A 72,089-nucleotide genomic window follows, 5' to 3' on the forward strand; every position below is an offset into this window, starting at 1 on the left:
GCTTTTTCAGCTGCAGGAAAACCGGAAAAACCTGCAGCACCACATCATCTGAAGATCTTGATCTAACAATGTCCTCTCTCTTATAAAACAAAATGTAGGGTGTCTCCAGAGGCTCCAATAAATTCAATACATCACCAGAACACTTCGTGACACGACTATCGTCAAACTTAAACCAGTCCGTTTCTTCTTTGACCAACGCCAGAGCCACAGTGAACAATGACTGCATAAATATTATAATAGTGGTCTGCTAGGTTGAAATGTTCATCTATTTCGAACCTTCCAAAGAGTTTCTTGCTTCCGTTAGAGGTTGAGTCTTGTTTGAGAATCATCAGTGTTATTATTAGATTGACTGGAGCCTCGCTATACTTGTTTCCTTATAACAGTCAGTTAGTTTGGCGCATGTTTGACAATACAGTCGATTATCTGTTGAAAATTCCATTTTCAGATGATTTAACAATAAGCTTTGCACGGACTGGTTATTAGTCGTATTAGGAAAAACTAGATGAAGTTCCAGAAATTCACATAAGTTTTCGGTACTTCTTGAACATTTACCACAAAGTAACCAGTGAGGATTTTTCCAGCAAAAGATTTACAAACACAAGACGAGATGGGTTGTACGGAATCATTCAGTTCAGAGCGGTCAGGAGTATTGATTTTGCTATTGTTTTGCTCACGAAGAGTATTCAACAAGAACCCCAAGAATTCGGAACAATCCTCTTGTTGTCCTAACGAGTATCTAGTGGATTTCGAAGACTCCAGCAAATCGGTTGGAGGGAAAGATGATACCTTCTTACGAAACTGCAGCTGCATGAACAGTCGTTTGAGTTTGATGAATAAGTAGGAAACATTTCCGTTCTCTTTTATCATTAAAACTTCGTTTTTAAAATTCTTCGTCATGAACAACACTTGTAAAATGCTATTCATGTAGCAAGTGTTTCCTAAATTATCCAATCCAATTTTCTTCTCTAGATTTTCAGGACAACTATCTACTGATTCGTAAGGAAGAACATATTTCACAGAATCTCCATAAGAACCATTTTTCAAGCTGCGATCGATCCTTCCAAGTGAAGAAGGGTTTCGTAGAGGGATCGATTCGGATGTTGCTTCAAGAAGCTCTTCCACTGAAAGGGTACCAGTTTCACGAGGACTGCAACTCATTTTTTGGGGGCAAGAATGACCTGAGTCTACTGACCGCACTGAAAAAGAAGAAGGTGGATCAATCACTTGGAAATCAACCTTGATAGGAGACTGATGAATATTCACATATCTCGGCTTGTTTCGAAGAGGTTTCAGTTCCGTACTGAAATTAGGGCAATGCATGATCTCATCAAAATTATATGAAGGAGCAATAGTTCCAAGTACTGAAGCAGCATTGCCACGTTGAATAGCAATACTAATTCTTTCTATCAAAAAAGAGGTAGAACGGTGATCTTTCGTTGCTTGGACTATTCTCCTTCCGAGTTCATGAACGAATAACTCCGGCCCATAAACACCAAAAGTTTCAACCGCTACTGGATGGAACAGATAGTTGTTTCCAAGATTTTGGTATTTTTTCCTTTTCAATTTCTCGCCAGACAATGCTGCAGTTCCAGCAGACTTGGAACATTCGGCTAGATGGGAAGCCGCGACCGTGTCGACGCAAGTAAAGTCCCATACCACAGGTTTACCGTATTTCCATGGTATGAGAGACATACCATCTGATCGTTTACTATCATCTCGACTGGTACCTAAGGGTTACAGAATTTCAGGAACATCCGCTGACAACATATATCGTTTCAATATGTCGTTCACTTGGTGATGTCGAGATGTACGCCCTGCACTTCTCCTGCAATTCAAACCATGTGTACCTTTCTCATCAACTATACTACCGCAAACACAAGTATGAGGAACACAAATAGATGAACCCATCCTAAGTCCTACTGCTATTCTGAAAGATTCATCTTCTAATAGTGTTCCAAGAGATGCAACAGGTAAAGCATTCAGCCAAGCACCCGATTCCTTGACGAGCCTTATCGTATACACTTGTAGAATCTAGAAGTTTATCAGTTATAATGTTCAGAAGAGGTCGGGCCCATACACTTTGTATTTTCATTTTATCTGTAGGAGGAGCAATATTAGTTGCAGTATGCCAAAGTGATTCACCTTCAGAATAAAAAACGTCTTTGATATTGATAAATATGGAAGGAAGGATGGAATCGATAAGATCGGAAACACTATTCACTGATGACAGAAACGCTGGTAAAGCTAAGGAAGAAGCCGAACGTAGCCCTAATCCGCCAAGATTTACAGGAAGAGTTGCTTGGAGCCATGAATCATTATTGAAATGATTGTTTGTAACATATTCCGTCGTGTGGCGGAGTAAATTATCAAATTCGTCAAGTTCTAACTGACTTGACCAAGTGGGGGAACATATGAGGGTGTACATGAGTTTTGGAATCGCCAACCAATTTTTCAAAAGAAAAAATGCAACGTGTTTTGGAAGTTCATTCAATCTGGTGGTCAGCAATTTGAGTGATTTCCTTTTTTCTCGAAGATGTTCTGAAAGTGAATCTTTAGAGAGAGGAGCACCAGAAGACTCCATTAAGACTTTTCCAAAATTCTTATGCCAGGAGCCAATTTTAAAATGGATTCGGAAATATTATTCGGAGTTGAAAGAGTAATCAACTCGCATTTTTCAAAATTTAGTTCTAGTCCAAGATGTTTTGAATAATCAATGATTTTTCCAAATCCTTTGAAACACTGTTTTCATCGCCAGCGATTGAGCCATCGTCCAAATACCAACAATTAAATTCGGATGATAAGCTTCTAGTGAGTTCGTTGATGGTCAGACAAATAAGAGCAGGTCCTAAGATCACCTTGTTGAACACCTCTCTCAGACAGAATCAGATGTTCACCAAAACTCAAATAGGAAGCTGATTTATAACACTGACTTAAGAAGGGATATAATCCTGGAAACGAATCTTCAACCTTACGAAGCATGATTTCTATCAATCATGTTGAAGGCATGAAGGAAAATTTTTGAATCGGGATTTGGATGAAGATTATTATATCTACGAGCAGCATGAGCAACAGCTTCACATCCACCTGCATTACCGAAACCAAACTGTAGTGGACGTAACATCGATCCTAGTTCGTCTTTAATCCTCATACAACCAAGTTTAGCTACCAATCGACGATAAAATGTATCGACGGCAATCGGTCTTACTCCTCCATCCTTTTTCCGAAGAGCACACAGTGAAGCGCCAAAAAGTATAGGACATATTTTCAGTTGAAAAATTAATACCACCTCGTACACAATCGAAAATCCCCAAATTGATTCCAAATTTGAATGATAAAAGAAAATATATTGTTCATTATAGAAATCTACAGCAAGCCATCAAAAATGGTTTGATTGTAGTGAATACACATAGAGTATTGAAATTCAAACAATCACGGTTTTAGAGATATTGAATGATATTTCAATCATTGATCTCGGCAGATAATAAATTAATCAATTGATCCAATGGAGTCTACTGAGATTGGGATTGTTGAATGATATTGGTTATCCAACGAATGTTATCATTTGGATCGTTTTGATAAAATTCAATATCATAATGACCCCAAGGAAGAGTGTGGGTAGTATTCGGAATGATAAATCGTTTATCGTCATGGTATGATAATGCAACTTTATTTTCAATTCAGTGTACATATCATGCAACACGCTACTAAACGAATTCATCTTTCTAAATCTTCACTTGATAATCTTCACTTGTCAATTCATCCTTTATAACTGATCGTTCAACCCCTTTGGCTTTTTTAAATTCACCATCAACCGATTTCACGTAATACGCTTTTGCACCTGTACCATAAAAGCTCATGATTGGATCATTCGGAAATTCGTCTTTGAAGTTACCCAAGATTGAACTTGTTACTGGAATATTGAATTGGTCTTCCATATGTTATTGGAAGTATCAAACCTACTTATGTTAGTTTTCATGAATTCATAAATTTTTTCTGTATTTACTTTCAAAATGAGTGAGTCGGTATCTGTGTACAGTAAAGAGACATTTTCACCAAAGTGTTGTACATGACTCTTTTTGATAACTCTAATATAGAAAATCCCAAATATAATGGTTTATCATAATGGACTTTAACTTTACCCAATTGAATGGCAACGAAATTTTCTGTGAAAATTGAACAATTTTTAAATTTGGTCTGGATATGAGAGTGCTGGCACCTATATTTTTCCTTACATTTTCCCAATGTGTAACGAGTCTAACATCAATTCTGTTATCTACATTCTCCATTGTCTTTCCATATACCGCATTATCCATTAGTTTATAGAAATCTTTAACAAATTTGTTGTTAGACCTATTACGCATTTCAGTATTAAGATCTATGAAGGGTTTCATCCAACGTGATTGTTTGAATTTCAATACTCTATGTGTATTCATTACAATCAAACCATTTTTGATGGCTTGCTGTAGATTTCTATAATGAACAATGTATTTTCTTTCATCATTCAAATTTGGAATTAATTTGGGGATTTTCGATTGGGTACGAGGTGGTATTGATTTTTCAACTAAAAATATAAGATCAGAATGTTCATCATGCAACTCTTGTGGATAATGAATATCCACTTCAAAAACATACCCATAGGGACTATCAGAACTCACATTCATTACATCAAGGTTAAGAATGTCATTAGGTGTCAACCATGTGAATTCACTTGTTGGTAGAGGTTGTGACATGCTATGACTGTATAGATTAGTTGCATCTAAATATGTAATGAATGTGGAGGGTTCATTGGGATTATAATTTGGTGAAAATTTATTATTTGCTATATGTTTCCTCTCACTACACAGACTAATTCCACCTTGTATACCTTTTTGAAAAAAGTGAATCATATCAATGTCAGTTAGTAATTCTAATTCAATATTCGTATACTTCAACATAGCATCCCAAGATAATCCAGGTGCGGTGTAATAATGTGCTGGATCTAAGTTATTAATCTCCAAACTTGTGGTGCGAAAGTTTTCAAAAATATCACATAATAGCAATACATCCGACTTCAAATACAAATCAGAGTATTCACCCAAATTCTGACACTCGAATAAATTCCACACATTTCTAGCCATATCATAATCATTTTCTGATATATGTTCACAAATGAGTTTGTAATAAAACTGATTTTTTGTTGGAAGTGATGGATAATTCAATTTGTCAATGTCATCAACGGAGCTATATGGAAATACACCTTTCTGCCTAATCAAATTGAATTTCTCAATTCGTGGGAAATGTTTATGCATCTCCAAACATTGATCAGAGGTCAAGTTAGCACCCAACTTCTCCAACGAATTAGTCATAAATTTATAACTATGAATAAATCTCATTTTGAAATATTTCTTCTTAACCTTCCATCTTTATCGATATAGGTGTGTGTGAAGAAATGCTTAGTGAAAGATATGTATTTCTCTTTTGTTTGTGGGCTGACATCAACTTTCTCTTTATTCCTATACAATTCTTTTATGAATAAATGGCAATCATAGCTTAAATTGTGGAAAATAATAGGTACAAAGTTAGGGATTTTGAAATTCAAATTACATTTGGAATGAGCGGCATGTGATCTTCTCTTTCTTGGAACATGACAATGATCTCTAACTTCGACTTCACCATCAATAAATGGTTTATTACATATACCACAAGTTCCGGCTGCAGCAAATTGTTCCTCTCCTTCGAGGGTTTGTGCATCCATTGGTATCTGAGATGATTTTCATATATCTTTTTCAAATCATCTTCAATGCTACTCACAAATTTCTGAGCTGCATCTACACCCCTATATGTAACAAATTTTGACAAATCATCATTATATGAACATTTAATCAGATAATCAAATGAATATGGAGCATGTTTGAATGTTTTAATCGTGTATGAACTTCCTGGATTTGGCTCATTCACGTGAATCGGTTCAAGTACTGATTCAAAAAAAGCATATACTACAAATGGTACCCTCATTTGTCTCTCAAAATTTTGAAACAATAATTTATTTTCCGCAACCATCATACCATATTTATTGATCTTAAAATTGGTGGTTGGTGTTGTAGTACTAACGAGATTACAATCATTCATCTTATGACGTGAAAGCAATCTCTCGCTGGAAAAATATATCAAACATCCATCACAAAATATTTTTTATGATCATGAACTGATAGTTCACCAGAAACTAATCTTGAAAGATCTTTGATCCAACAATAGTGACTATTGCCTGAGTCATCAGTTATAAGTAACAAATTGACATGTCTCCGGAGTCTTCTCTGTGAGTTTCGCAATGGACCAATCACATCATACTTCACTTCACCCTCATCAAATTCACTCTCTAAACCATAATCATTAATTGAAATATCATTCCTATCTTCAATTCTTTCAATACTCTTATTATTAACTTTAACCGGAAAATCCATACAAGCATAGACAAGCACATGATGAAACCCTGTACCGTGCATTCTCTCACAGACACACACCAATCAAATGTAATTACGTCACTATGTCACACACACACACACACACCCAAAAATCTCATATGAAAAAAAATTCTGAACGATCCCTGCACCAGACCCTTCAAGGTCACATCACCTTGATGTTACTAAACAACAACAAAAAAAAAACAATTAATATGTCATAGTGGTGGGGGGAGGCCCAGAACCGGCTGTAATCTGCTACTAATACAAAAAAATAAGGCCATCACAGAATCAATTCCTGAGAGAATGATATTATTCCAGGAGGTTTAACTTTATTTTAAACATAATTTACATGACGCACACTACACTAGCATGAACATTGAATTATTCTACAAATAGTTCTATGGATCAACATAAATGGACGTTGGTGATCTGAACACTAAAATGTTTTCTTTCCTTGCAAATATACAAGTTTTCTCTGATTCCAAAAATCAATTGGGCAAATATTGCCTTCAGGTAAATAATATCCTCCTGATATAATGAATGTTCAAATCTTGGTTACTCGTTGAGATAAATCCACATATGTAGGTTGAAATAATTTCATCAATGATTATTTTTGAATAAGTAACTGTCACAGAAACATATGCGCCCAAATTATAATACTTCTTTTATGCTCTCTTTGTACCTCTTTTGCAAACATCCTTGATGAACCTGGGCCCAGTTTATCTTCGTCTGTTATAGAATTCTCAAATTTGATCGGTCACCATGGTAGAAAAATATATCGATTCACATACTAACCTGAGGTATGAAGCCACCAATGAGTTTGAGAAGAATTACTTCGAGATGAATATCCATTCCGTATACGGTGAGACAATGGACAACGTTAACAATAGAAAGAAGAATTGAATTGTTACACATTGTGAATGTTACAACAAACCATCTGGGATTTAGTGCATTGGCTTTATTGAAAAACTGTCTATTATGTCATTAAAAAAATTACATACCTCAAGCTTCTCTATAATGTTACGGATTTTTGATATTGAAAATGAAGACAGACAATTTTTACGATTGAGAATGTTGGTAAATTTGATATTTCCAACTTCACGTTGGGTAATAAATGCCAAGTTAACGAATAGATGATGAGAAACATCAAGGATTAACTCCCAAATGATCCCATGATCAGTTTTCATGGAACCGGTGCAAAAACATCACATTCAAAGTGTGTCAAATGAAATGAAAAAAGCTGAAGGCATCAAACAATCTGTTATGGAAAATCGAAATTCAATTGGTGATCACATTGAAATTGTTGAAAGAGGTGATATGCTATTGCGAAATATGAATGTATTCAGGAGTCATCTGAATGATATTTTCTACATTCATATTGAATGTAGGATATCGGTACTTGAGAATAGTCTAACAAACTAAAACCGGTCATAACTAATAATAAACTCAATAGAAATTAAAAAGAAGTTATTTTCATTATTCTACTTCAACTTCTCCTACATCTTGGACCGGCAGGCCAAGCACCAATCGGGTTTTTTTGCATTTCTTGTGGCTCTGACCCGGATTTCTTGATCTGATCAACCGTATTCTTCACCTCTTCACTGCAACTTTTTCTTTTCCTGGAACCCTCGAACTCATCATCCGGGCTGATCTGGGACAACGGACGCGGTGGAGATAGCAAACCTTTCGGATATGAGTATGACACCTCCATCGTGAAGTGGGACAATGACAAGTCTGGCAGCGACTTCTCATGTTCCGGGTTGTAAGCCCCCAGCAAATCTACCAAGGTGGGAGTCGACGACAAAATTGGTTGCCCATGGTGAAGAGCAGTGGTGGTTCGTTCTCCAGGTCCTCCAACTCCTCATGATTCGGGTTGAAGTCTTTGAGAAAGGACTAGTGAGGTGAATTTTTAAACAACTCAGTATCAAAAAGGCGTCTGGTCCTGATGAATTGTCCGTCATCGTACCTAAAATGTGCACCAATGAACTCACACCAGTATTTTGCATACTTTTCAACTGTCTCACAACGAAGATTTTTTTGTTTTCGTTGAAAGATTACTCACCTTCAGCCTATTCCCAAAAAAGATCAGAAAAATCCTCCAAAAATGGTCGCTTTGCTCTCAATGATATCAAAAATCATGGTGGAAGCAATATATCAACATATCAAATATTTGGAAGGTTTCAATCTCTTGAACGATCATCAATTTTGATTCCGGAAACAAAAGCTTCCTGAAGAAACATTACACGCAGGTGGCAATCAACGGATATCTCTCGAATATCTTCACCATCGACACTGGTGTGTCGATGTGAAGATATTCGTATATCCACGACTTATTGGAGAAACCAAAAATCCCATATATTGCTCTGCTGATGACGAAGGTTGCTTCTCAAGAGCTTAGAACACTGTTCCAAACCAGAAAACTGTACAAACCTCAGCAACTTCTGATATTTATAAAGTTACGATCAGACTTCGAAGGTTTACATGTATAGAGAACCGCCCCTGAAGCTGCTGGATTCCATCCAGAAAGAAGCCATCTTCCCGCTTGGAGACACAAACATCACTTGCAACCTTGATATTCTGGAATATCGGAAAAAGGTTGAAAATTCGTCTCTCTTTTATAGATACTTTTCACGGAAAGTGTTCAAGTAACATGGCACATTTGATTGCATCAAAAGTGGTATATTTCAGAAATAGGCGACAGACTGTGGTTGCTCATCGTTCTGAAGTTGAACTCAGGATACTTTGAACTCCACTGTTTGAGAACTCTTTCATTTGCAGAACTGGGAACGTTTTTCCAAATGAATTTAATTCCCAGCGATTCAAATCCAACGTGAATCCCTACTTTCGTAAAGGCATTACATGTCAGGAGCCGCCATCTTCTGGGTGGAAGTCATCGCCGGTGGTGGTGGGCAAGAGCTTTTTAGAGACCGATGTCCTGGTGAACAACCACCCCCTCCAACTGCGCCTGGTTCAGAGGGGTTGATGAGATCAACGATACTTTTCTCAACATAAACATGGTTTTGAAATGAAGTGAAATAAAAAAAAGTCAGAAAATATAATATGCATAGTATAAGTATGTACTTAGATCAAACTGCTTTTAACTGCAGCTAACTGAGAATCGACGGGTCGATCGGTCGCTTGCCTTAGCTTCGTCACTCGACTTGGCTGCGTCACTGCAAGTTCGCTCGATGGAATAGTGCAATCAAATGATGAGCTGTGATCTCCTCCTCGTGTTTTGAAGTTATAAGCCCTGCCCAGTTCTGGTGGGACCAGAAGTGGTGGTGAAAGTGTTGTATAACGATTCGATTGCATTTTTCAACAAGTATGAATTTTCCATAATATATACATATATATATATATATATATATATATATATATATATATATATATATATATATATATATATATATATATATATATATATATATATATATATATATATATATATATATATATGGTGCATATATGGTGCAGCCAATTGCAAAGGTGGACAACAACTGGTTACCAAAAATGGAAAAAAAAAACATCACATATGCACGGTGTCACCAACAGGAGCCAACCGCACATTTGTGGTTTCAATTAGAAGACCCAGCATTCCCAGGCATCATCTAACATCACCACGTAGGCAGCTATAGCTACCTGCGTGACTTCCGGGTCCAGGATATAGATACAGAGATATAGATATTATTGAGTGTGTATGATATAAATCAAAAGGAGGAAATTCGTGGACATGACACTCAAGAAATATGGAGGCAAACCGCGGACACGTGTTTCTGGCTATTGGCCTCATCAGCGCGGTGCAGCCAATTGCAAAGGTGGACAACAACTGGTTACCAAAAATGGAAAAAAAAAACATCACATAAGCACGATGTCACCAACAGGAGCCAACCGCACATTTGTAGTTTCAATTAGAAGACCCAGCATTTCCAGGCATCATCTAACATCACCACGTAGGCAGCTATAGCTACCTGCGTGACTTCCGGATCCAGGATATAGATACAGAGATATAGATATTATTGAGTGTGTATGATATAAATCAAAAGGAGGAAATTCGTGGACATGACACTCAAGAAATATGGAGGCAAACCGCGGACACGTGTTTCTGGCTATTGGCCTCATCAGCGCGGTGCAGCCAATTGCAAAGGTGGACAACAACTGGTTACCAAAAATGGAAAAAAAAACATCACATATGCACGGTGTCACCAACAGGAGCCAACCGCACATTTGTGGTTTCAATTAGAAGACCCAGCATTCCCAGGCATCATCTAACATCACCACGTAGGCAGCTATAGCTACCTGCTATAGCTATATATATATATATATATATATATATATATATATATATATATATATATATATATATATATATATATATATATATATATATATCATTCAAATCACTCCTGAATACATTCATCTTTCAGAATATCGTATCACCTCTTTCAAAAATTTCGTGATCGTCAATTGAAATTCGATTTCCAATAATGGATTGTTTGATACCTTCAGCAAATATACAAGTTTTCTCTGATTCCAAAAATCAATTGGGCAAATATTGCCTTTAGGTAAATAATATCCTCCTGATATAATGAATGTTCAAATCTTGGTTACTCGTTAAGATAAATGCACATATGTAGGTTGAAATAATTTCATCAATGATTATTTTTGAATGAGTAACTGTCACAGAAACATATGCGCCCAAATTATATTACTTCTTTTATGCTCTCTTTGTACCTCTTTCGCAAACATCCTTGATGAACCTGGGCCCAGTTTATTTTCGCCTGTTATTGTTCTCATAACTTCGAAAGTTATGTACTTGCCTTTGATATATTTTCTAAACAACAGAATAGTTCAAGTTAGGAGCATTTATTTTTATAGTTAAGGAATACATCAAAGTGATGAAAGTCAAATGTAGGACACTTAATTTAGTGTTGTTGGTGGCCATTAGTTTTTATCACTATAATAATTTTTAGCGAAATTGGGGACCCTAGAAACAATGAGAAATTGATCGTTTTTGTGACAATGTGTCCAATGTCCAATGTGTCCATAATAATAAACAAATCTTTTTTTTTATTTCCGCCAAACCGATGAAACTATGGAAAATTGAAACCTAGGCCACTAAAACAGAGTTTCACAGAGATAAACGCCTCTTCATAACTGGCAGCCATGAAATTTATATCTAGGTTTCATTATCTTTGAACCATACGTAATTTCGAGGGTCTAGTTATGCACTATTTTCACAATTTCAACCAATTTGAAACTTTGCATAAACGCAAAAACAACAGCACTACCAGGTAGATACGTGTGTAACTCAATATAATATAGAAAAAGTAAAATTACTTATTGCCATATATAAATAAGTGATGCAATAAGAAACTGAAATTCCATATTGAACAAAATACAAGTTGAATGAATGTTTTTAACTAATATATAATTCAACCTATTGAAACTATGGATGAAATCAAAAGGTAAATTAACAGATACCTATTCCATCACAACAAGTTTTCCCATTCAGAGTTACCATTTTTGGTAAAAATTCTCCTACCACCTGGTTCAAAGTTCAAAGTACCTAAACTCATGCCTAATTTGAATTATGAAAATACTAAATTGTTCATTATAGAAATTTGAAAAAGGCGATTCGTAATGGTTAGATGGTGATGAGAACGTAAAGAATTCTCAGATTCGATCAGTTACCCATGATTGGAAAAATATATCGATTTACAAACTAACCTGAGGAATAAAGCAACCAATGAGTTTGAGAAGAATTACTTTGGATTGAATGTCATTTCTATAAACGGTGAAACAATGGAGAACGTTAACAATAGAAGGGACATTTGAATTGCTACACATTGGGAATGTATATGAAGAGGTATGGGAGCTGATGCTCTGATAGCTCGCTCTAATTTCAAAATATCTTCCATATTTGCCGTAGAATATGTGGTCATGAATATGTGTTGAGTTCAAGTTTGTTATAATAAATCATCTGGGATTAGTGCATTGGATATGTTGAAAGTTGTCATTTAGAGTTTTTCTATTATGTCATCAAAAAAAATACAGACCTAAAGCTCCTCTTCTCTATACTGATACGGATTCTTCGATATTGAAAATGTTGATAAATGTGATATTTTCAACTATGCATTGGTTAATAAATTCGGTGTGCCAGTTAACGATTTGATAATGTGAAACATCAAGAATGAACTCCCAAATGATACCATAATCAGTTCTCATGGCACCGGTGCGAAAACATATCACATTCAAAGTGTGTCAAATAAAATGAAGAAAGCTGAAGGTATCAAACAATCCATTATTGGAAATCGAATTTCAATTGACGATCACGAATTTTTTTTCATATATATATATATATATATATATATATATATATATATATATATATATATATATATATGAAATCTAAAGTTTTCACGGATAGGAATATGCTGAACTGGTTTTTCCGGGTATTTGATCCGTGTATGTGACATTATCTCTAATTTCACCGACGTTTCGACAAAATCTCATTTGTCATTATCAAGGTGTGCTGTTACGTGTTCAGAAGTTTGTTGACCTTGCTCAACTCACTTCTTACTATAATGGTAAAATGGTATTCGTTATGTGTTCAGAAATAGAGTAGTCCATAAACCCTCTACTACCTACTATTTAAATGTTGTTGAGTTTTACCTGAGTTCTTCTTAGTTGACCTCATCTCCCCGTTAAGGTATCGAATATGAAATCTGAAGTTTTCACGGATAGGAATATGCTGAACTGGTTTTTCCGGGTATTTGATCCGTGTATGTGACATTATCTCTAATTTCACCGACGTTTAGACAAAATCTCATTTGTCATTATCAAGGTGTGCTGTTACGTGTTCAGAAGTTTGTTGACCTTGCTCAACTCACTTCTTACTATAATGGTAAAATGGTATTCGTTATGTGTTCAGAAATAGAGTAGTCCATAAACCCTCTACTACCTACTATTTAAATGTTGTTGAGTTTTACCTGAGTTCTTCTTCTTCTTAGTTGACCTCATCTCCCCGTTAAGGTATCGAATATGAAATCTGAAGTTTTCACGGATAGGAATATGCTGAATTGGTTTATTCGGGTATTTGATCCGTGAGTTACAGTTCGATAACCTCTTACATCAGCAGGATATTGTTCGATGACCCGAAGACGACATCAATTATTTTGCTGATATCTGCAAAGTCGGCAATAATTTATATATAAATAGGTTCAATTGATTTGTAATAGCCAGTACTTATATTTCATAGTTATTAGTTGTTACTCTGTTCAAATAAAAAGTTTTTAAAACCCTGTTGTGTGAACGAGAAATATAATTGGCGCAGTCGGTAGGATAGTGGAAGAGTCCTTAGAAGATCCTCGTCGTTCTCAAACGTTTATCCACTATTCTCCCGAACCAAGTTCCACCGAGAAGCAAGTACTCCAGGAAGAATTCCGGCCGTAGACAAGAATACCTCTTCACTATCGTCCGTCAAGGAATATCTACATAGAAATAAGTTTTTGGTGACAGAATATGCAACGAGCCATCATCGTCATCCTGTAAGCATAAATGAACTCAACTTCATCAATTGCAAATACTATTTTACGTCCCCCTACCTTAGTTTTACCAAATTCACCTTCAAGTATCAATTCTCGCTCATCCATTATTCCTCAAACAATTGACCAACCTTTAAATCCCATCAACATGGCAAAACAATTCGACCTGAAGAATTTTTGGATTGTACCCGAATACGATGGAAGCCCAAATGAATTATACCAATTCATCAACGTATCAACAATGATTCTGAACGAATATTGGAATACTGAAGACCCCGGTTGTTTTCAGAACCATATATTGATACAAGGACTACTCAACAAGCTACGAGGCAGAGCCAAAGACGTCATCTCAGTTTATGGATGTAGTGACTGGAACAGCATCAAAGGAACTCTAATCCAAAACTTCGCCGACCAACGGAATGAAAATTCCTTAACAAGAGATTTGGTAAACCTGCGACAAGACCAGAACGAAACACCACAACGTTTCTACGAAAAAGTCATGGGACTTTTAAACACAATATCAAACTATATCGAATTACACACCGCCGATGATACGATAAAGATCAGCAAGAAAAATTTCTTTCAACAACAAGCTCTAACAACATTCCTAGCCGGACTACGAGAGCCAATGGGATCCACCATAAGAGCAATGAAACCAATAGACTTGGCAACAGCAATGCAGTACATCCAAGAAGAAAACAATATCCGTTATCTACAAAGGACGTTTGGACCCCCACAAGTCCCCAAGAAACCACTCCAGACCCAGCAAAAAACTGCAAATCACCAATATGCCCAACAATCAATACCACAGCGGATGTACCAACCCATGCAACACTTTCAACGACCCGGACAACAACAACCTCATCAGGCAATGGGACTCCAACCACAATTTCAACAACCGACCTTCAGACCACATTGGCAACCAAATACGCAACAGAAACAGATGTGGCCTTCAGTCCAACCACAACGTTTTGGACAGAATCAACCAAACAGGCAGATCGGACAAGAACCAACACCAATGAGCATCAGTACCAGAAATACTTATGGAGCACCAACGAGGAGCATGAGAACCCAACCTCAGGCAAGACCAAATTTCAATCCAGCTCCCATGTTCAACATTGAGCAACATGACGAATACTTTGGATATGAAGCAAACCCCTATTACATTGAAGAAACCTGCTCTTATCCCAATCAAGAACCGACTGAAGAATTCCAGGTTCAAGAAGACCAACAGGAACCAGATGTAAATTTTCCATTGGATCCAGGACAAAACCAAGAAACATAGTGGAACTGCATACATTCGACGATAAGAGAGAACTTCCTTATATAACCATTGCAAATCCTCCCCTCAAACTCCTCATTGACACCGGATCAACAAAATCCTTTCTCAATCCTGAATTAGCTTTCCAATATTACAAGGATTGCATCAAAAAAGATCCCTTCGTCGTCACTTCCATTTTCCAAAACTATTCTCAAGATTACAGTGCAGAAATCCCCATATTTCCTGAGTTTAACTCAAACGGCATTCTGAAATTCTACCTCTTCAAATTCCACAAAACTTTTGATGGCCTCATTGGACTCGACAACCTGAAATTTCTCAAAGCTGAACTGAATTTTCCTGAATCCTCCCTTTAACCGAATACTCCTCTCTCCCAATCCAGTACTACGAAACCAATAAGACCCAGTTCTACTCTATTCAATTGGAGCCAGACAGCGTGACCCAAGTACGACTACCGGTGAAGGAGAAGAATGGAACTATCATGATACCAAGACAGAAACTGCAAGGCGCTTACATCCGTGAAGCTCTCACTGATGCCCGTGATCATCTAGCCTGGACGGAAATTGTCAACTTCAGTCCAGATAAACTCCAAATCGTTCTAGCCGAATCAGTATGCAGCAGCCCAATAAATCTTCAAGAGCATCATATCTATTCTGCTGACATAATCCCATCAGGAAACAGAGACCCAATCAACAACATGGATGATCTAATCAGAACAGACCACCTGAATCCAGAAGAGGAGATGCATATCAGAAAATTATGCAGAAGATATGCTGATATTTTTCACCATCCAGATTCCTCACTCACATTCACCAATCAGGTCAAACACCATATAAAAACCAGAGACGAAATCCCAGTCTACACAAAATCATACCGATATCCGTATGTACACAAGGAAGAAGTCAAGAAGCAAATAACTTCGTTATTGGACCAAGGAATCATCAGACCTAGCCAATCTCCCTGGTCCTCACCAATTTGGGTCGTTCCAAAAAAACTGGACGCCTCTGGAAAAGCAAAATGGCTTATCGTTGTGGATTTCCGCAAAGTCAACGAGAAGACAATCGACGACCGCTACCCTATTCCGAACATTTCTGACATCCTCGACAAACTGAGAAGGTGTCAATATTTCACTACCCTGGATTTGGCAAGCGGATTTCACCAAATAGAGATGGCAGAGGAGGACATCCCTAAGACCGCATTCAACGTCGAAAACGGACACTATGAGTACCTGCGTATGCCGTTTGGACTGAAAAATGCTCCAGCGACCTTTCAAAGGGTTATGGACAATGTCCTAGAGGGTCTACAAGGGACTATCTGCTTGGTTTATATGGATGACATAATCATCTTCTCTACATCTCCGCAGGAGCATATGGTCAACCTCACAAAAGTTTTCCAACGTTTACGAGAAACTGGTTTCAAAATACAAGTAGACAAGTGCGAATTCCTGAAAAAAGAAGTCAGCTTTCTGGGACACATCGTCACTCCAAATGGGATAAAACCAAACCCAACAAAAGTCAAAGCAATCATGGACTATCCTGTACCTCGAACTGTCAAAGAGATCAGAGGATTCCTAGGACTCCTAGGGTACTACAGGAAGTTCATCAAGGACTTCGCCAAGACTACCAAACCGTTAACCTCATGTCTCAAGAAAGATGCCCATATAGAGCATACGCCAGAATTCCTAAAATGTGTTCAAACTTGTAAAAACCTGCTTACCAATGAACCACTACTACAGTATCCGGACTTCACAAAGCCCTTTAATCTGACCACAGATGCCAGCAATTTCGCCATAGGAGCCGTTCTGTCCCAAGGACCCATAGGAAAAGACAAGCCAATAGCTTATGCATCCAGGACCCTGAACGAAACTGAAATGAAGTACTCTACCATCGAAAAGGAAATGCTAGCAATAGTTTGGGCCACCAAATATTTCCGACCGTATCTTTTCGGCAGAAAATTCAAAATTCTGTCAGATCACCGTCCCCTCCAGTGGCTCTTCTCCTTGAAGGATCCAAACTCAAAACTGGTCCGATGGCGCCTGAAGCTAGAAGAGTATGACTACGAAGTGGTCTACAAAAAAGGCACAAGCAATACCAACGCCGATGCGCTCTCCAGAATAGAGATACATACAAAAGAGCTCCATGAAGCAAACTACGACGACGACAAGGCATCTCTATTCAACCATCCTCCATCAGAAGTTCCTGAGTCTGCAGATGACATCATCAACGATCTGTTTGAAGATTGCTTTCATCATCATTTTCCTGAAGATAAGGACCCCATACCACAAGAACAAGAAATTCAGAATGAACCCCCAACCGAAGGAGACAAGGAATGCGTGAACCTGAACCCGGAAGTTCCCCAGACGAAGATACTAGTGGCATCACCAACCATACAGCCAGAGAAAGTCCAATATTAGAAATACCAATATCAGAGAAACCTCTCAATGTCTTCAATAACCAAGTCATCTTCAAACGAGTAAGCTATAACCCAGCAAGAACGGTGATAGAAGAAATATTCCCGAATAAAAGAAGATACCATGCTCAGTTGGGAAACGACAATATGGACGAAAATGTTTTTAACTTTTTCAAAGAATATATCAGCCCGGAAAGAAATACGCTTTGATGTTCGAAGATGAAGAACTCTACCCCAGCATGTGCAGAATCTTGAGAGAGACATTCAAGAATTCCTCTTTCGATCTCATAAAATGCAACCGCCTTTTGGAAGATGTCAGTTGCTCAGCTAGACAAAAAGAAATAATCAAGCAGCATCATGAAGGAAAAACAAACCATAGAGGAATCACCGAAACGGAAACTCGGATCAAAAGATTGTATTATTGGCCAATATAAAAAAGGATATCGAAGAAGCTATCAACTTATGCGAAACTTGTCAAATCAACAAGTATGATCGAAGACCAGAGAAGCCAAAGTTCATGCTGACACCTACCCCAACGAAGCCTCTTGAAATAATACACATGGATACCTTTCAGGCTAGTGGACAAAAATTCCTGACGATTGTGGATGCATTTTCAAAATATGGCCAGGCATATCCAATAGAGGGATGTAATGCCATCAACACTCTCAATGCTCTCTTAGTATTCATCAACCATCATGAAATACCACATATGATGGTCACTGATAATGGAACGGAATTCAAAAATGGACTGATCCAAGAATTTGTTGACACACATAAAGTCAACATTCACTATACCACTCCAGAAAACCCTCAGTCAAACGGGATAGTCGAAAGATTCCATTCCACATTGATCGAGCACTTGAGAATATTGAGAGATACGCATAAGAAAAGAGACATCAAAGAACAGATGCTCTATGCCATCCTAGGATACAACAACTCTATCCATTCAGCAACAAGACAGAAACCTATGGATATTCTGAACGGACATCTCAATAGTCAAGACCCATTCGATATCGACATAAGACGAGCCTTGATTAACAACTACGTCCAACAACACAGGGAAAAAACGAAGGAAATATATAGGAAAATCAATGAAGATTTACAGAAACAGAAAACAAATATCATAGAGAAGAGAAACAAGAAAAGAGAAACTCCTATTACCTACAAACCCTGCACCAAAGTGTACACAAGAAAAACAGTGAAAATAAACAAACTGCTACCACCCTTCTTCCCAAAATCCATCCAAAAAGACCAAACAGTAACTGTCGAGACAGAAAATGCAAACGTCCATAAGAAAAATATAAGACATTTGCCTAATAAGATAACTAAATTCTTCGTCCCTTTACAGCCTTCATCTGACGAGAGGACAGGAGATCGAAATCCAGAACCTCAAGACAAATCCAGGACTACTTCCCCTCAAGATGGGACAAGCAAAGATCAAGACTAGTACCCACGACTTCATCCACTACTACGATCTTCAACCCATCCACGAAGATATCTACACATTGTTCCAGTACGAAAGTTATGGTTCTGGAAGGAGTGCATCTGATAAAACTTCCACCAGGTTGTGAGTTCAAAACCAACAACGAAGCCTTCATAAACTCCAAAAGTGTCATATTAGACGAACCCCTCACTTTACCAAATATCAAGACAGCTCACATCAATTCCTCGCTGAAATTCAAACCATTGAAATTAGATAAGATTCCCCTGGATAAACTACAACATCTGACCCTAGAAGAAGATAGGTTACAACTCATCCCAGAAGAAACCAGACAATCTGATAATAGCCATTTCTGGATGACACCCATTTACATTTCAATCACCATCTTCATTCTATACGTAATTTACAGATTGAAAAGGCAAACGAGGGAAGAACCATCCAATGATGATCCACCAGTTCCCGAACACGAAGCATCATCTTCAGTCTTGTTCGTCCCTTACAAGACTTCTCCAGGGGATGGAGAAGTTACAGTTCGATAACCTCTTACATCAGCAGGATATTGTTCGATGACCCGAAGACGACATCAATTATTTTGCTGATATCTGCAAAGTCGGCAATGATTTATATATAAATAGGTTCAATTGATTTGTAATAGCCAGTACTTATATTTCATAGTTATTAGTTGTTACTCTGTTCAAATAAAAAGTTTTTAAAAACCCTTTTGTGTGAACGAGAAATATAATTCGTGTATGTGACATTATCTCTAATTTCACCGACGTTTCGACAAAATCTCATTTGTCATTATCAAGGTGTGCTGTTACGTGTTCAGAAGTTTGTTGACCTTGCTCAACTCACTTCTTACTATAATGGTAAAATGGTATTCGTTATGTGTTCAGAAATAGAGTAGTCCATAAACCCTCTACTACCTACTATTTAAATGTTGTTGAGTTTTACCTGAGTTCTTCTTCTTCTTAGTTGACCTCATCTCCCCGTTAAGGTATCGAATATGAAATCTGAAGTTTTCACGGATAGGAATATGCTGAACTGGTTTTTTCCGGGTATTTGATCCGTGTATGTGACATTATCTCTAATTTCACCGACGTTTCGACAAAATCTCATTTGTCATTATCAAGGTGTGCTGTTACGTGTTCAGAAGTTTGTTGACCTTGCTCAACTCACTTCTTACTATAATGGTAAAATGGTATTCGTCATTTTTTAATGTTTTTCTATCTGTTTTTGAACCATTTTATATTTTATTCTCACGTTAGTAAGTTCTCCATATTTATATATTTCTTACAAGATATATAATCTTATTATTGTAGTTGTCCTGACGAAGGTGTGAAATATACCGAAAGCTTGACATATAACAAAGAGTTTTCTCTATATAACATATAACAACCCAGCTATTGACTGCATATATATATATATATATATATATATATATATATATATATATATATATATAAAAACTATTGGATAGTGGGGTATTGCAGCAAGTAAATGAGTACTCTTTTAAGTTAGTCCAAGCTTTCGGAAAATTTTATTTCCATCATCAGGGAAACTACAATAATATAAGTTTTAAGGTAAAATCAAAAATATTAATTGTTCATGACTTACATCTTATGTGAGGATGGTTACATTGATGTTAAAGAAAAAATGTTGATACATTGGAGAAGATGAAACTTGATACACAATTCTAAATGCTTGAGATTATTTTTTATAAAATATTGTTATTCGTCAGACCGTTATTCATACCATGCGTGCAGGATTCAAATGAACGAGTCTGAGAATAGAACGTTAAAATGCCAGAGTGACATCTGTCAATTGATAAAACTTATAAGCTCTCACTAGGAGTACCAAGTGTACTCTAGTGTATAATGTAAAATTTATGTTTGTAAAATTATTATGAAAGATTAAATTTAAGATATATTATACAATGGAATTGTTTAAATTGATATTGTTTTTGTAAAAGCTTTTATCTAGAGTCAATAAGTAGGAATAAATTTCACTCAAGTGATTAATGTCTGTTTTTTTATTCATACAATTGTTATTTTCAAAAATGTAAGACATTTCTAGAAAGGACCTCTTAACTGAGGTTGATTCAGTGGCTAATACTTTCATTGCGTTATAATTCATAAGGTGGTCCAAATTATTCACATGGTCTGCTAAAGAGCATCTTTCTGGATGTAATCTACAGTCACTTTTGTGCGAAGTAATTCTAGCACCTAATGATCGTGAAGTTTGGCCAATATATATCCTGTCACATGATTGACAAGGAATACTATACACAACATTCACTTGGTTTATTAGAGGGACCTTGTCCTTGACTTTGCTATGGATTGATTTAATGGTAAGTACCGTTTTATTGGCTATTTTAATGTTAGGTAAATTTTGAAAAATCCTAGATAGTTTGGGAGTGATCTCCTTGATAAAAGGTAAGGATGTAAAAATGAATTGGTTGGAGCATCACTAGTTATATTGTCATTGACAGGGAGGGTTAAATTGGAAGTTAAATTATAGTTTTCCAGAGATGTTGGTGTACTGAACAAAATATTATTTATCAAACGGATTGGATAAGAATTTTCTATGAAAAGATTAGCAAGAATTTTAAGATTTTTACTATGGAAGCTTATGTCAGAGATTTTTAGCACTCTATTTTTCAGTTGCTTGACCAAGTTCACTTTCATCGAATGTTTATGATACGATAGGTAGTTCATGTATCTACCTGAGCTGCAAGGTTTTCTGTACCAGTCAATTAAGACTTTGTTATCTGTTGTTCTGATGAACTTTGTATCCAGGAATGGTACTGACTGCAAGTTATCTTCTGTTTCTATCGTAAACTGAATGTATGGGTCGTAACTGTTGAGAGTGTCAAGAATCTCATTGATGCCATCATGAGGCAATGAAACTATGATATCATCTACATATTTTTTCAAAAAATGAGGTTTAAAGGATAATACTGGTAATACTGTGTCCAATACATCATCCATCACATATGTTGCTAATATTGGAGAAATGGATGCTCCCATGGGAGTTCCAAAGGTTTGCTTATAAAATTTGTTATTGAAGGAAAAGTATGTGCTGTTAAAAAGGAAGGTTAATAATTTGGAAAAGGTTTCTTCATCAATGTTACAATGATTACTTATGTTGCTCCAATTCTTATGGATTGATCTCAGACATGCTTCTAAATAGACGTTACTAAATAAGGAGACTACATCCAGACTAGCTATGATATAGTTTGGAGTAAAGTAGTGTTATTAAATTTTTCTGTTACTTCAAATGAATCTTTTATATAGTAGTCATTGTCATATTCATATGCTTTGGTCAAAATACTAGTTAAAAGGGAGGCTAGAGCCTCAGTAGGCGCACCTATAGAGGCTACAATAGGTCTCACCGATAGTGTAGGTTTATGTATTTTGGGTAAAGCATAGAACCTCGGAGCGATACCATTATAGCAAGTAAGTTTCTTTTTTGTTATTTCATCAATATAGTTACTATTTTTAAGTTCTTTAATGAAGGTATTACATTTTCTTTGAATGGAGGTTGTTGGATCTTTATTTAATTCTGTATATGATGTATTATTTAGGATGATCTCATTTGACAAATTTATATACTGTTCTTTTTCCATAACCACTGTGATATTGCCTTTGTCTGAAGAAGTTAAGATTAAATTTGGGTTTTCTTTCAAAAATTTTTTTGACTTTAATAATAAATTTCGAAACACTGTTGTATGGTGAGATGTGTTATGGATATGATTGGTAATAACGTTGGAAGCCCTTGCCATAGTGATATTTCTCTGAGACTGGTCTAGGATATTCGATGTAATATAATCTACATCAGCCAAAATCCTCTTGATAGAAATGTCTTTACCTACTAATTTCTATCAAGAGGATTTTGGCTGATGTAGATTATATTACATCGAATATCCTAGACCAGTCTCAGAGAAATATCACTATGGCAAGGGCTTCCAACGTTATTACCAATCATATCCATAACACATCTCACCATACAACAGTGTTTCGAAATTTATTATTAAAGTCAAAAAAATTTTTGAAAGAAAACCCAAATTTAATCTTAACTTCTTCAGACAAAGGCAATATCACAGTGGTTATGGAAAAAGAACAGTATATAAATTTGTCAAATGAGATCATCCTAAATAATACATCATATACAGAATTAAATAAAGATCCAACAACCTCCATTCAAAGAAAATGTAATACCTTCATTAAAGAACTTAAAAATAGTAACTATATTGATGAAATAACAAAAAAGAAACTTACTTGCTATAATGGTATCGCTCCGAGGTTCTATGCTTTACCCAAAATACATAAACCTACACTATCGGTGAGACCTATTGTAGCCTCTATAGGTGCGCCTACTGAGGCTCTAGCCTCCCTTTTAACTAGTATTTTGACCAAAGCATATGAATATGACAATGACTACTATATAAAAGATTCATTTGAAGTAACAGAAAAATTTAATAACACTACTTTACCTCCAAACTATATCATAGCTAGTCTGGATGTAGTCTCCTTATTTAGTAACGTCTATTTAGAAGCATGTCTGAGATCAATCCATAAGAATTGGAGCAACATAAGTAATCATTGTAACATTGATGAAGAAACCTTTTCCAAATTATTAACCTTCCTTTTTAACAGCACATACTTTTCCTTCAATAACAAATTTTATAAGCAAACCTTTGGAACTCCCATGGGAGCATCCATTTCTCCAATATTAGCAACATATGTGATGGATGATGTATTGGACACAGTATTACCAGTATTATCCTTTAAACCTCATTTTTTGAAAAAATATGTAGATGATATCATAGTTTCATTGCCTCATGATGGCATCAATGAGATTCTTGACACTCTCAACAGTTACGACCCATACATTCAGTTTACGATAGAAACAGAAGATAACTTGCAGTCAGTACCATTCCTGGATACAAAGTTCATCAGAACAACAGATAACAAAGTCTTAATTGACTGGTACAGAAAACCTTGCAGCTCAGGTAGATACATGAACTACCTATCGTATCATAAACATTCGATGAAAGTGAACTTGGTCAAGCAACTGAAAAATAGAGTGCTAAAAATCTCTGACATAAGCTTCCATAGTAAAAATCTTAAAATTCTTGCTAATCTTTTCATAGAAAATTCTTATCCAATCCGTTTGATAAATAATATTTTGTTCAGTACACCAACATCTCTGGAAAACTATAATTTAACTTCCAATTTAACCCTCCCTGTCAATGACAATATAACTAGTGATGCTCCAACCCAATTCATTTTTACATCCTTACCTTTTATCAAGGAGATCACTCCCAAACTATCTAGGATTTTTCAAAATTTACCTAACATTAAAATAGCCAATAAAACGGTACTTACCATTAAATCAATCCATAGCAAAGTCAAGGACAAGGTCCCTCTAATAAACCAAGTGAATGTTGTGTATAGTATTCCTTGTCAATCATGTGACAGGATATATATTGGCCAAACTTCACGATCATTAGGTGCTAGAATTACTTCGCACAAAAGTGACTGTAGATTACATCCAGAAAGATGCTCTTTAGCAGACCATGTGAATAATTTGGACCACCTTATGAATTATAACGCAATGAAAGTATTAGCCACTGAATCAACCTCAGTTAAGAGGTCCTTTCTAGAAATGTCTTACATTTTTGAAAATAACAATTGTATGAATAAAAAAACAGACATTAATCACTTGAGTGAAATTTATTCCTACTTATTGACTCTAGATAAAAGCTTTTACAAAAACAATATCAATTTAAACAATTCCATTGTATAATATATCTTAAATTTAATCTTTCATAATAATTTTACCAAACATAAATTTTACATTATACACTAGAGTACACTTGGTACTCCTAGTGAGAGCTTATAAGTTTTATCAATTGACAGATGTCACTCTGGCATTTTAACGTTCTATTCTCAGACTCGTTCATTTGAATCCTGCACGCATGGTATGAATAACGGTCTGACGAATAACAATATTTTATAAAAAATAATCTCAAGCATTTAGAATTGTGTATCAAGTTTCATCTTCTCCAATGTATCAACATTTTTTCTTTAACATCAATGTAACCATCCTCACATAAGATGTAAGTCATGAACAATTAATATTTTTGATTTTACCTTAAAACTTATATTATTGTAGTTTCCCTGATGATGGAAATAAAATTTTCCGAAAGCTTGGACTAACTTAAAAGAGTACTCATTTACTTGCTGCAATACCCCACTATCCAATAGTTTTTATTCTTAACTAGTCAGCAACGACTACCCTTCCTCTAATTCTACAGGCATGGGGTTCTACCAATCCGTTGGAACTACTTACGGAGACATGACATTGAAGGACGTGAAACTATGGTCCAAAACTAAAATGAAACTAGCCAAAGAGATTAATAGAAAAAGTTTCCTATTACAGTGCAGAAAATTCAATATTCTCCCGAATCACATCACGAATACTACCAGACCGATAGAATCCCTCTTACAAAGACAAGAAGTGTACACCAACTTCAAAGAACAAAATTACAGGTTAGGAATAAAACTTTTGAATATAGAAATTTCGTCAAATCATAAATTGATACAAAAATTGGAAAAGCTTCTGGAGTCACTAAAGAGTAATATAATATCACAAACAGGTGAATTAATTTTTCAAAATTTCATGAGCAGACAACTTAAAGCATATAACAAAATTTTCCATAGAGTCAAATTAAAGAATATCAATAAAATTAATAGTTTAAAACAAACAAATTTAGATTTAAAATTAAAATCAAATCCTAAATGGATTAAGAACATTTCGAACATACCCATCCCTGATGAGGTATCAAAGTTTCTGGCATTAGGCCCCAAATTTAGTATTGAACCATTAGTAGGTAAAGACATTTCTATCAAGAGGATTTTGGCTGATGTAGATTATATTACATCGAATATCCTAGACCAGTCTCAGAGAAATATCACTATGGCAAGGGCTTCCAACGTTATTACCAATCATATCCATAACACATCACCATACAACAGTGTTTCGAAATTTATTATTAAAGTCAAAAAAATTTTTGAAAGAAAACCCAAATTTAATCTTAACTTCTTCAGACAAAGGCAATATCACAGTGGTTATGGAAAAAGAACAGTATATAAATTTGTCAAATGAGATCATCCTAAATAATACATCATATACAGAATTAAATAAAGATCCAACAACCTCCATTCAAAGAAAATGTAATACCTTCATTAAAGAACTTAAAAATAGTAACTATATTGATGAAATAACAAAAAAGAAACTTACTTGCTATAATGGTATCGCTCCGAGGTTCTATGCTTTACCCAAAATACATAAACCTACACTATCGGTGAGACCTATTGTAGCCTCTATAGGTGCGCCTACTGAGGCTCTAGCCTCCCTTTTAACTAGTATTTTGACCAAAGCATATGAATATGACAATGACTACTATATAAAAGATTCATTTGAAGTAACAGAAAAATTTAATAACACTACTTTACCTCCAAACTATATCATAGCTAGTCTGGATGTAGTCTCCTTATTTAGTAACGTCTATTTAGAAGCATGTCTGAGATCAATCCATAAGAATTGGAGCAACATAAGTAATCATTGTAACATTGATGAAGAAACCTTTTCCAAATTATTAACCTTCCTTTTTAACAGCACATACTTTTCCTTCAATAACAAATTTTATAAGCAAACCTTTGGAACTCCCATGGGAGCATCCATTTCTCCAATATTAGCAACATATGTGATGGATGATGTATTGGACACAGTATTACCAGTATTATCCTTTAAACCTCATTTTTTGAAAAAATATGTAGATGATATCATAGTTTCATTGCCTCATGATGGCATCAATGAGATTCTTGACACTCTCAACAGTTACGACCCATACATTCAGTTTACGATAGAAACAGAAGATAACTTGCAGTCAGTACCATTCCTGGATACAAAGTTCATCAGAACAACAGATAACAAAGTCTTAATTGACTGGTACAGAAAACCTTGCAGCTCAGGTAGATACATGAACTACCTATCGTATCATAAACATTCGATGAAAGTGAACTTGGTCAAGCAACTGAAAAATAGAGTGCTAAAAATCTCTGACATAAGCTTCCATAGTAAAAATCTTAAAATTCTTGCTAATCTTTTCATAGAAAATTCTTATCCAATCCGTTTGATAAATAATATTTTGTTCAGTACACCAACATCTCTGGAAAACTATAATTTAACTTCCAATTTAACCCTCCCTGTCAATGACAATATAACTAGTGATGCTCCAACCCAATTCATTTTTACATCCTTACCTTTTATCAAGGAGATCACTCCCAAACTATCTAGGATTTTTCAAAATTTACCTAACATTAAAATAGCCAATAAAACGGTACTTACCATTAAATCAATCCATAGCAAAGTCAAGGACAAGGTCCCTCTAATAAACCAAGTGAATGTTGTGTATAGTATTCCTTGTCAATCATGTGACAGGATATATATTGGCCAAACTTCACGATCATTAGGTGCTAGAATTACTTCGCACAAAAGTGACTGTAGATTACATCCAGAAAGATGCTCTTTAGCAGACCATGTGAATAATTTGGACCACCTTATGAATTATAACGCAATGAAAGTATTAGCCACTGAATCAACCTCAGTTAAGAGGTCCTTTCTAGAAATGTCTTACATTTTTGAAAATAACAATTGTATGAATAAAAAAACAGACATTAATCACTTGAGTGAAATTTATTCCTACTTATTGACTCTAGATAAAAGCTTTTACAAAAACAATATCAATTTAAACAATTCCATTGTATAATATATCTTAAATTTAATCTTTCATAATAATTTTACCAAACATAAATTTTACATTATACACTAGAGTACACTTGGTACTCCTAGTGAGAGCTTATAAGTTTTATCAATTGACAGATGTCACTCTGGCATTTTAACGTTCTATTCTCAGACTCGTTCATTTGAATCCTGCACGCATGGTATGAATAACGGTCTGACGAATAACAATATTTTATAAAAAATAATCTCAAGCATTTAGAATTGTGTATCAAGTTTCATCTTCTCCAATGTATCAACATTTTTTCTTTAACATCAATGTAACCATCCTCACATAAGATGTAAGTCATGAACAATTAATATTTTTGATTTTACCTTAAAACTTATATTATTGTAGTTTCCCTGATGATGGAAATAAAATTTTCCGAAAGCTTGGACTAACTTAAAAGAGTACTCATTTACTTGCTGCAATACCCCACTATCCAATAGTTTTTATTCTTAACTAGTCAGCAACGACTACCCTTCCTCTATATATATATATATATATATATATATATATATATTATATATATATATATATATATATATTATATATATATATATATATATATATATATATATATATATATATATTAATATATATATATATATTATATATATATATATATATATATATATATATATTATATATAATATATATATATATATAATATATTGTTATAAATATATAAAATTAGAAGAGTATAATTTAATTAATTTGATTCTTGATTGTTATTCTGTTAGTTCAAATAATTTGAAAATTTTCTGTGATTTCAAAATTCTTAGTGCTCCGGCAGATACCTGTCCTTACCTCTAAATCTTACCTCTATTCTTCAAGTTTGCTCAGCTCAATCGAAGCTCATGCAGCTCTCTTTCTCAGAGTAGAGTTCTTGGAAAGGTGTTATAAATAAAAATTTTGTTTTTGAAAATAAAACTTTGTCTCAAAGTTAAAAAAAATATAATGAATGTGAAATTTTTGTAAATGTTTTGTCAAACCAAACTTAAGTTACCCTAAAACTGCGCCAAAATACCTTATGCTAAGAATTGTTACAGTAAATGTTAAATTTGAAACAAAAATATTCTTAGAATTGTGTTCCGTACAGTTAAATTCACGTGTAACGGCAAATTAGTTACTTGAAAACTTAAGCTGTCTGTGGTTCGTGCGTGGGAAACGATTCTAAAAATATCTGTGCTAAATGTCAGTGAATTTTTCAAATTTTCCTAATATTAAATCCAATAATAGTTCATGTAAATAAAATGATGAAGTTCGTTGATAAATAAAAGTTCAGAAGTTGTGATTTTCACACTGGAAGTTCCTTATGACTGGAAAACTTTTGATTCGATTTGGAGGTTATGAATTGTTCAAGATTTTCAAAAAAATGTATTCTTCTTATGGATTGGGAATTATAAATAATATTGTTATACCTCAAAACTGGTACAGCTTCCCTGGATTGGTTTTCCCTTGATTGGAATTTTGAATTCTTCCAGACACTCTAAAATCTCCAGTAAGTATCCTTTCTTGTTATTATTATTTATACTCTGGCTCCTAGTGATGGATTTATATTGATAAGAACATGCAAAACGGCCTTTTCTCTTTCTTTTCCCTTTTTTTAATTTCTAACAGCTCTTCAAAAAAATTCGCGTCTGGACAGTTCAAAAGCTTCTCTCCACTCTTCTTATTGATTCACCCCTGGCAACCAGACAAAATTTTCCTGCCTACTGCTTTTCATAACAATAATTTTGAAATTTCTTCAATTTTGACACTTTTCACTGTTCACACATATTATATTTACGATTTCTGTTTCCCAATTTTCACTAATACTAATAATGATTAATTTTGATTACATTTCATCACATTTTGTTTTCAATTTTTCTAATTTTGAATCCAAAATTCATCATTTTTCAGAAGTTAACACCTCCTTTTCAATTTATCAATCTGATTGGCTACTCTTTAGTTGCATCCAAATCATGTACTGAGTGTTCTTATCATGTTTCAGATAAATTCCTAATGTCAGTGTTAATTGAATTTTTGTTATTAATTTGTAGTGTAAATCTGTTTTATTGTATGTTATTATGTTGTATTAATGTCTTTACTGTTTTCAGTGTATTTATCCCGATGATTGATGGTTTCTGGTTAGTTGTGCTGTTTGGAAATGATCTGAAATACTCTAATACTGATAAGTCACAACTTTGCCTGATCTGGGCATGAACATTACTCAAAATTATACAGATAAGAATTTGAATAAAGGTAAAGTATCTGGCTTTCTAATAAAATTAAACATCTAAGAATAACTTTGATTTTCACAAACTTTCAACACTGAACTAACAAAATATGTGAACTTTTAACATCAAATTAATAATAATATGAAAAACTTTTAACATCGAACTATCAAAATAAATACAAACTTTCAACTACTAAAATAAATGTAAACTTTTAACTAATTAAAATTTGAAAATCTTTAACTTTGCAATAATCTTATAAAAAAACTTATCATAACAATATATATATATATATATATATATATATATATATATATATATATATATATAGAGGAAGGGTAGTCGTTGCTGACTAGTTAAGAATAAAAAACTATTGGATAGTGGGGTATTGCAGCAAGTAAATGAGTACTCTTTTTAAGTTAGTCCAAGCTTTCGGAAAATTTTATTTCCATCATCAGGGAAACTACAATAATATAAGTTTTAAGGTAAAATCAAAAATATTAATTGTTCATGACTTACATCTTATGTGAGGATGTAACCATCCTCACATAAGATGTAAGTCATGAACAATTAATATTTTTGATTTTACCTTAAAACTTATATTATTGTAGTTTCCCTGATGATGGAAATAAAATTTTCCGAAAGCTTGGACTAACTTAAAAGAGTATATATATATATATATATATATATATATATATATATATATATATATATATATATATATATATATATATATATATATATATAAAGAAATAAAATTAAAGTTGATTTTGATTCAATTTTTGAACTCTGGCTTAGAAATATAAGCCTCGGCTCCATAGCGATCAGACCGTTTGGTTGGGGTGTCTAATGTTGACTCTTTTTCTAATGATGCCTTCCATCGTTTTCCCGAATGATGTATTGTTCATTAGCTTGCTTGAAGAGGTTTTCCTCAAACTCAATCGTAACTTTTTTCCGCTACTCAGTATGCAATTTTTGAACTCTGGTTTAGAAATTCAGTTGAGGAGTTTAATATTGACTCGTTTTCTAACGTCTCTCATCATTTTTCCGAATGATGCATTGTTCATTAGCTTGAAGAGGTTTTTCTCAAATTGATTTGTAGCCCTTTTACGCAACTCAGTATTCAAATCAAAATGGGATTTCAACCATGTTACCTGATTCAATTGAAGTCCTCGATGAATTTTCGTGATAACAAGACCGTTAGCAATGGCCTGTTTGTGGGCCCGATAATGAATCACATATTTTACTTTGTGACGGAGGGTAGTCATCAATTTGGTTAGCTCTTTTATCGATTCAGGGGACTTTTTAGTTTTTTGACAGTATAGTAAGTCTTTGTGCGAATCATGTAGATGTTTGGGATACAACGGATCAACTTCAAGCATATCCCACGCCGCTCTCATTGGATCATAGTGGATCATAATTGTTCAATTGAATGATATAGATATAGAAATAAAATACTTTGTTTAATTTCCACTTACTCAATGTATTAATATTAATACGACCAAGGTTTCGGTTTTTACACCATTCTCGAGTATTCTAACACTACTGACCTAAGAAAAATATCGCGGTATATATATCCGAGAGTAGGTAATAAGAGTTTTCAATTGATTTAGTGATTTCCATGGCTTCCAAGAAATTCATTTTATTTTCTTTACTACCAGAAACAGCACCCCTGCGTGATGTCAGTGTCCCTAACCGAGGCGGCACGTAGCATGTCCTGATTGTGGCTGTCAACGTCCATTCCATCACAACCAACACCCACGATAGGATGATCTCATTATCAACATCGCAAGGAAAATGTAAATTTTGTTCGATTATTAGTATCTGGGTGTAGTATATAACAGTTGTGGTTTTGTTTTCATTATTTGTTCCGTTAAAAGTGTAATAGGCGTACTTACCCCTCAAATAAAGGGTTCGGCCATTGAAAGGGGTAGGCACCTGAGCGTTTTTCTTTATTTTATTCTCGGAAAATATTTTGTTCCTTTATTTAGACCACGTAAATTTACGTAAAAAAAAATTAATTTGACACATTTTTTTCCGGAAGTGGAAGTAACGAAGTTACTAATTTACCCAGTGGTACGTCAGGTAGAAACAGCTTTTTTTTTTTTTGTGTTTATATTATTGCTCCGTTATTTATTTGACCCCGACTGAATTAATAACTTTCTCGATGAAATTGCCACTCTATCGCAATGAAAATCCCAGGTCGCCAATGAGATTTGAAAATCATACGTTATTTGTTAATACACCGTACCGCCGATGGAGGGCACAACTCTCCCATCACCAGACACCGCGTAGAACTTTATTTCAAATAATCTCGAAAGCATCTACCAAGGCTGTTCAGTCTCAGTTCCAGTTCCAGCTCCGCTTGAGTCCGAGCTCCAATAAACAAAGGCAAACCGGTAGACAAAAAACAGCAGATACCCAGGATTCGAACTCGAAACGACAATTAAAGCCTGCTGTACTGGCTACAGTTGATTTAGTCGATATCATAGTGACCCCTGGTGTATAACATTTCTTCAGTGGCGCTGTCTGGAGCACGTGGAGCACACCACGCCGAAAGCTGGGGCCCGAGGCAAACCGTGACCTGAATTCGGCGTCAAAGTGACTCGTAACGCGTAAAAGGCGTTACAAACTGCTGCTATTGAATTTCACTTATAGTTATACATAACCTAATAACATTGAATTTCAATGTTTTTCATATTATATCACATTAGACGCTGGATATTATATGTTTCATCATCAACAATGAAAATCATTTGAAATGAGTACAAACATTGGCCTGTTGTAGCCGATATAACGAAAATAAGTTATGAGCTTCTTTTAACTTCCGAAAATTATTAATTAACAACATAACAACATCAAAACAAATCCATTGATGTTAAGATCATTGAAATCGGACGTCCAGAATTGAAAACCGGAAGTAACCTGTTTTTGGCGGATTTAAAATCTTCTCACCATGAAGAATACAAATATATCTTTTGTTTCAGTATACGATTGATTTTTTTCAATACTGGATGCATGAAACGTTTGAATGCATGCATGATGCATTCAAATTTCCACATTTTTTCTCCAGATCTCTACAGCTGCACATATGCTTCCCATAAGAATTCTGAAATTATTTCATCACATACACACCTTATGTCCATTTGACATGTTACCATGACGTTTCTCTATCCAATTCAACATACATGTCCCTTTCATACGCTTTATATCGTAATCTGTCTGTGAAAATGTGAAATAGTGCAGTGAGTTCTTGTTATGAAATCTATACTCCTCCCCCTTCCACTTGATTTGCTGCACGTTGAGATCCAAACATTATTAATGAAGATCAGGCTTACTGCCCTGTTGGCATCGTCTTTGTTTTTTCTTTGTCGATGAATTATGCATAAATTTCCCTTTCATTTGACGTGCTGTGCTTGACGATCTGATCATTATTTGCGAATATACAACAGGGTGCCCTCCTGACATATTGCGGCCATCTTTTTTTTGTCTTTGTCGCTACGTTGCCTTTCATTTGATGTGCTACACGCGACGATGTGACTTTTATTAACGGAAATACAACTTAGTGCCCTTTTGGCATAATATTTTTCTTCTTTGTCGACGAACTCTGCATTTTTTTTTTCATCATCTGGCTTAGTGCCCTTCTGATATGTTACGCCACTTCTCTTTCTTCTTTGTCAATGAATTCTGATTTTTTTCTTTCATTTGATGTGCTGTACGTGACGATCCAACTATTAACGAAGATGTGGTCTAATATTACGTCATGTTTTCTTTCTTGAATAATGTATTTTTTGCCACACCTTTTACACATTGACGCCATGGTTTTCCTTTAATATAATTCTTCTTTCGTCATTATTGATATATCACTTCTGCGCTTCCAACATATTCATCTACATTTTTCATTTTCATAATTCAACCAAGCTCTTTGAATCTCTCCGATACTCCTCTGTATTCATTTATCACTCTGAATCTTTGATGACGGCCAACAAAACAACCGCTATGAATATCAACAATTCGCAATTACTTCCATTATTCCACATTGGTGTCGAGGCTAAGGACAACGTCTACCACATCGATGACCTGGATTCAAATCTCTAGCCGGTATTTTTTGAAATTCAATTTCCTTCACCTGCCGATGACTACTTGGACCACGTTACTGGTGCGCGGCAAAAGGGCTCAGGGGTGATGGCCCGAGAGGGGTGAGAAGTCCCAAGGGGGCTCTCTGAATCTCTACGATACTCATTCCATCCTTCTCTGCATCAATTACGTCACACGTTTCTCTCTCCTACTCTCTGAAACACACCTACCTAGAGTTGGGTGTTCCACAAGATTTCGCTCGGATGTCATGAACATTTCAAAATACTTACATGGAATTTTGCGCCAGAACATACATCGTTCATCTACTTGCATTTACCGGATAACCTGCGAGTGCGGCAAATCCTATATCGGTGAAACTGAGAGGTCATTGAAAGTCCGAGCACAAGAAATATATAGCGAGGAGAAACCAGCAAATCGGGAATAGCAGAGCATGTTTGGACTCATGAATTGAGTCCAAATATAATTGTTATTTTCTGCTATTCATTTCAATTTCAATAATTCTTTCAGGGATTTCAAACCATTTTATATCTTACTAGTTGTTGCCCGCGGCTTCGCCCGTGTGGAATTTGGTAGTTGTAGTACTAATCAGTACTATGTTGCTGTATCGCTGCTTTTCCAATGTTTTGACAAAATCAGAATCAACGAACTTAGGCGTACACAGTGTTATAGAACAGTGCTTTCAAAAAATTGTTCTACAGCGCCACCTAGTGGCGAGTTACAGAAAAATTGATAGCCTAAAAACCTATGAAAAATTACTTATACATGTCAAGTTTCATCACGATCGGTTGAGCGATGTAAAAGTTTATCACTTACCAACCAACCAACCAACCAACAAACATCCATTTTTATATATTAGTGGCGGTTTACAGAAAAATTGATAACCTAAAAACCTTCTCTATGATAAATTACTTATTCATGTCAAGTTTCATCACGATCGGTTGAGCGATGTAAAAGTTTATCACATACCAACCAATAAACATCCATTTTTATATATTAGATTAGACAATGGAAGTCCGAACTGACCAAATTCATGCAAATATCATTTTTTCAGGAATATTTGCGAGCGTTGCAATTGTTTGAATACATGTCAAGTGAAAACCTCATTCTCTTGATGGCCTCTCGATCTAATGTTAAAGTTGCATCCATTCTATTTGGAGGATGATTCATAGAAGAACTTCAGACACAAGTGACCACATAAAACTGTGTTGATTATAGTTATATTCAATCACAGTTATGTTTGCTTCAAATATTTTCAAAATATTCAACTTAATTTCATTTCAATTTCATCAAAATATGTGACTTCGTTTCCATTATTTTTGAATGTCACCCAATGTGCTTTAACTTGTTTATTCCAAATTCACAATAACTGTCTCGTATTGTCTTGGTTATGAAGAAGGTAATTTGGTCTTGCATAGAAATACCACGAAAGTGTGGAATTTTCATTTTGTATACGTAATAATTCAGATCGATAACGGTGAGAGAACTCGGAGGTAGGCAATCGAGTAGTTTTTTGTATTGTAATGTTGAAATGAATTGTATGGTATGGAATATAATCCCAAACCTTAACGCTAAGGTTTGAGGTATATTCCACTACCATGTTTACCCATTGGTACATCCTCCATTTTTTATTGCGACGATTGGCCTCGAATTTTGGTGTGCAAATTTTCTCCTTTCCACTTTCCACCGGCAGCTTCGAAGTATTTAAGTACCGCCTGCTGTGCTACTGTAACACAAATTGATCTTTTTTTTAAATACATTCTGCACTTTAATAATCACCCCACCACCGAATGCAATTTCTTCAGTTTCATTTCTCCTTGACTGTTTTTGTTCACATTTTTTTCTTATTGGTATTACAACCCTGTACCGAAATGTCTCTTTGATTTCATAATATTGTTAACAAGAAGTACGGCTGCTTTTTTCCCAATACTTGGCTCTTTTGATTCAACCCTCTCCCAAGGTAAGTTTTTGTCTGCTATATGTTTAGCTGTGAAATCAGATGGATATTACGATTATTTTCTCCAATTCACAAAATTGGTCGCACATTACTGTTCCCAAAACTAATCGCTGCCACTTTGGAATGTACCCTCTGATTCCTTTCGCCAGTTATTCCTTACTGATGATGCCACCTCATGAAAAGTCTGGTTGACTTCCCAAACTCGACTTCCCAATTGCTTGACAGCAATTTGCTGAAAAGTTTCCGATGCATCTGGGATCTCAATAAATTCATTGATATCAAAATCAGTGGAGAACTCTCGAGATAATAAATGTAGAACTGGGGTTTCTTCAAATTCAAGAATAATAATATCAGCATGTAGTTTGTTTAATAAATCAGATGCATTTGCAACATTTATTATAGGTTGTTTACCATCTCCAATAATCAATTGTGGCAATTCACTATTGTACATGGAGTTCGTGTTGGTAATGATTCAGCTCTGAGGCATGAATAGATTAATAAAATGTGAATAGGAAAGATGTTGATGCTAGAAGATGTTGCAGATGCTACTACTGTTATAGAAGTCAAGTGTTACATGCGCACTTCACTAAACTGTGTACGCGTAATTTAATTCATGTATTACACCTGGTTAACGAAAACCTATTTTAACACATTCAACTGTTTCATTCATGACAAAAGACCACATTGATAATAGAATAAACAAAAACAAGAAAATATGTCAACTGATACTTGTGTATGTCTGTGACATGTCACCTCGAGAAAAAGTAATGTTTCGGTAAAGGAGTTAATGAAGACAAAAAAAAATCAGATTCAGAAGTGAACATTCATGCCCCAACTATCGCATTATTTCATGTGTACCAAACCAATTGAATGTACACTTCCTATTTACCTTTTTTATTTATACTTGATTCATATATACATACCCGAATTTATCATAATATTATAGTATATGATCTAAGTATAAAAAGACTTTCACCGAGCTGGTTATTAGATGATAAGTATTTTATATTAAATCAAATATGTTAATAAATATATTGCAATTGAGTTGACTGAAAAATTTCAGTCCAGAATATGATTAATTAACAATTTGAAAATTATTATTTGCAACATTTCACAGGTTTGGTTAATAGACAAATTCCAAACCAATCGAAAGTATAAAACCTATAGAATATGCAAACGTTAGGTTGACTAATTTTTTTCGTCACAACTCTTGAGTAGGCAGGTATGAACAGGTAAATCGATACTAGTAACTTGCACTGGTTTGCTTAAGGAATTGAAGTTATGTTTAAATTAAGCGTAAGTCATCACAAACATGGTGGTATAGGGTTGTATGCGAAAACTCAGTCCCGTCTGTTGTCGAATTTTCAAAAGTGAAATATTGTTGCGAGTGGATACGTGCGACAGAGAAGTCCCAGCGAACCATCCCATGCGATAGAAAAGAACATAGCTTTGCACCTGTATATCTAGCTCGTTCATTGAATGAAGGAGAGTGCGTATGCTATTTGTCCGTGAAAATGGAAAGGATAGCGATAGACTTGGAAAAGCTGTAGATCATTTTGGAGTGGCTCAATATTGAAATAAAAACTATTATTGAAATAGAAAAATGTTTTTTAAATATTTTTCGATGAATAAATAATATATGTATATATATTATGCGACATTTAGGTACATACATCTTTAGTTAATTGAAATGTACTAGCGATACATATGTAATACTAATCTCACAAATTTCATTTTTTCCATCAGCAGATAAAATAAAAACCAAAGGCAAAAATCAATCATGAAATAAAAAAAATAATAAAAATATATTTTTATGTTTTATAAAAAAATAATGTGATGGAATATGAATACAAGAGTTTTTAAATAAAAAAATTACCAAGCATTCGAGTTATAGGACATGAAGATGTGATCTTCAACTCCGGAACATTTTTCGTCATTGCTTTCTCTGACTTACGGGTTAGCTCAACAACAATTTTATGAAAAGCTAACTTCAATGAACAGTTTCTTAAAGTTTAATCATTGAAATCAATCACACCGTCGTCCGATTAACATAGAAAACACTTTTTGGTCATTTTTCAACAGCAATGTATATGAGAACGTTTTTTCAATTCTTACTATAGAGGCGAGCTACTCCCAAATGTTGCAAACTATTTGCGAGTCTATCGCTATCCGTTTAATTTTCACTGGCAAATATCATACGCTATTCTCTTCCATTCAGTGGACAAACTACAAAAAACTGCAATGATGTGTCCTCTCCAGAAAAAAATAGTCAACCTAACGTTTGCATATTTCATAGGCTTTATACATCAGATTTGTATGGAATTTGTTTATTAACCAAACCGGTGAAATGTTAAAAAAAATTAAATTGTTAATTGATCATATTTCTTTCAGTCAATACAGTTGCAATATATGTATATGACACATTCGATTTGTTTCGTCAATCAAATAGCTTGGTGAAGTTATTTTAACACTGGTATCTTAGAGTATTATATTTACAGTGAATCTACGTACAAACTCAATCTACTCAAAACTTATAAATACTTTCATATCCACTTTGATATTTTCACGAATTTTTGTGGCTGATTCCAATAATTCAGTGACCTTCTGCCTAACCTCAGTGAAGAATTTCATAATGACATATAATCAGTGAAAATCATCGAACTCTCCTGACAATTAAATGCATTCTTTAAAATTGAAACACCATCATTTAATTCAATGCATGAATCATTCTTATGCTTCTCTTGTGAGAATTCATTTGCCTTACGGAAATCGTCACATTGCAACAATTTCATGGGTACATAGGCGTCGAAGTAGCACCAGCGTCATCCAACTCGCTTGTTTTGCTGACGGTAACTCCTTGGCAACTCTGCAGCTAGTGCTGACGAAGATCATCACTTTGAGTGAAAGATTCACCAGAATCACATGAATATATTTTTTATATGTGCACTCTCTACCTCGAGAGGTACCGTCCAACTTGGTGAGCCAACAGGAAGGACCGCTCATCAGCTATGTGTCATGCACACAGCTGAAAGACGTCTTTCAAGGTCAAACGTAAAACACCCTTGAAGGTCACGAATCTAAGATGGGCTCGAATCTCAAGGTCAACACCAATGTTCACGGTCATAATGACCTTGCACATAGTTCGAAGTCGTGTTTCAGCCACTGTCAATGCTATGAATGTAAATTGTCTTGGTACGGTTCACATCGTGAACTAGTATGTGTTGTGTATCTCGTGAATGATGTCTTCAATAACTATAAAACCTCGCAGAATGTCTCATTGGCATCTAACATACCACTTGGATTTGTTCGATTCATTGGAATGCAATTCTGATTATTATTGGTTAATTGTGCATCCTGTTTATCATCTGTGAGACGAAATAGGCCTGGCATTATTTGCGAGGACTGCAAAAACGAATTCCATGCTATCTGAATAACAAAATCAGAAGATAGTACGTTCATTAAATTGTTGAATAATATACCACGGTTATGCTGGAAATGCGACAACTGTTTCAGAAACTGCATTCTTATAGACCCGTCCGGCCTACAAAGTGTGGTGGAATCCAAGGTGAATATTGCTCTTTCTTCTCTGAAGTTAGATATAAACGCACTCAGATCAGATATAGCAAGAGCTGCACATGAAACTGAACCTACAACTCATATGCCCCTGAAGTACTCTGATGTGCCCAAAACATTGAGCAAACAGTCTCGCGAACAAAGTAGGATATTTTGAGTTGGATATACTGCTAACGGTTGTGAAAATATGATTTGAAGAGAGTAATTAAGTCATTGGATAACCCAAAAGTCGAAAGCTTGTTGAGCAGGATACTATCAAGTATCAAGTCTGTCGAAAGCTTTGAAAAAATCAGTGTAGATAACATCAGTCTGAGACTGACAATCAATATCCTCCACAATACATTGAGTGATTGTTTGAAGGTGATTGACAATGTTTCATGATGAAATTCACTAGTTCGGACTTCCATTGTCTACTATATAAAATGATTTGAAATCCCTGAAACAACTGAAAAAGAAGAATTGAAAATGAATAGCTGAAAATAACAATTATATTAACTGAAATAAACCTGAAATGAAATAATAGTGAAATAAAATACAAGTAAAATAGAACAATAGAATAAATAAAAATAAATAAATGAAAAAAGAAAATAAAAATAAAAAGTGAAGAGATTCCAAGTCACGTTAGTTCACGACGTTTCGATTGTTAGTATCTACAATCGTCTTCGAGTGATGACTGGACTGATTATCCCCGCTTTCCAGTTTCCGCTTCACTGGTTCCGTGGGAGATGACCGTTTAGGCGGAAGTTGGCCATTTTTCGCTTGATGATGGGTTTTCATATGTTGCGTATTTCTACGCTGGCTTGGCTGAATACGTTGTTGGACAGCATGTATGCGGCTTCCATGAATTTTCTCCTACACCAATGTTCCTCTCTGTGCAAGATCTCAGCTTGGGACTACTGGATGTTGTGTTGATGGGTCCAAACACGGTCTGCTATTCCTGATTTGCTGTTTTCCCCTCGCTGTGTATGTTTCTTGTGCTCGGCAATGCGAACATTCGAAGACCTCTTAGTTTCACCAATATAGGATTTTTCGCACTGACAGGGTATCCGGTAAATGCAATTCTTGGAATCGCAGTCCGCGTTTGGTGGCCTGGTTTTCGTGAGGCTGCTACGGATAGTGTTACCGGATCTGAAGAGCTGCACATGAAACTGAACCTACAACTCATATGCCCCTGAAGTACTCTGATGTGTTCAAAGGCAGATCTCATCCCAAAACATTGAGCAAATAGTCTCGCGAACAAAGTAGGATATTTTGTGCGCTATCAATCCGGCAGTTGATAACTTGTAGATCGCCAGAGTTAAACCTGTACAAGATATCGGTGTGCTCATTGGATTCAAGAATCCGCCTGACAATGAAAGACTCAAGCAAGTGGTACACAAAAATGGTTGCATCTTATGACGTCAAGAACGTTCACAGATTTTTCCATAGGATGCGCGTAGTGGGAATGACGGGGAACTTTTCAGCAGAAGAACTCTGGAATTATCTTCTGAAATGTGAACGTGACATATTTCTAGATGACTCGGTTTGTAAAATATTGAAAATATCCCAAACAGAAATAAAAAACAGGCATCTGGCAAGTAATCGTATAAGTTGACAAATTTACTTACGATCGCAATTTGAAAGCAGCTGATATACGATGCTATTGATATAAATTGCTGCTTCAATTACAATGAATATAATCATTCATATCTCGGAACTGCAAGAAAGCGAAGAAAGGTTCTAACTGTTGTAACTCAATGAGTCATACTTTCGCTGTTGATCATGCGGTCTGGGAAAAAAAGAAGTGTACGGCTTACATTGAGAGCTTAGGAAAATTCAAAAATAACTTATTTCTTCTGCAGCAGCAATCAGAAACCAGTTCTCCTTCACCCCCCGTAAGTGACACTGATTCACAAACAAGGTGTATGAAACGTGATGAGTTGTATATATTTATCACAATACTAGAGGGCTATGTACAAAAACTAGACAAGTTTTTGATGTAGTCTAGATGAATTAGAATGAGGCTTTTATGTTGTCGGAAGCTTTTCCTGATAGTTTCAAAATATATAGGTCAGACAGAAATTTCACTGCCATCGAAGTTAGTAGAGGTGGCGGTGTGCTAATTGTTTTACACGAAGATTTTGTCTCCTCACCTGTAGAATTCCTTAACCCACTATATGACCATGAAATCTGATGGCTGGAATTTTCAACGTACCTGAATATGCGTCATATTCAGAAATAAATCGTAGTAGCCCGCATACTACTTCGTTGAACAACATGTCAGAGTTTTTTTAGCTTATCGCAAAATGACTTTGTTTCCAATGAGATGCACATACTTGTTCTGCAATCACTTCTGTCTCGTTGAAAAATCCCTAGAACCATCAGTAAAAGAGGACGGTCATCATAACATGCGAACTGAACTCCAAAACGAACTCCTCGAAGAATACATTTGAATTATGTTTCCAACATGCAACTTTGAAAAAGCTAACTTTGTGCTGATGTATGAGCTGAACTTCAATATTGCTCGGACGTTTCCAAATGTGTTTCGCAATGCAGATGATGTGTGTCTTCACGTTTATGAAAAATTATACAGTATATTTCATCGCTGCCTGCCAAAATTGTCGATAAAATCAAAAAATCATTACCCAGCCTGCTTTGATGGTGAACTGTTGAAGAAAATTCGAACTAAAGCAAAATTTTGGTGTAAATATAAAAGATACAGCGATATTCACGCTTTTCATGAATTCAAAGTTCTTCGGGCAGGAATCGAAAGGGCCACTGGAATAGCGTATAAAAAAATATTCAGAAAACTGAGAGCGAGATTATTCATAACCTCAATAGGTTTCGGTCATTCATCAGCAAGTCAAAATGTATGAAACGAATCGGAGATGAAATGTTACATCAAGGCAAGCTACTCGATAATTCAACAGATATCCTTGATTGTTTTGCAGATTTCTTCAGTGGTTCTTATATAGTGTCAACATCAAGTGACCATGCGAAAAACAGTTGTGATATTTCGAGCCTTGTAATCAAAAACTTCAGTATTGAAGATGTTTATCATACCCTAAAGGATTCGTTTGAAGGTGATTGACAATGTTTCATGATGAATTTTACTAGTTAGGACTTCCATTGTCTAATATATAAAGTGATTTGAAATCCCTGAAACGACTAGAAAAGAAGAATTGAAAATGAATAACTGAAAATAACAATTATATTAGGCAAACAAAACCTGAAATGAAATAATAGTGAAATAAAATACAAGTAATAATAGAACAATTGAACAAAAATAAAAATGAAGAAAAAAATGAAAATAAAATACAAAGTTAGGTGATTTATTTTTTGTTCAATTGTTCTATTTTTACTTGTAATTTATTTCAATATTATTTCATTTCAGGTTTTTTTTGCTTAATACAATTGTTATTTTCGAATATTAATTTTTAATTCTTATTTTTAGTTGTTTCAGGGATTCCAAATCATTTTATATTTTCGACAATGGAAGTCCGAACTAGTGAAATTCATACCCTAAAGGAATCAAATCCTAAATTCACGGGGGGACCTGATCATATTCCAGCATTCATCGTTAAAGATTGTTCCTCAGCTCATTCCTCATCAAAAATGATCTCCAACGGAATAGCTACCCCAAAGCGATGGTAGAAAATACTTTGGCTAGAAGACAGCAGAAGTCTCGCGAGGAAGAGAAGCCGTCACAACCAGTGCTTGCACTTCCCTACATCAGAGGATTATCGGAAAGGATAAGAAGAATTGGTTCCAAGTACAACATCAGAACCTGCTTCAGATCCGGTAACACTATCCGTAGCAGCCTCACGAAAACCAGGCCACCAAACGCGGACTGCGATTCCAAGAATTGCATTTACCGGATACCCTGTGAGTGCGGAAAATCCTATATTGGTGAAACTAAGAGGCCATTGAATGTTCGCATTGCCGAGCACAAGAAACACACGCAGCGAGGGGAAACCAGCAAATCAGGAATAGCAGACCATGTTTGGACCCATCAACACAACATCCAGTAGTCCTAAGCTGAGATCTTGCACAGAGAGGAACATTGGTGTAGGAGAAAATTCAAGGAAGCCGCATACATGATTCAGGATCTAATGTGTCCTTTATAAATTCAAGGTTATTATCTTTGAAAAAAATACATACAAGTAAGAAAAATGCAGGTTTAAAAACAATTAATGGCGTAAAAAAATCAATAGGAATGGTTTCTTTAAAAATTAAAATTTTTGAAATCGAAAAACATGTTAATATTTTTGTTATAGATGAAGACAACTTTGACTATGATTTCCTAGTTGGGTTAGACTGTATACAAATATTTCATTTAACTCAAAATGAAAATTTAAATATTACTCAAAATTTTCTTAACAATAATAATAAAGACTACATAATAAATAAAGAAAAGCAAACTAAAGAAATTCCTGGCAGTTCAGGTAGTGGCATAGGGAATAAACAGGATATGTATGATGAAAAAAAGATATGGATATCACAAACAAAAATAAAAAAGAAATTATCATTAATGAGTATAAAATAAACTATAATGAAAATATAATAGTCGATAATTTTGATATTTCAGTAAATAATTAAGATTATCAGAAAAAATGTGATATTGATCAGTTGATATGCAAATATAATTCAATTTTTGCTAAAGACAAATATAATATAGGTACTGTAGAAATACGCAACATATGAAAACCCATCATCAAGCGAAAAACGGCCAACTCCCGCCTAAACGGTCATCTCCCACGGAACCAGTGAAGCGGAAACTGGAAAGCGGGGATAATGAGTCCAGTCATCACCCGAAGACGATTGTAGATACTAACAATCGAAACGTCGTGAACTAACGTGACTTGAAATCTCTTCACTTTTTATTTTTATTTTCTTTTTTCATTTATTTATTTTTATTTATTCTATTGTTCTATTTTACTTGTATTTTATTTCACTATTATTTCATTTCAGGTTTATTTTCGTTAATATAATTGTTATTTTCAGCTATTCATTTTCAATTCTTCTTTTTTAGTTGTTTCAGGGATTTCAAATCATTTTATAAAGTAGACAATGGAAGTCCGAACTAGTGAATTTCATCATGAAACATTGTCAATCACCTTCAAACAATCACTCAATGTATTGTGGAGGATATTGATTGTCAGTCTCAGACTGATGTTATCTACACTGATTTTTTTAAAGCTTTCGACAGACTTGATACTTGATAGTATCCTGCTCAACAAGCTTTCGACTTTTGGGTTATCCAATGACTTAATTACTCTCTTCAAATCATATTTTCACAACCGTTAGCAGTATATCCAACTCAATAGACTCAAGTTGATCGGATATGTAGCCTCATCTAGTGTGCCATAACGGTCAAACCTGAGACCCCAACTGTTCGAAATGTTCATCATTGATATCGGAGCTGAGATTGATGTCAATTTCGTTTTATACCAAAATGACTTGAAACTGTATCACAATATAACCTGTTCTAATGATTGCTAACGTCTCGCCCTGAATTTAAACGTGTTGCTACATGATGTCGGAATAATATAATCTACCTCTCAACATATCCAAATATAATGTCTTAATCACTGAAATCGAATCTGACATTATACAACTAAGTCATGAACAATCAAGTTCTGGCGCATTTACTGATACAGGTGTGTGGAGTCTCTACAATCAGGTTCATATAAATCAACTAGAAGCCCTACAGAGGTGCTTACCAAAAAATATGTCTTTTAAACTTGAAGGCACGTAGTCTACTAGACTATAGGAATACCCTATTATGAATAGTTCGAAACTCACAATTTGTGTTGTCTCGAGGTACAGCGTAAATATTATTCATTTCTTTTTTTATCTATTTATATATATTTATAAAAAATATCATTACCTGCTCTCAATATGCGATACCCCCAATTCTGTTAGTCGTGTCCTAGACTGCCAGATTATACAAATTGAAAGACATTCCTCAGCTTACTGACAGTTCTGTTTTTCATTTTTATATATAGATTCACAAATTATATTTTGTAAGACGTCAGAGTGGTGAGGGGAGGCCTAGAACCGACTGTAATATTTTACCATTATTATTATAGAAAGTTCAACGATTTGAAGGAATTTACGAAGTTGGAGGCATTGTAATAGTAGGAGGTGAAAAATTCAAAAGCGAATACTGAAGAAACTCAAAAAATATTGTACTCACATGGTTCCTGGAAATGTGGATGATTGTTAAGTATAAATATATCCAAACCAAGTACTTTTCTCAAATACCAAAACTCTAAGTAACACTCTTCTCGAAATGTGTTTTACCAACCATGTTGGTGTCTTCAGGAGATAGAGAGCAAGTCAAGAAAGTGTGTTGCAGTTCTAGTGTTTGGAAACAGTACTTGCTCTAGATTTCTTTTACGTCAGAGGTTCCAGTTCTAACATCCATAAAAATGTATAGTAGTTGACAGAAAATAATGATTATATAGTGTTGGATAATTTCAGGATTGATACAGATTATGGAAAACTTTTGGAAAATATACTGAAAAAACAGAAAGTGAGTTCTGAAATTGGGAATATTGAATGAAGTATAATAATACTTGAAAAAATTTGAAACAATTTGAATAATATATTGAAATATTTATAATGCAATTTCTGAAATGCATATAAAAAAACGTGTATATACTTCTAGCTCAAGAATCTAGAAACATATACAGTGTCTGAATACAAGAAACATGAAAAATCTTCATGAACAAGTTGAGCATCTACAAATTCATACAAAAAATATGGAATACTGAAAAGTTTGATAGTTGAAATGAAATAATATATATATTTACTATTTATTCTACTATTTACTATATCAATATGCGTTCTTTTTGGAGAAAACCGGTGCCTGGGTTTCTGTGGCATTGAATTGAACCTGGTTACTTTCACCCCAATTCTGAATCCTCATTAAGATATGCAATCTCCTGCTGCCAGTGAAGATTAGCATCCGCAGCCGATGTCCTGGTATCCAAATGGAATGACGAAACAAATATGCTGTTGTCAACTGAACAATATATTGGATTCTTGTTTTTATTTTTCAATAAGTCGTTGTTAGATAATATAAAGAGGATTGGAGACAATATGGATCCCTGAAATACACCAACGTTGATGCTAAAAGTATTCGAGAGATATCCATTGACTGCCAGTTGCAGGGAACATTTTTCCAGGAAGTTGGAGAGCCATACACAGAAATGATCCGACAAACCATATCATCGAAGTTAGAATATGGGTGACGTATAATAAAAGGTCACCTGTTGATTTTTGTTAACAAAAGCTATATTGATGATCTCTCAAGATGTTAGGACCTTTCAAATATTTAGGAATATGGTGGTTAACGGCTTTTTCCATGATTTTTGATATCACTAATAGCAAGTATCCAACTAGTATTTCCATGAATATTTTCGAATATCTATTGAATAATTCACGTTGATTATATATCAATCAAAACCGTTCATTCGAAGAATACTTTGAATATTACATATTCATTTCAGACTAGAACATTGTTTGCAAAAGTTCATAATTTTTCGAAATAAAATCATTTTATTCACTGACTGTTGATCGTTTTTAGTCTATTGAAGTTTGAGAACAGTCATGTTCAACACATTATAATGATCAAGTAGACCACTATATGTGCCCTTCTCGTGATATATAAAATATCCACTCCACTTCGTTATTTTTTAGAAGGTTAACATGAAGACGTTAATATAATTAATAGTACGGTGGTTGTGTTTATTAATGCGCATCTTACCTGCACAGGTAAAAATCCTTAACTTTTAAAGAATTTTTTAAAGCGAAATTTTTAATTTTTGCTTTTATATAGATCCACCAGACATAAATTTTTTATTTCCAGGCATTTTTATTGTTGTTAATTACGTGCCATATGGGATTTTTTATTTTTTTTTCAAATGAAAAATTCAAAGTATATTTGAATGTCTGTAATATTCATATTATGTTCTACAAACATAAAATAATCCAAAATTAATTTGCCAGACGTTAATTCGATTATTAAGTATTGGATATAAATGGAGAAGTAATGAAAAGTATTACGGTATAATGCTTGTGGTTGAAGAGAGACATATGAAGTGCAAGAGAGATAGAGAGCGGTGGTAGCGTATCGGCTAGCGTATCGGCCATAATAACAAAATTGATAAATAAGCATCACAAATAACGTAAACACAAAACAAACATGTGACTTCAGCCTGACGCCATATTGTCCATTTGCTGATGCGCTGCCATTGCTTTCTATCTCTCTTGCACTTTAAACTGTCTCTGTCTAACCACAAGCATTATACCACAATACTTTTCATTACTTTTTTATCTATATTTAATACTTAACAATACGTCAGGTAGAAACAGTTTTTTTTATTTTTGTGTTTATATTATTGCTCCGTTATTTATTTGACCCCGACTGAATGAATAACTTTCTCGATGAAATTGCCACTCTATCGCAATAGAAATCCCAGGTCGCCAATGAGATTTGAAAATCATACGTTATTTGTTAATACACCGTACCGCCGATGGAGGGCACAACTCTCCCATCACCAGATACCGCGTAGAACTTTATTTCAAATAATCTCGAAAGCATCTACCAAGGCTGTTCAGTCTCAGTTCCAGTTCCAGCTCCGCTTGAGTCCAAGCTCCAATAAACAAAGGCAAACCGGTAGACAAAAAACAGCAGATACCCAGAATTCGAACTTGAAACGACAATTAAAGCCTGCTGTACTGGCTACAGTTGATTTAGTCGATATCATAGTGACCCCTGGTGTATAACATTTCTTCAGTGACGCTGTCTGTGGAGCACGTGGAGCACACCACGCCGAAAGCTGGGGCCCGAGGCAAACCGTGACCTGAACTCGGCGTCAAAGTGACCCGTAACGCGTAAAGGGCGTTACAAACTGCTGCTATTGAATTTCACTTATAGTTATACATAACCTTATAACATTGAATTTTAATGTTTTTCATATTATATCACATTAGACGCTGGATATTATATGTTTCATCATCAACAATGAAAATCATTTGAAATGAGTACAAACATTGGCCTGTTGTAGCCGATATAACGAAAATAAGTTATGAGCTTCTTTTAACTTCCGAAAATTATTAATTAACAACATAACAACATCAAAACAAATCCATTGATGTTAAGATCATTGAAATCGGACGTCCAGAATTGAAAACCGGAAGTAACCTGTTTTTGGCGGATTTAAAATCTTCTCCCCATGAAGAATACAAATATATCGTTTGTTTCAGTATACGATTGATTTTTTTCAATACTGGATGCATGAAACGTTTAAATGCATGCATGATGCATTCAAATTTCCACATTTTTTCTCCAGATCTCTACAACTTCACATATGCTTCCCATAAGAATTCTGAAATTATTTCATCACATACACACCTTATGCCCATTTGACATGTTACCATGACGTTTCTCTATCCAATTCAACATACATGTCCCTTTCATATGCTTTATATCGTAATCTGTCTGTGAAAATGTGAAATAGTGCAGTGAGTTCTTGTTATGAAATCTATACTCCTCCCCCTTCCACTTGATTTGCTGCACGTTGAGATCCAAACATTATTAATGAAGATCAGGCTTACTGCCCTGTTGGCATCGTCTTTGTTTTTTCTTTGTCGATGAATTATGCATAAATTTCCCTTCCATTTGACGTGCTGTGCTTGACGATCTGATCATTATTTGCGAATATACAACAGGGTGCCCTCCTGACATATTGCGGCCATCTTTTTTTGTCTTTGTCGCTACGTTGCCTTTCATTTGATGTGCTACACGCGACGATGTGACTTTTATTAACGAAAATACAACTTAGTGCCCTTTTGGCATAATATTTTTCTTCTTTGTCGACGAACTCTGCATTTTTTTTCATCATCTGGCTTAGTGCCCTTCTGATATGTTACGCCATTTCTCTTTCTTCTTTGTCAATGAATTCTGATTTTTTTTTCTTTCATTTGATGTGCTGTACGTGACGATCCAACTATTAACGAAGATGTGGTCTAATATTACGTCATGTTTTCTTTCTTGAATAATGTATTTTTTGCCACACCTTTTACACATTGACGCCATGGTTTTCCTTTAATATAATTCTTCATTCGTCATTATTGATATATCACTTCTGCGCTTCCAACATATTCATCTACATTTTTCATTTTCATAATTCAACCAAGCTCTTTGAATCTCTCCGATACTCCTCTGTATTCATTTATCACTCTGAATCTTCGATGACGGCCAACAAAACAACCGCTATGAATATCAACAATTCGCAATTACTTCCATTATTCCACATTGGTGTCGAGGCTAAGGACAACGTCTACCACATCGATGACCTGGATTCAAATCTCTAGCCGGTATTTTTTGAAATTCAATTTCCTTCACCTGCCGATGACTACTTGGACCACGTTACTGGTGCGCGGCAAAAAGGCTCAGGGGTGAAGGCCCGAGAGGGGTGAGAAGTCCCAAGGGGGCTCTCTGAATCTCTACGATACTCATTCCATCCTTCTCTGCATCAATTACGTCACACGTTTCTCTCTCCTACTCTCTGAAACACACCTACCTCGAGTTGAGTGTTCCACAAGATTTCGCTCGGATGTCATGAACATTTCAAAATACATGGAATTTTGCGCCAGAACATACATCGTTCATCTACTTGCATTTACCGGATAACCTGCGAGTGCGGCAAATCCTATATCGGTGAAACTGAGGGGTCATTGAAAGTCCGAGCACAAGAAACATACACCGAGGAGAAACCAGCAAATCGGGAATAGCAGAGCATGTTTGGACTCATGAATTGAGTCCAAATATAATTGTTATTTTCTGCTATTCATTTCAATATCAATAATTCTTTCAGGGATTTCAAACCATTTTATATCTTACTAGTTGTTGCCCGCGGCTTCGCCCGTGTGGAATTTGGTAGTTGTAGTACTAATCAGTACTATGTTGCTGTATCGCTGCTTTTCCAATGTTTTGACAAAATCAGAATCAACGAACTTAGGCGTACGCAGTGTTATAGAACAGTGCTTTCAAAAAATTGTTCTACAGCGCCACCTAGTGGCGAGTTACAGAAAAATTGATAGCCTAAAAACCTATGAAAAATTACTTATACATGTCAAGTTTCATCACGATCGGTTGAGCGATGTAAAAGTTTATCACATACCAACCTATAAACATCCATTTTTATATATTAGATTAGACAATGGAAGTCCGAACTGACCAAATTCATGCAAATATCATTTTTTCAGGAATATTGTTTGAATACATGTCAAGTGAAAACCTCATTCTCTTGATGGCCTCTCGATCTAATGTTAAAGTTGCATCCATTCTATTTGGAGGATGATTCATAGAAGAACTTCAGACACAAGTGACCACATAAAACTGTGTTGATTATAGTTATATTCAATCACAGTTATGTTTGCTTCAAATATTTTCAAAATATTCAAATTAATTTCATTTCAATTTCATCAAAATATGTGACTTCGTTTCCATTATTTTTGAATGTCACCCAATGTACTTCAACTTGTTTATTCCAAATTCACAATAACTGTCTCGTATTGTCTTGGTTATGAAGAAGGTAATTTGGTCTTGCATAGAAATATCACGAAAGATCGATAACGGTGAGAGAACTCGGAGGTAGGCAATCGACTAGTTTTTTGTATTGTAATGTTGAAATGAATTGTATGGTATGGAATATAATCCCAAACCTTAACGATAAGGTTTGAGGTATATTCCACTACCATGTTTACCCATTGGTACATCCTCCATTTTTTATTGCGACGATTGGCCTCGAATTATGGTTTGCAAATTTTCTCCTTTCCACCGGCAGCTTCGAAGTATTTAAGTACCGCCTGCAGTGCTATTGTAACACAAATTGATCTCTATCAGCTTCTTTAAATACATTCTGCACTTTAATAATCACCCCACCACCGAATGCAATTTCTTCAGTTTCATTTCTCCTTGACTGTTTTTGTTCACATTTTTTTCTTATTGGTATTACAACCCTGTACCGAAATGTCTCTTCGATTTCATAATATTGTTAACAAGAAGTACGGCTGCTCTTTTCCCAATACTTGCCTCCTTTGATTCAACCCTCTCCCAAGGTAAGTTTTTGTCTGCTATATGTTTAGCTGTGAAATCAGATGGATATTACGATTATTTTCTCCAATTCACAAAATTGGTCGCACATTACTGTTCCCAAAACTAATCGCTGCCACTTTGGAACGTACCCTCTGATTCCTTTCGCCAGTTATTCCTTACTGATGATGCCACCTCATGAAAAGTCTGGTTGACTTCCCAAACTCGACTTCCCAATTGCTTGACAGCAATTTGCTGAAAAGTTTCCGATGCATCTGGGATCTCAATAAATTCATTGATATCAAAATCAGTGGAGAACTCTCGAGATAATAAATGTAGAACTGGGGTTTCTTCAAATTCAAGAATAATAATATCAGCATGTAGTTTGTTTAATAAATTAGATGCATTTGCAACATTTATTATAGGTTGTGTACCATCTCCAATAATCCATTGTGGCAATTCACTATTGTACATGGAGTTCGTGTTGGTAATGATTCAGCTCTGAGGCATGAATAGATTAATAAAATGTGAATAGGAAAGATGTTGATGCTAGAAGATGTTGCAGATGCTACTACTGTTATAGAAGTCAAGTGTTACATGCGCACTTCACTAAACTGTTTACGCGTAATTAAATTCATGTATTACACCTGGTTAACGAAAACCTATTTTAACACATTCAACTGTTTCATTCATGACAAAAGACAACATTGATAATAGAATAAACAAGAACAAGAAAATATGTCAACTGATACTTGTGTATGTCTGTGACATGTCACCTCGATAAAAAGTAATGTTTCAGTAAAGGAGTTAATGAAGACAAAAAAAAATCAGATTCAGAAGTGAACATTCATGCCCCAACTATCGCATTATTTCATGTGTACCAAACCAATTGAATGTACACTTCCTATTTACCTTTTTTATTTATACTTGATTCATATATACATACCCGAATTTATCATAATATTATAGTATATGATCTAAGTATAAAAAGACTTTCACCGAGCTGGTTATTAGATGATAAGTATTTTATATTAAATCAAATATGTTAATAAATATATTGCAATTGAGTTGACTGAAAAATTTCAGTCCAGAATATGATTAATTAACAATTTGAAAATTACTATTTGCAACATTTCACAGGTTTGGTTAATAGACAAATTCTATACCAATCGAAAGTATAAAACCTATAGAATATGCAAACGTTAGGTTGACTAATTTTTTTCGTCACAACTCTTGAGTAGGCAGGTATGAACAGGTAAATCGATACTAGTAAATTGAACTGGTTTGCTTAAGGAACTGAAGTTATGTTTAAATAAAGCGTATTTCATCACAAACACGGTGGTATAGGGTTGTATGCGAAAACTCAGTCCCGTCTGTTGTCGAATTTTCAAAAGTGAAATATTGTTGCGAGTGGATACGTGCGACAGAGAAGTCCCAGCGAACCATCCCATGCGATAGAAAAGAACATTGCTTTGCACCTGTATATCTAGCTCGTTCATTGAATGAAGGAGAGTGCGTATGCTATTTGTCCGTGAAAATGGAAAGGATAGCGATAGACTTGGAAAAGCTGTAGATCATTTTGGAGTGGCTCAATATTGAAATAAAAACTATTATTGAAATAGAAAAATGTTTTTTAAATATTTTTCGATGAATAAATAATATATGTATATATATTATGCGACATTTAGGTACATACATCTTTAGTTAATTGAAAGGTACTAGCGATACATATGTAATACTAATCTCACAAATTTTATTTTCTCCATCAGCAGATAAAATAAAAACCAAAGGCAAAAATCAATCATGAATTAAAAAAATTAATAAAAATATATTTTTATGTTTCATAAAAAAATAATGTGATGGAATATGAATACAAGAGTTTTTAAATAAAAAAATTACCAAGCATTCGAGTTATAGGACATGAAGATGTGATCTTCAACTCCGGAACATTTTTCGTCATTGCTTTCTCTGACTTACGGGTTAGCTCAACAACAATTTTATGAAAAGCTAACTTCAATGAACAGTTTCTTAAAGTTTAATCATTGAAATATCACACCGTCATCCGATTAACATAGAAAACACTTTTTGGTCATTTTTCAACAGCAATGTATATGAGAACGTTTTTTCAATTCTTACTATAGAGGCGAGCTACTCCAAAATGTTGCAAACTATTTGCGAGTCTATCGCTATCCGTTTAATTTTCACTGGCAAATATCATACGCTATTCTCTTCCATTCAGTGGACAAACTACAAAAAACTGCAATGATGTGTCCTCTCCATCGCCTGGGATGGTTCGCTGGCACCTCTCTGTCACACGTATTCACTTCTTAAAACTTGACAATCAAAATTCAGGACCATTTTTCTCATACAACACTGCACCACCGTGTTTGTAATGGAATAATTTTCATTTCAACTCAACTTTAATTCAATAGCCAGACCATTGCAAGTTACTGATATCAATTTACCTATTTATACCTGTCTATTCAAGAGTTTTCACAGAAAAAAATAGTCAACCTAACGTTTGCATATTTCATAGGCTTTATACGTCAGATTTGTATGGAATTTGTTTATTAACCAAACCGGTGAAATGTTAAAAAAAATTAAATTGTTAATTGATCATATTTCTTTCAGTCAATACAGTTGCAATATATGTATTGACACATTCGATTTGTTTCGTCAATCAAATAGCTTGGTGAAGGTATTTTAACACTGGGATCTTAGACTATTATATTTACAGTGAATCTACGTACAAACTCAGTCTACTCAAAACTTATAAATACTTTCGTATCCACTTTGATATTTTCACGAATTTTAAGGCTGATTCCAATAATTCAGTGACCTTCTGCCTAACCTCAGTGAAAGATTTCATAATGACATATAATCAGTGAAAATCATCGAACTCTCCTGACAATTAAATGCATTCTTTAAAATTAAAACACCATCATTTAATTCAATGCATGAATCATTCTTATGCTTCTCTTGTGAGAATTCATTTGCCTTACGGAAATCGTCACATTGCAACAATTTCATGGGTACATAGGCGTCGAAGTAGCACCAGCGTCATCCAACTCGCTCGTTTCGCTGACGGTAACTCCTTGGCAACTCTGCAGCTAGTGCTGACGAAGATCATCACTTTGAGTGAAAGATTCACCAGAATCACATGAATATATTTTTTATATGTGCACTCTCTACCTCGAGAGGTACCGTCCAACTTGGTGAGCCAACAGGAAGGACCGCTCATCAGCTATGTGTCATGCACACAGCTGAAAGACGTCTTTCAAGGTCAAACGTAAAACACCCTTGAAGGTCACGAATCTAAGATGGGCTCGAATCTCAAGGTCAACACCAATGTTCACGGTCATAATGACCTTGCACATAGTTTGAAGTCGTGTTTCAGCCACTGTCAATGCTATGAATGTAAATTGTCTTGGTACGGTTCACATCGTGAACTAGTATGTGTTGTGTATCTCGTGAATGATGTCGTCAATAACTATAAAACCTCGCAGAATGTCTCATTGGCATCTAACATACCACTTGGATTTGTTCGATTCATTGGAATGCAATTCTGATTATTATTGGTTAATTGTGCATCCTGGTCATCATCTGTGAGACGAAATAGGCCTGGCATTATTTGCGAGGGCTGCAAAAACGAATTCCATGCTATCTGAATAACAAAATCAGAAGATAGTACATTCATTAAATTGTTGAATAATATACCACGGTTATGCTGGAAATGCGACAACTGTTTGAGAAACTGCATTCTTATAGACCCGTCCGGCCTACAAAGTGTGGTGGAATCCAAGGTGAATATTGCTCTTTCTTCTCTGAAGTTAGATATAAACGCACTCATATCAGTTATAGCAAGAGCTGCACATGAAACTGAACCTACAACTCATATGCCCCTGAAGTACTCTGATGTGTTCAAAGGCAGATCTCATCCCAAAACATTGAGCAAATAGTCTCGCTAACAAAGTAGGATATTTTGTGCGCTATCAATCCGGCAGTTGATAACTTGTAGATCGCCAGAGTTAAACCTGTACAAGATATCGGTGTGCTCATTGGATTCAAGAATCCGCCTGACAATGAAAGAATCAAGCAAGTGGTACACAAAAATGGCTGCATCTTATGACGTCAAGAACGTTAACAGATTTTTCCATAGGATGCGCGTAGTGGGAATGACGGGGAACTTTTCAGCAGAAGAACTCTGGAATTATCTTCTGGAATGTGAACGTGACATATTTCTAGATGACTCGGTTTGTAAAATATTGAAAATATCCCAAACAAAAATAGAAAACAGGCATCTGGCAAGTAATCGTATAAGTTGACAAATTTACTTACGATCGCAATTTGAAAGCAGGTGATATACGATGCTATTGATATAAATTGCTGCTTCAATTACAATGAATATAATCATTCATATCTCGGAACTGCAAGAAAGCGAAGAAAGGTTCTAACTGTTGTAACTCAATGAGTCATACTTTCGCTGTTGATCATGCGGTCTGGGAAAAAAAGAAGTGTACGGCTTACATTGAGAGCTTAGGAAAATTCAAAAATAACTTATTTCTTCTGCAGCAGCAATCAGAAACCAGTTCTCCTTCACCCCCCGTAAGTGACACTGATTCACAAACAAGGTGTATGAAACGTGATGAGTTGTATATATTTATCACAATACTAGAGGGCTATGTACAAAAACTAGACAAGTTTTTGATGTAGTCTAGATGAATTAGAATGAGGCTTTTATGTTGTCGGAAGCTTTTCCTGATAGTTTCAAAATATATAGGTCAGACAGAAATTTCACTGCCATCGAAGTTAGTAGAGGTGGCGGTGTGCTAATTGTTTTACACGAAGATTTTGTCTCCTCACCTGTAGAATTCCTTAACCCACTATATGACCATGAAATCTGATGGCTGGAATTTTCAACGTACCTGAATATGCGTCATATTCAGAAATAAATCGTAGTAGCCCGCATACTACTTTGTTGAACAACATGTCAGAGTTTTTTTAGCTTATCGCAAAATGACTTTGTTTTCAATGAGATGCACATACTTGTTCTGCAATCACTTCTGTCTCGTTGAAAAATCCCTAGAACCATCAGTAAAAGAGGACGGTCATCATAACATGCGAACTGAACTCCAAAACGAACTCCTCGAAGAATACATTTGAATTACAAGATGCAACTTTGAAAAAGCTAACTTTGTGCTGATGTATGAGCTGAACTTCAATATTGCTCGGACGTTTTCAAATGTGTTTCGCAATGCAGATGATGTGTGTCTTCACGTTTATGAAAAATTATACAGTATATTTCATCGCTGCCTGCCAAAATTGTCGATAAAATCAAAAAAATCATTACCCAGCCTGCTTTGATGGTGAACTGTTGAAGAAAATTCGAACTAAAGCAAAATTTTGGTGTAAATATAAAAGATACGGCGATATTCACGCTTTTCATGAATTCAAAGTTCTTCGGGCAGGAATCGAAAGAGCCACTGGAATAGCGTATAAAAAAATATTCAGAAAACTGAGAGCGAGATTATTCATAACCTCAATAGGTTTCGGTCATTCATCAGCAAGTCAAAATGTATGAAACGAATCGGAGATGAAATGTTACATCAAGGCAAGCTACTCGATAATTCAACAGATATCCTTGATTGTTTTGCAGATTTCTTCAGTGGTTCTTATATAGTGTTAACATCAAGTGACCATGCGAAAAACAGTTGTGATATTTCGAGCCTTGTAATCAAAAACTTCAGTATTGAAGATGTTTATCATACCCTAAAGGATTCGTTTGAAGGTGATTGACAATGTTTCATGATGAATTTTACTAGTTAGGACTTCCATTGTCTAATATATAAAGTGATTTGAAATCCCTGAAACGACTAGAAAAGAAGAATTGAAAATGAATAACTGAAAATAACAATTATATTAGGCAAACAAAATAGTGAAATAAAATACAAGTAATAATAGAACAATTGAACAAAAATAAAAATGAAGAAAAAAATGAAAATAAAATAAAAAGTTAGGAGATTTATTTTTTGTTCAATTGTTCTATTTTTACTTGTAATTTACTTCAATATTATTTCATTTCAGGTTTTTTTTTGCCTAATACAATTGTTATTTTCGAATATTAATTTTTAATTCTTATTTTTAGTTGTTTCAGGGATTTCAAATCATTTTATATTTTCGACAATGGAAGTCCGAACTAGTGAAATTCATACCCTAAAGGAATCAAATCCTAAATTCACTGGGGGACCTAATCATATTCCAGCATTCATCGTTAAAGATTGTTCCTCAGCTTTGGTTGAACCACTAACAACCCTAATTAATATATGCCTGAAAACATTAACAGTACTATCAATATGGAAAATGTCAAAAATCTGCTCAATTTTCAAAAAAGGAGATGAAAGTTAGATGAAAAATTTCAGGCCAATTTCTATCACATTAAACTTTTTTAAAAGTATTTGAGATGCTTCTTGAGAAGACAATCTACTATCATGTCAGCAACATTTTTAGCTTCAATCACAAAGGTTTCATGAAATGACGTTCAACCATCACCAATCTTGTAACAATCACTCAATGTGAATTTCACTAGTTTGGACTTCCATTGTCTACTATATAAAATGATTTGAAATCCCTGAAACGAATAAAAAAAAGAATTGAAAATGAATAGCTGAAAATAACAATTATATTAACCAAAATAAACCTGAAATGAAATAATAGTGAAATAAAATACAAGTAAAATAGAACAATTGAAAAATAAAGAAATGAAAAAAGAAAATAAAAATAAAAAGTGGAGAGATTCCAAGTCACGTTAGTTCACGGCGTTTCGATTGTTAGTATCTACAATCGTCTTCAGGTGATGACTGGACTGATTCCTCCGAGAGATGACTATAGGTCATTCGGGTACTTTCACTCATCCCCGCTTTCCATTTTCCGCTTCACTGGTTCCGTGGGAGATGACCGTTTGGGCGGGAGTTGGCCATTTTTCGCTTGATGATGGGTTTCCATATGTTGCGTATTTCTACGCTGGCTTGGCTGAATACGTTGTTGGACAACATGTATGCGGCTTCCTTGAATTTTCTCCTAAACCAATGTTCCTCTCTGTGCAAGATCTCAGCTTGGGACCACTCGATGTTGTGTTGATGGGTCCAAACATCGTCTGCTATTCCTGATTTGCTGGTTTTCCCTCGCTGTGTGTGTTTCTTGTGCTCGGCAATGCGAACCTTCAATGGCCTCTTAGTTTCACCAATATAGGATTTTCCGCACTCACAGGGTATCCGGTAAATGCAATTCTTGGAATCGCAGTCCGCGTTTGGTGGCCTGGTTTTCGTGAGGCTGCTACGGATAGTGTTACCAGATCTGAAGCAGGTTCTGATGTTGTACTTGGAACCAATTCTTCTTATCCTCTCCGATAATCCTCTGATGTAGAGAAGTGCAAGCACTGGTTGTGACGGCTTCTCTTCCTTGCGAGGCTCCTGCTGTCTTCTAGCCAAAATATTTTCTACCATCGCTTTGCTGTAGCCATTCCGTTGAAGATCATTTTTGATGATGTCTAGTTCCTTCTCGAGACCTTCCTTCGTATTACAAAGTCCAAAAGCACGGTCTAATACAGTCTTGATGATTCCTCTTTCAGTCGATTGATGGTGGTTGGATTCGTGGTTCAGATACTGTCCCGTATGAGTGGGTTTTCGGTATACAGATGTTTCCCACTTAGTGTCGGTCCTCTTCACCAAAACGTCTAAGAATGGCAATTCGTTGTGGATTTCCTTCTCCATTGTGAAATTGATGGAAGGTCTCACGCTGTTGATGTGTTTCAGGAAAGCGTCTAGTTCAGTATTCCCATGGTTCCATATTATGAAGGAGTCGTCAACATATCTCAACCAGACTCAAGGTTTCTTGTGGGCTTCTTCAATGGCCAGAGTTTCAAACCACTTCATATATATTTTGGCTGTGACTGGTGAAAGTAGCGATCCCATTGGCAGTCCCTCATCTTGTGTAAAGAATCCGTCCTTCAGTTGGAAATAACAGTTTCGTACACAGCATCCTAGTAATTCCATGATAACTTCTATAGGTAGATTCGTTTTCTCTTTCAAGTTCCCGTTTTCGGATAGCTTTCTCTGTATGATTTGGAGTGCTTCTTCAACCGGAACGTTGGTGTAAAGGCTTTCTACGTCTGATGTTATCTACACTGATTTTTTCAAAGCTTTCGACAGACTTGATACTTGATAGTATCCTGCTCAACAAGCCTTCGACTTTTGGGTTATCCAATGACTTAATTACTCTCTTCAAATCATATTTTCACAACCGTTAGCAGTATATCCAACTCAATAGACTCAAGTTGATCGGATATGTAGCCTCATCTGGTGTGCCATAACGGTCAAACCTGAGACCCCAACTGTTCGAAATGTTCATCATTGATATCGGAGCTGAGATTGATGTCAATTCCGTTTTATACCAAAATGACTTGAAACTGTATCACAATATAACCTGTTCTAATGATTGCTAACGTCTCGCCCTGAATTTAAATCGTGTTGCTACATGATGTCGGAATACACTGTCTGATAGGGATTTCCAGAAAGAGCTGAATTTGATCAAACAAATCGCGATTAATAACGGTTATAAGGTAGATATTGTAAACTCCATTCTTTCCAAAAAACGACAAAAGCAAGCCATGGATCTGGTCTACCCATATTCAAGATGCGATAACGTGAGTTATAAGACATTGACATATGTGGGGGAACCAAACAGGAATATTGCCCGTTTTTTGAAGAGAGAAGGCGTAAACGTAGCTTATGGAACGAATAATAACCTAAGTAAATTTATTAAAAACAATAAGGACAAAACTTTGGTGTCGGATAGATCAGGAGTATATAAGCTGACTTGTGGCTCCTGTCCAAAACTGTATATTGGGCAAACAGGAAGAACATTTTTCCAACGAATTAAAGAACATAGGAGTAGTTTTGTAAATAGAAAGACCAATTCCACATTTGCAAACCATCTTTTAGCAGAAGGACACGAGTTCAATCATGAGTACGAGGTGTTACATTTAGAAGAGAAGAGTTTGAAACTTAATCATCTAGAATGTTTAGAAATCAATAGATTCAGGAATTCGGGTAATTTACTGAATGATCAATTAAAACTCAATAACTCTCCGTTACTGAATATATTTTTTCAAATGTGAAAATGGAACATAAGTGCAGGTAATTTAATTCGTTAGAAACTCAGGTAAAATATCAGCTACTCAAAATTCAGATACTTCGTTTACAGGTACTCCATAAACTATATATATATTTAGTATTGAATGTGTAGAATTAGTTGAAAGACACGCCAGATGAAGCCATTGTATGGCGAAACACGTGTTGCGTTTTTGTAAAACAATTTAGTGAAAATCTCACAATAAAGTGTTTTTGGAATACGTTTGATGTCGGAATAATATAATCTACCTCTCAACATATCCAAATATAATGTCTTAATCACTGAAATCGAATCTGACATTATACAACTAAGTCATGAACAATCAAGTTCTGGCGCATTTACTGATACAGGTGTGTGGAGTCTCTACAATCTGGTTCATATAAATCAACTAGAAGCCCTACAGAGGTGCTTACCAAAATATATGTCTTTTAAACTTGAAGGCACGTAGTCTACTAGACTATAGGAATACCCTATTATGAATAGTTCGAAACTCACAATTTGTGTTATCTCGAGGTACAGCGTAAATATTATTCATTTCTTTTTTTATTTATTTATATATATTTATAAAAAATATCATTACCTGCTCTCAATATGCGATACCCCCAATTCTGTTAGTCGTGTCCTAGACTGCCAGATTATACAAATTGAAAGACATTCCTCAGCTTACTGACAGTTCTGTTTTTCATTTTTATATATAGATTCACAAATTATATTTTGTAAGACGTCATAGTGGTGAGGGGAGGCCTAGAACCGACTGTAATATTTTACCATTATTATTATAGAAAGTTCAACGATTTGAAGGAATTTACGAAGTTGGAGGCATTATAATAGTAGGAGGTGAAAAATTCAGAAGCGAATACTGAAGAAACTCAAAAAATATTGTACTCACATGGTTCCTGGAAATGTAGATGATTGTTAAGTATAAATATATCCAAACCAAGTTCTTTTCTCAAATACCAAAACTCTAAGTAACACTCTTCTCGAAATGTGTTTTACCAACCATGTTGGTGTCTTCAGGAGATAGAGAGCAAGTCAAGAAAGTGTGTTGCAGTTCTAGTGTTTGGAAACAGTACTTGCTCTAGATTTCTTTTACGTCAGAGGTTCCAGTTCTAACATACATAAAAATGTATAGTAGTTGACAGAAAATAATGATTATATAGTGTTGGATAATTTCAGGATTGATACAGATTATGGAAAACTTTCGGAAAATATACTGAAAAAACAGAAAGTGAGTTCTGAAATTGGGAATATTGAGTGAAGTATAATAATACTGGAAAAATTTGAAACAATTTGAATAATATATTGAAATATTTGTAATGCAATTTCTGAAATGCATAGAAAAAAACGTGCACCTATATACTTCTAGCTCAAGAATATAGAAACATATAATAGTGTCTGAATACAAGAAACATGAAAAATCTTCATGAACAACTTGAGCATCTACAAATTCATACAAAAAATATGGAATACTGAAAAGTTTGATAGTTGACATGAAATAATATACAGTGCTAGTCAAAAGTCTCCTCCCCCCCTCGTATCTTTGGAACGGGTATACTTATAATAATGAAATTTGGAGGGTGGAAATAAACGGATGTAGGCTTCTTAACTGGTCATAACAGGTGACGCAATAGTCATAAATGACGTCACAAGGCCACTGTGACCAAAAATTTTAAATGGGACCCTATGGCAAGTGACAGCTCGTTTGAAAGGTATTGAAAATACTTATTCAGTCATACTAATTTTGTTTGGGTTTCGGCTGATTTTGATTGATAAATTGAAGAAATACGAAAATTATTGTTTTGCATTTAATTAATAAAGATTTTAAAGTACGCCTCTGGTTCATTGTCAAAAAGGTTGACGTGTTTGAATTATCTACTTGTCAAAAGTGTTTATACCTTGAAAATTTACCTAAGCTATTGTTTAACGAGACGTTTAAGTGTTTACATAGGCAAAATGGTACGTACTGTAGCCGACAAAGTAGCAGCTATCTTAATAATTGGTGAATGTAGAAACAATTTCCATGCAGCGAAACGACTGTTTAATGAGAGGTACCCCGATCGCCCTATATCGAGGGTTTATTTGAGGGAGCTTCTTCGGAAGTTTGAAGCATCAGGTAGTGTTCAAGATGCCAAACGATCTGGTCGACCAACAATTAGTGATGACAAAAAAATTGACATACTTGGAGAAATGGTAGTGAACCCTACTTCTTCCACAGCCCAAGTTGCGTCTATCTGTGAAGTCAGTCAAAGGACAGTACATAGGGTGTTGGCTAAAAACAAATTTCATCCATACAAATTAAAAATGGTGCACCAACTTTCAGATGATGACCCCGACCGAAGACTAGAATTCTGTGAAACTATGTCCGATAAAATGAACCAACAACCAGGCTACATACAGACAATTTGTTTTAGTGACGAAAGTACTTTCTTTCTCAATGGAAATGTTAACACTCAAAATGTGAGGTATTGGAGTGACATAAATCCTCACATCTTTCGTGAAAAATATACTCAATTTCCAGAAAAAGTAAATGTTTGGGCAGGTATTTTGGGAAACCACATAGTTGGGCCTCTTTTTCTCAATGCTAACTTAACCGGTGAATTATATCTGGAGATGTTACAAACTGATATTGAGGCGTTTATTCTTGAAATTCTAGAAGATAATCCAGATGAATTCGACAACTTGGAAATAACGTTTCAACAAGATGGTGCTCCTGCACACTATTACGGTGCAGTAAGAAGTTACCTAGATGAAGAATATCGTGGTAGATGGATTGGACGACGAGGTTCGATCGAATGGCCAGCTCGGTCACCGGACCTTACATCATTAGATTTTTTTCTATGGGGGTACTTGAAATATAAGGTTTACGCTACAGCACCTGACAGTATTGCCATTCTGAAACAACGAATTGTTGAAGAATGTAGGGCAATTTCCGCTGACACACTGGGACGAGTACGACAAGAGTTTAGCAATAGGATGCATTACTGCCAGGAAGTAGATGGAGCACATTTCGAACACTTATTATAAGAACTGGTTCTTAAATCTTCATTAATTAAATGCGAAACTATAATTTTCGTATTTCTTCAATTTATCAATCAAAATCAGCCGAAACCCAAACAAAATTGGTATGACTGAATAGGTATTTTCAATACCTTTCAAACGAGCTGTCACTTGCCATAGGGTCCCATTTAAAATTTTTGGTCACAGTGGCCTTGTGACGTCATTTATGACTATTGCGTCACCTGTTATGACCAGTTAAGAAGCCTACATCCGTTTATTTCCACACTCCAAATTTCATTATTATAAGTATACCCGTTCAAAAGATACGAGGGGGGGAGGGGACTTTTGACTAGCACTGTATATATTTACTATTTATTCTACTATTTACTATATCAATATGCGTTCTTTTTGGAGAAAACCGGTGCCTGGGTTTCTGTGGCATTGAATTGAACCTGGTTACTTTCACCCCAATTCTGAATCCTCATTAAGATATGCAATCTCCTGCTGCCAGTGAAGATTAGCATCCGCAGCCGATGACCTGGTATCCAAATGGAATGACGAAACAAATATGCTGTTGTCAACTGAACAATATATTGGATTCTTGTTTTTATTTTTCAATAAGTCGTTGTTAATAATATGAAGAGGATTGGAGACAATATGGATCCCTGAAATACACCAACGTTGATGCTAAAAGTATTCGAGAGATATCCATTGACTGCCAGTTGCAGGGAACATTTTTCCAGGAAGTTGGAGAGCCATACACAGAAATGATCCGACAAACCATAGCATCGAAGTTAGAATATGGGTGACGTATGATAAAAGGTCACCTGTTGATTTTTGTTGACAAAAGCTATATTGATGATCTCTCAAGATGTTAGGGCCTTTCAAATATTTAGGAATATGGTGGTTAACGGCTTTTTCCATGATTTTTGATATCACTAATAGCAAGTATCCAACTAGTATTTCCATGAATATTTTCGAATATCTATTGAATAATTCACGTTGATTATATATCAATCAAAACCGTTCATTCGAAGAATACTTTGAATATTACATATTCAGTTCAGACTAGAACATTGTTTGCAAAAGTTCATAATTTTTCGAAATAAAATCATTTTATTCACTGACTGTTGATCGTTTTTAGTCTATTGAAGTTTGAGAACAGTCATGTTCAACACATTATAATGATCAAGTAGACCACTATATGTGCCCTTCTCGTGATATATAAAATATCCACTCCACTTCGTTATTTTTTAGAAGGTTAACATGAAGACGTTAATATAATCAATAGTACGGTGGTTATGTTTATTAATGCGCATCTTACCTGCACAGGTAAAAATCCTTTACTTTAAAAGAATTTTTTAAAGCGAAATTTTTAATTTTTGCTTTTATATAGATCCACCATACATAATTTTTTTATTTCCAGGCATTTTTATTGTTGTTAATTACGTGCCATATGGGATTTTTTATTTTTTTTTTCAAATGAAAAATTCAAAGTATATTTGAATGTCTGTAATATTCATATTATGTTCTACAAACATGAAATAATCCAAAATTAATTTGCCAGACGTTAATTCGATTATTAAGTATTGGATATAAATGGAAAAGTAATGAAAAGTATTACGGTATAATGCTTGTGGTTGAAGAGAGACATATGAAGTGCAAGAGAGATAGAGAGCGGTGGTAGCGTATCGGCTAGCGTATCGGCCATTATAACAAAATTGATAAATAAGCAACACAAATAAAGTAAACACAAAACAAACATGTGACTTCAGCCTGACGCCATATTGTCCATTTGCTGATGCGCTGCCATCGCTTTCTATCTCTCTTGCACTTTAAACTGTTTCTGTCTAACCACAAGCATTATACCACAATACTTTTCATTACTTTTTTATCTATATTTAATACTTAACAATCGAAGTCACGTCTGGATAATTAATTTTAGATTATTTTATGTTCAAAGAACATGATATTAAAATGACAGACATTCAAAAATACTTTGAATTTTTTATTTAAATGAAATAAAAAATCGCATATGGCACATAATTAAAAAAAATAAAATGCCTGGCAGTAAAAAATGGATGTCTAGCGGATCTATCTAAAGACAAAAAATTAAAAATTAAGCCTTAAAAATTTCTTTCAAAGTTAAGGATTTTTACAAATGCAGGTAAGATGCGCATTGATAAACGAAATCACATATGAACAACATATCAAAACACCAACTGTTCTGAAATTTTCTCTCGAAAACGTTGCTAGTTCCTATACTATAATTTCCGCGACAGCGGAAATGCACTAGAGTCATGGCTCACATATTTGAGGATGCATAACTCAAAGATTATAGATAATTTCGTTGTTCAATTGAAATCCACGATGAAATGCACACTCTGTGGACACTCATCAATAACTTTGATCCTTTCTGGAATTTGTCTCTCTCCATACCACAAAGAAACGACCAATTGAGTTCGTGACAATGCTTGGATTTGTTTACAAGAGGAGAAACTTTGGATGGAAATGAAAAACCGACGTGTTCGAATTGTTAGGAAAGGAGAAAATGCACAAAGTCTCTATCAATCCACAAGTTTCCCCATATTTCAGTAATTCATTTAAAAATATTCTCTCCAACGGTAAGATTTAGCGGCAAATTGAAGATGTCATCGAATTTCCTCTAGGATAGGATAAGGACTTGTTATTATAATCTATACGCACTTTCAAATCACAGTGAGACTACTTACAGAAGGCATTATACAACATAGTGCAGACACCCGTATACTGGCGCGTGGCACAAATACAACGATTCACACGTGTCACCAATTTCACCAAAATAGCTTGTGAGTGGAGAAGCATACGTTCTCTTTTATGAAAAGGACGGAACAAAATCGCAGTTTTGAGATAAGTGAGGAAAAGTTTTTTGTACAAAGTGAGAGTTGTATTATTGATTATTGAATCTATTTGAATATATCGTCAAAATAAAAAAAAATCTGACAACTTACCTAAAATAGTTTGCAGAAGAGAGCTCTTTCCACTACCAACAGGACCAATGACCCCAAGAAGATATCCAGTTGGAATGATTAGGTTAATATCCTCCAAAACGTTGTCTGTATAACATAAATTATATTTAATGGTTGAGTTTTTCAGTACGATCATTTGTTCGTTTTTTGTTTTTTCCTTTCCATTGTCATCCATAAAAGCAATTGGTGAACTTTTTTTACCAAACTCTTCATTTAAGAGAAACGACTGAATCCTCTTGATGGCTACCAAAAATTCGGCAACTTCAGAAACAGCCCTCACGAACGTAGTTGCCATTGTCATAGAGAGAATATTGAAATATGATCGAAAAACGAACACCTAGAAATGTCAGTAGTTTCAGTATGAAAATAACTGTTTCGTAGAAAAACTGATCGATATCATCAAATAAAAACAGATCAGTTTTGAAGTTGGAGTAAAGCACTTTTTAATGTCACTTTAGTTTCAACTATACTTCCTGCCATGACACCGCTGTATAAAAAATATTTCACATATGTCACACTTCAGGAACAATTATATCACGCATATAATAACGAAGAAACAGTTTCAATAATGGAAAAATAAATTTCAACATATACATGTTTAATGAACATGCGGCAAAAAATTAAGGGACTATTCCGTAGACTATTTTAGGAATATTTTGTTCTTTGATTATTTTTGATAAAGCGCTTTGTTTCGAAGATACGGGGCGAAAAAAAATTTCGACAATAACAATTTTTGAAATTTTAAAATTATTAACGTAGCTGATATGAAAGTATAGCGTACTACACTGGACCTACCAAGTGAAAAAAATGTAACAATTCCGTTGGTACTTATCAACAACATTCCGATTACTACAAACGGCTTCAAACATTCAATTTGCTGGGTGTAACGCAATCAGAAATGATCCTGGTGGTTTTGGAGTTCGGGAGTCGATGAGGAGAAGATTGGATTCTTGCATCAGCGGGGAGAGGTAGTAATTTTTTTCAACAGTTCTTGTAGATTGAGAAAAATTACATGTAGTTTTTGGTAATAAATTGTTATTGTCGAAATTATTTTTCGCTCCGTATCCTCGAAACAAAACGCCCTATCAAAAATCATCAGGGGGCAAAATATCCTGAGAATAGTCTGAAGAATAGTCCACTCTGAATTTTTGCCGCATTTTTGATGAACATCCTGTATATGAAACCTTATGAAGAATTCAATTAATTGTAACCAGATGACCATAGATGGTCATAGACCTGTCCCTATAGAAACATCAGTATGTTACAATCATTAATTTTTTGCCCACAATGAACTATTTAGGTAACTTTTTAAGATTCCTCCTTCGACAATATGAAGTCCTTATACAAGGTATTGAAATTACAGAATAATTGTGTTCAATAATAACTATTCCGAGAGAGGGAGAAACACAGGAGGCGAACGAAGCAGAACCAAAGACCACCGCAGAGAGTCGCTGTCAGGCGGCTCCGATAAGTATAATTTTCTAACAGATAACTAACACTTCATTTTCAGGTTCAACGAGTAGCACTCGATCGCGATCCCTCTCAAAACAATAGTCTCCGGTTCGTTTTTTGGGGATCCCATGCAAAAATGCAGTTAGGAAAGTCAAGATAAAACAATACAATAGATCGACTATAAAAAAAAAAAACTTTACTCACTTGGTATTGGAACAACTATGACAACAGCAACAACGCCCAAAAATCCGGCATATCCAGAATCTTTGTAAATAAGTCCCATTACTATAAACTCGGCTAAAGGAGAACACCAAAGGGAATAAATTAGTATTGATACAAGATCAAATCTACTAACATCATTGGAAAGAAGATTCACTATTTTGCCAGTTGCCGTATCTCCTAACGCCGTTTTGCTCAGCTTCAATGACTGAAAAATAATGTTTAGGAAACAATACTGAAAAAAATATCCTAGGGACGCCAATAATTTATTTGAAATTTCATGAAACTGACAGAATTTATATTGTATCAAATTACCTCACATACTTCATGGAATGTAAAATCTATTCACACTTGACGAAATTTCAAACGGTTTTTTGATAAATGATATATAGGAGAAAAAAGTAAGAGCAGGATACTAGGAGAATCACAATTCCAACCATAGGTTCAAAGGGTGTTTATAAACGAATTGATTCCACTTTGGAACTATCGATGTAACTATCATGCAACTAACAATTCGGAAAAATATAAATTTTTGAATTTTGATGAACTTAAGATTCAGTATTGAACTTTCTTGTTTGGATTTTTCGATGAATGGTTAGTAAATGTTTTGAAGCTTTGTAACGTTTCAATTAAGCACTAGATCAAACGGCTCTTATGTGACCTTTTAAAATACTACGTTACCTTCTAAGATCTTTATTCAAAGGATATTAACAATGTAATTAAGTTACAAGTAGATTTTATTCATTTAACATCATAGTAATGGGAATCTTCCGTTCCATAGAAAATAGGTTGGAGTGAATATTTTTGTAAACATTCAATTACAAGGTTAAAAGACAGCTGTTGGTTGACATCCGCCGAACTTTCGTAGTGTCGTTCCGACGAACTACACCGAACTAGTTCTACAGTTGTTCACGGGTGGAGGATTGATCGGTTACTCAAATTGTCGATGGTTGTTTAGGGTTGCATTGCTTTGAGAAGGAGTTTTGATGGGTCATAGACTTGTTGATATTGTCTCAAGTGGCTGTGGAGGAATTGAAAGATTTATGATGTTGTGCACAGCGCCCCCTTGGTGCTTGTAGTGAGGGTTGGACGCACTGTGGCAACAACTGGTTAGCTGTCAGATGTGGCAGTCTCTTGGTTTTCGGGAGATGACCTTCGATGAGCTTGGTTCGGAGTTCAAACGTACCATCAGACTTTGAGCTGGCCCCAATTGCGCCTGAACAGGAAGCATCGGCCAATAAAGAAGAGAGAGAGAGAACGTACCATCAGACTGATTGTAGGATATATATGGTTGTATTTGTGCCATCCTTCACGGGGATTATTTCTACAAGTCAGGATTGTATAATGGAAGACTGATTGGTCATTTTGGTGTGGATATTTGCAGTCTGAAACTTAATCTCTTTTGAGGATTTGTGGTGGTTACCGAACTCGTGCCAGGTGCAAGGATTTCTGAAATTAGGTATGTCTGAATCACTGTCGCATCTCTCATGTGGTCTCAGTTATGATATCATCTCTTCAATTCTACAACCTTCGTTTCTCGTCTCTAGATTCATAAGAAACAGAAGGCCCTTAGTCACTCATCAAGTCCCAGTAGGACTTTCGTGCAGAGCACCGCACACGAAGAAACGTATAGAAAACCCCTTGGCCAGGGTAAGAATTTTACCAATAAATCTGTTTTTAATTATTTTAGTAATTTTTGATTCCATCGTTGTATCTCAACTGAATATTAGTATTGAAGAGAGGTTTCAACACTCATTCAATTTGCTTGATTTTTACGGGTTATATGGTTATACAGGGCACTCAATATACCAGGGGTATCGATTAGTCAACTAGTCCCTATTGAATGGGGGTTGAATCTCACCTTGTTTTTATCTGATTCTGATTGAGAATTTTCTTCCGTAGGGTTTTCCTGTTTTCGGTTTTTTTTTCCTATTTTCTTTTTGGGTCTTATTTGGTGATCCATTACTGGTCCAGCTTGTCGTGCCCTACAGGGTAATCTATCTTGGTGGTGCTACAGGGTGATCTATCTCCGCCGTACTTCAGGGTGTTCCACCTCCGTCGAACTACGGGGTAGCCTAACACCATATACCGGGTGGCCCAAAAGGAGAACGCAAGTTATAATTGATTTATTTGAATATTTGTGCTATACTGAGTTATTTAAATGATTGTTTGCACTTCCGTTTATTGATACCTGTTTGATATAGTGTTTGTTTATCGTTTATTGATTAAGAGTTTGTTTATTGATACCTGATTGATATAGATATTTGTGAAACGGAATTTGAGGTATTTTCGTCCTTTCACGATTGCTTGTTGACACCGATGCGCCTACGCCTGAGCTCACGCGACGCAAACGAGATTGTCTTACCTACCGATACTAGTATTTACGATTTCAGCTACTCAATTTTCGTAGTAGTTTTACCTGACGTATTGTAGTTTCTTTTGAGCGTCGTTACTACCGTAATTTATGGCTGATTGAATTCGTGGTTATATACACCGCGCTCTTGTATTGACATGTGAACATCGCGTAGTAGTGTGAATATTGCATTGTTGTCTTACAAGCGTTGTCGGTTAATCCATGTAAGTTAGGATTACTAAATAAATCATATTGGAGATCTTTATCTTTTATTTCCAATATTATTTGGTAAGTTATTGATATTGTGAGTTACTTAGGGTATCTGGAGGATTGAATTTACCTGGCGCCCATTAAGATCTATTTGAAATTTGTTAAGTTGTTCAACCCACTCCCGTCTCCACTGTTTAGCTTAGCCCCGGATACCCATCTGTCTTATTTGTTACCGACAGATGATTTAGTCTCCTCTTGTGGTTTGTGAGGTGACAGCTTCAGTTTTCATAGCAATTAAAAATAACAGCCATATATCTGCCCCAATGATAACAATCGAATTTGATATTCAATACTGATGATATCAATATCAGAATATCAGAAAAATGTTTGAGGGATGGAATTACCAAAGAATTGATTCTAATGATGCTAGTGGAGAGGTTGCCATTCACGTCAAGTGTTCTTTTCGTGCCAGTCCAATTTCCAACCTTCTATAATAGTAACGAAACATACTTATATTTCATTGAAAATGAACTAAATTTGCTGTAAAAACTTCATTTGAACACCCAATAAAAAACCACATTCCTTTTTTTGAATTTCAAACGATAATGTCTTAAATAAGACTCTGTTTCGATCACACCGAATGTGTGACAGATACTATTTTATGTTATATCATCACCCATCGTCTTGTACCATTAAAAAAACACTTATGATAAACAAGAACGTTTCTCATACACTTATACACAAGAACTTAAGATATTTCGTTAC

The 72,089-nt window shown here is 35.1% G+C and overlaps 2 long non-coding RNA genes across 2 annotated transcripts; one reads left to right on the forward strand and one right to left on the reverse strand.

Annotated features, from left to right (window-relative positions):
- The first annotated feature begins 22,995 nt into the window (after positions 1-22,995).
- Positions 22,996-25,554, forward strand: LOC141486886 (uncharacterized). Its single transcript, XR_012468094.1, has 2 exons — positions 22,996-25,237; positions 25,294-25,554. It is a non-coding gene; the product is annotated as an uncharacterized lncRNA (long non-coding RNA).
- LOC141486885 (uncharacterized) lies at positions 25,433-26,719 on the reverse strand. Its single transcript, XR_012468093.1, has 2 exons — positions 26,637-26,719; positions 25,433-25,521 (listed from the first exon to the last, which is right to left on the reverse strand). It is a non-coding gene; the product is annotated as an uncharacterized lncRNA (long non-coding RNA).
- Between the last annotated feature and the right edge of the window lie 45,370 nt (positions 26,720-72,089).

The sequence above is a fragment of the Leptinotarsa decemlineata genome, unplaced genomic scaffold (genome assembly GCF_025532065.1).
Source record: "Leptinotarsa decemlineata unplaced genomic scaffold, Ldec_3_MD MMD2_tig00026375_RagTag_RagTag, whole genome shotgun sequence".
Taxonomy (NCBI): domain Eukaryota; kingdom Metazoa; phylum Arthropoda; class Insecta; order Coleoptera; family Chrysomelidae; genus Leptinotarsa; species Leptinotarsa decemlineata.